The sequence below is a fragment of the Cryptomeria japonica genome, chromosome 8 (genome assembly GCF_030272615.1).
Source record: "Cryptomeria japonica chromosome 8, Sugi_1.0, whole genome shotgun sequence".
In the NCBI taxonomy this organism is placed as follows: domain Eukaryota; kingdom Viridiplantae; phylum Streptophyta; class Pinopsida; order Cupressales; family Cupressaceae; genus Cryptomeria; species Cryptomeria japonica.
This window is the reverse complement of record NC_081412.1, coordinates 22,081,864-22,153,952: the sequence shown is the minus strand read 5'-3', so window position 1 is coordinate 22,153,952 and position 72,089 is coordinate 22,081,864. Positions and strand designations below refer to the sequence as shown.

At 36.5% G+C, this 72,089-nt stretch overlaps 2 protein-coding genes across 2 annotated transcripts; both read left to right on the top strand.

Moving 5' to 3' along the window:
• Positions 1 to 17,460: 17,460 nt before the first annotated feature.
• Positions 17,461 to 19,008, top strand: LOC131074176 (BES1/BZR1 homolog protein 4). Its single transcript, XM_058010741.1, has 2 exons — positions 17,461 to 17,810; positions 18,244 to 19,008. The coding sequence occupies exons 1-2, from the start codon at positions 17,592 to 17,594 to the stop codon at positions 18,817 to 18,819; spliced, it is 795 nt and encodes a 264-aa protein (XP_057866724.1). The 5' UTR covers positions 17,461 to 17,591; the 3' UTR covers positions 18,820 to 19,008.
• An 8,918-nt stretch (positions 19,009 to 27,926) lies between these two features.
• LOC131074183 (protein NRT1/ PTR FAMILY 8.2-like) lies at positions 27,927 to 46,847 on the top strand. Its single transcript, XM_058010748.1, has 7 exons — positions 27,927 to 28,233; positions 37,149 to 37,240; positions 37,433 to 37,550; positions 38,460 to 38,677; positions 38,852 to 39,405; positions 45,308 to 45,701; positions 46,377 to 46,847. Exons 1-7 carry the CDS (start codon positions 27,927 to 27,929, stop codon positions 46,845 to 46,847), a joined length of 2,154 nt encoding a protein of 717 aa, XP_057866731.1.
• The last annotated feature ends 25,242 nt before the right edge of the window (positions 46,848 to 72,089 follow it).

Below are 72,089 nucleotides of genomic sequence, written 5' to 3'. Positions count from 1 at the left end.
TGTAATATTGTTTCAAGATTACTTTGGACCTAATTAGGCATGTTTAGGTTGTCACAAGTCATTTTGGATGTTTGTACAAAGTTTTGTAGTCATTAAGAAAAAATTGTCAAAGTTGGGGAAAAGTTGTCATTTTGGAAAAGTTGCAACATTGCAAAAAATGTAAAAATGAAGTAAACCAACAGTTATATAGTTTGAAAAGTGGTTAAAGGTGGTTGAAAATGTTGTAAAGGAATGAAAAGACCCTTGAGAGGTCATATGGGGGGTTGGTGATGGTAGATGTACATTGCACTCAAGAAGAAATCAAGAAATTATTGAATTTTCTAGAAATTTACTGTTTTTTCTCATGTTGCAGCAAATTGTACTTTTTTGTACAACCTTAGTATGCACTAAATCTCATTGATTTTGGTAGAGGGGTGAGTTACCTTCATTTTGGCATTGATTTGACTCAAATCCATTATGTGTAGTCTAGTTGCAGCATTCATAACTTTCTTACAGATAAATTAGGATGTGAGACCAGTGCCATTGGAAATCTTTGTGAACTACCTTTCATTCAAGAACCAATTTTGTGCATGTGGTGGGCATTCTTCCAAAATCTATCCTGAAACCCTACTTCCAAGGGTTTGATCAAAGAAATGTAAAACTATCTCCATTCCACTAAGGGATATTCATCAAACTTGGTGGAATGGTAGGGATAGGTCTTGTACAAATGGGTTTCTTTCCATTTTTGCAGGGATAAAGTGTTGAAGCATGTATAAGGCAGTGAATGCCTAACATTCTCATGTGTTAGGTCATGGAAGCATGGGTATGGTGAGTGGTTTGGAGTTTGGGGTCAAAAAAAAGTGTGGGGTTGCAAAAACATGTGAAATCTCTTTGTTCATGATATGTTTGCATTGTTAGAAGTTTATTCATGTGTGGGTGAGTTGTTTTTGAGGCACTTGGTGTGTAAAAGTGAACTAATTATGCACTTAAAACCTTGCAATAGTCATAATTTGACCCTATTGTTCCAAAGTAACCTATAGGGGTTTTCACATATGTTGGTAAACTCCTTAATGGGTAAAAGGTTTTCTTTTTGTGTAGGTGATCAGTGGTTTGTGAGTTATTTCCAAAAAAACCCTCTAAGTAGGGCTAGTAGGGTGTATGAGCCAATGTAAGGGAGTGTCTTGGAGCCACACCACTACATATTGATGCCTTTAGTCATTTTAAAAGCCTGCCCTTAAGTTCCTCAATCATTTATGGAGGTTGTATCAAGTTTGGTGTAAACCGGGTTAAGATTGGGTTGCCTAGTGAATGGATCATTGAATCAAAGAATGAGTCATGCCTTGTGATCTTGCACTCTAAGTTTTTTTGTTGAGTTGAGTCATTCAGTCCACCCTTGGGTCCTCTACATCAATTGCTAAGGTTACGTTCTCCTTAGAAATACTCCTAGATACACCAATTCAATAATATTGAACCAACATTAAAAACAATAGACAAGCATAGAGTGTGATCTTATGATGATTACAATGCAATGCTAATGTCATAAGTTTCTTTTTATTCCTTGTTTCTCTTTAGACTTCATTTGTTTATTTCTAGATAATTTATATGAATTAGGATTAGGCCTTTAATACATCACTCTTAATGTACAATTTGAACTTTAATTAGCTCACAACAACTACTAAAAATGAAGAAAAAGAAGCTTAATATAAAAAATCAAATTTAAAAAATTACAATTGAGATATATGAACACAAAGATAACATGGATCATATTTTCTGTTATAAACTTAAATAAGAATAGTACACAAAATATTCAAAGATTAAGATTAACTTCTATTAGATTATACAATAACAAAATTAAAATTAAATGTTATTATTTACTAATTTCCAAACAAAATGTATCATAATGCATTCTAATAAATACATAAAAACAACTCAAATAACATATCCATATAGAACTTTCAATCTTTAGTTGTCGGAGAAATGGAGGGAACAACGTTTGCAGTGGAAAATTTGAAATCAAGAAATGGAGGGAACAATGATGCTGGATTCTCTGGTTCTGAATTCACTGCAGCTCAAGGAAAAGCATCTGATGATGAGGATAGAAGGCAGGATGGGGACCCATGAATACGGGACCCTCCTCCTGATCCCAAAAACTTAAAAGATTCTCAAGATTCAAGCCCCGAGGCAGTGAAGATTGACTCAGAAAATATCAAGGAGGGGCAAATACCTAAACCCTGGAATAGTCTCTTTGCAAGACAAGCATCTGGTAAATCGACTGGTAAATCATCTTTCCCCTTTGTGAAGGATATATCAGATAATAGAACAGGTAAACTTGTGATTGAGATTCCTGATTTAGTTATTGATCATAGCATCTCTTTAATGTCCTTTTCTTTGGTGGGGAAATTTGTTGGACCTCGACCTAATATTGAGGATGTTAGGTCCTTTGTTAAGAGAAAATGGAGAATGAAAGGATAGGTTGATGTCTCTACCTTTCCTAGAGGCTTTTTTGTTTTCTCTTTCTCATGCAGGGAAGATATGGAAGTTGCTTTAAGTGGTGGCCCCTGGATGTTTGGCAAATCCTCTCTTTCTATTAGAAAATCGTCCCCTAACATGGAACTCAATGATTCTTTCTTTGAATCTGCTCTGGTGTGGGTTAGGTTGCCTGGGTTGCTGTTGGAATACTGGGTGGAGGATGTTTTCTCAGGAATTGCTAACTCCTTTGGGGAGCTTGTTGCGATAGACCCAATGACAACAGCTCACAAGAGATTGGTGTATGCGTGCATTTGCGTCAACATATCACAGAATATGGACCTCCCAAGTACTATTGACATAAACTCCAAACTTTGGTTATGGGAACAATCCATATAATTCAAATCTCTCCCATTTGTTTTCTTCTCTTTCAAAAAAGCAAGTCACTGGGCTAAGGCTTGCCCCAGCAACCCTAAAAAACCTGTGATGAAAGAAAAAAATATTCACAAAACAGTATGGAAAGAAAAAAATAATAACAAAGACTGCAACAAGTTAGAAGAAAAAAGTGGAAACTCGGTGAATATACCAGAATAGTTGGAAGCAGATAGCACTGACCCTCCTAAGAACCCCCCCTTGAAGGGGAATAAAAATAATGAAACCAGGGAGTTTGAGATCAAAACAAGCAATACCTTTGAGGCTCTACAGTCACAGGCGAAGGAGAATGAAATCAGTGAAGAGACACTTGAAGATGGTGAGATTGAGAATATCACTGATCCTCATCCTGAGGATTTTCATTAACCTATATCAAAAAAAGATGAACATTGTTTAGAGGATGAGTTTCAAGAACATGAAATAAAACTGGGAAGGAGTAACAAGTTTTGGGTCGCCGCAAGCAAACTTAAATGCCTTATTCCAGAATATAGAAGTTGATATGACCACTTCATCCCAGAAAAGAGAAGACCTATGGAGCAACATGCATGATGAGTCTAGAGAAGAACAACAAAAAGAAAACACAACAGGAAATGGAAAGAAAATTAAAACCAAGAAGGTAGGAGGCCTTAATGGAGTAAAAACCAGAACCAGATCCAAGGCTGATTTTGGGGCTTCAAGATCCCCATCGGGATGCAAAACTATGAAATGGCATAGGGACCAGGAGAGTAAGAAAAACATAGCTGATGGAAGGCAGCGAACTATCAAGGAATTCTGCCCTCAGGCTTCCAAATGAAGGCAATATTTATTGAACATCAGAGGCCTAAATGGTCTCAATAAACAGGATATATTAAGGAACCCCATTCGAGATCAAAATCCGGATATTACCCCGGTTTAGGAAACAAAAATGAGTAAAGAGAAAGTGGAGAAATTAAAGTTTTTCAAAAATGGAGGGGCTTGTGGCAGTAGCTTGAATGGAGCCTCTGGAGGGGTTGCTATATTCTGGAATAAAAGCACAACCTCTGGAGATATGATTGATGTTGATGGCAATATTTTATCCCTAAAATCTAAAAGCATCTTTGATGGTAAGGAATTTGTTATCACTAATATCTATGCCCCTAACTCCAAATCCGCTAGAAGCAAATTCTGGAATAAAATTCAGCATAAAAGAAATTCCTTCCCTCTGAACAGCTGGGTTGTGATGGGAGATTTCAATACTCCTCTGCAAGACATTGAAAAATTTGGAGGTAGTCAAGTTCAACTAGACAGCAGATCTGACCTGATGGACTTTATTAATGACAATGCTCTCATTGATATCGATCTCAATGGGGCTTCCTACACTTGGTCTAACCAAAGGGATGGTGAAGATCTCATCCAGGTAAGACTTGATAGATCCCTTCTTTCTAATGATTGGATTCTTTCTCATAGATGCTCCCTTTCTGTTATTAATAGAATTGGGTTAGACCATTATCCCACCTCTTTTGTTGCTGAGAATTTTAAGAATAATCAAAGATTCCCTTTTCGGTTCAAAAAGATGTAGACCTCCCACCCTAATCTTGAAAAATCTATTGCTAACTGGTGGAATCTTGATATTAATGGAACTGTGATGTATAAAGTTGCCAAAAAACTTAAAAACATCAAAACCAACATTAAGACTTGGAACAAGAAGGTCTTTGGTGATATCTTTGATTCAAAGAAAAAATTAAAGGAGGAACTGGACCAGATTCAAAACTCAATTCAGAAAGAAGGCTACAAAAAGTATTCCAAAGCCATGGAAGATGATGTTCTAGTCAAAATCCACAACATTATTTCTAGGGAAGAAATCTATTGGAGGCAGAGATCTAGGGCTATATGGTTGAAGGTAGGGGATAGAAACACTAAACATTTCCACATGACTTCTCTAAAACACAAGGCAGCAAATAGAATCACAAGACTGATTGTTGAAAACAACACTCTGCTTAATAAGGATGAAATCAGGGATGAAGCTGTCAGATTCTTCAAGCAGCTCCTTTCTAGTAACAAGGACATTGATCAGACCCACCAACTCAATCTAGTTAATATTATTCCTAAGGTCATTAACCCTATTCAGAATAAGGCCCTTACTGCTATCCCATCTGCTAGAGAAATAAAAAAAGCTCTCTTTTCATTTCAAGGGGATAAAGCTCTGGGTCCTGACAGTTTCCCTATGTTCTTCCAAGATTTCTGGCATATTGTGGGGGAAGACACGGTTAATGCGGTCAAAGAATTCTTTGGATCTAGAAGAATCCTTAAGGAACTTAACTCCACTTTTATAGCCTTAATCCCCAAAGTTGCTGGGGTGGACTCTATGGGAAACTTTAGGCCAATTATCCTATGCAACTCTTTCTACAAAATCATATCCAAAGTTATGACCACTAGAATTTTGGCGGTGCTTCCCTTCATCATGTCTGAGGAGCAGAAAGGTTTTGTTCCTGGTAGGTAGATCCTGGACTCAATTATTCTTGTTCATGAGAACATTCATTCCCTCAATGCTGCTAAAAAAGAAGGTTTCTTGATAAAGTTGGATTTGGCGAAGGCTTATGATAGAGTTGAGTGGGATGTTCTCTTCAAAATCATGGGGGCTTTTGGTTTTGATGATAAGGTAACCAAAATAATCAGAGAATTGATCACTACTCCTATGTTCTCTATACTGATTAATGGATCTCCTACAAACTTTTTTAAATGTTCAAGAGGGCTTAGACAAGGAGATCCCATATCTCGTATCCATTTTACCATATTGGCTGAAAGTATGAGCAGATTGATTCATAATTTGAAACAAAGCAAAACTATCAAAGGTCTTCAACCTTCCTCCGCTAATGTTTTTTGCACTCATCAACAGTTTGTTGATGACACTATCCTCATAGGATATTATTCGGTCAAGGAGGTTGATGGCTTCAAAACTGCTCTTAACTCCTATGCTTTGGCTACTGGTCAACAAGTCAATTGGGACAAATCAACTATGTACTTCCTTAATACTCTGGTCATAAGACAACAAAAAATTGCTAAAATTATTGGGTGCAAAGTGGAAATGCTCCTTTCCACCTATCTGGGCCTTCCCTTGGAGTTAGCTCCCCCAAATTCCTTCTGGAATATGCTTATTGATAAAATTAATAAAAGACCTGTTGGATGAAAAGGCTCAATGTTATCTTAGGCTGGGAAATTGCAACTCCTTCAAGCTACTCTTCAAAATCTCCCTATTTATGCTCTTAGCCTGTTTGGTATCCCGGTTAAATTTGTTGAAGCTATGGAAAGAATCCAAAAGAGATTTTTATGGTCAGGAGTGGAAGAAAAAAAGAGAATACCCTTGGTTGCCTGGGACAAAGTGTGTAGACCAAAGAACAAAGCGAGGTTGGGGATTAAAGCTCTAAAAACCTTTAACAAAGCTCTTCTTGCTAAACAATTATGGAGAGCCTATGATACTAAGAAAGATTGGAATCAAATTTGGTTTGACAAATACATTCAGAATTAGACTATCCAAGGGGTCCTTAACTCTGAAGATATCCCTGCTAGATCTTTCATCTGGAATAGCATTAGCAAATCCATAAAAGTGGCAAAAGCTGGGGCTGGATGGGTCCTTGGAAAAGGTGACCGAATAAGGTTTTGGGAAGACCCTTGGATGAAGAATGAAGCTCTTTATGATCCAAACAACAGTCAAATTATTGAGGAGTGTAAAAGGAGGTTTGGGCTTATGGTATGTGACTACTGGAAGGAGGACAAGTGGGTTAGGCTTGATGACATCCATTCTGGATTTTCCTCTCTCCAGAAGGAGTTGCTGTCCTTTTCCCCTAACAAAGGCTATGATGATGTTTTCCTCTGGAAAAGTGATCCTAAAGGTGAATTTATGGTTGCCTCCACCTATAAAAACACTTTTTCTCAAACCAACAATCCCATTTGGAGTAAAGTTTGGAACAACATTCTGATCCCTAAAGTCAACATTTTCTTTTGGCTTGCTTCTCGTAATAGCACCCTTACTCTTGACAATTTAATCCGAAGAAGTTTCAAATTCCCTAATAGATGTGAGCTATGTCAGAAGGAGGGGGAATCGGTTGATCATCTCTTTTTTCACTGCTCCTTTACCTGGGATATTTGGTGCAAAATGTGGGAAAAATGGAAAGTTAATTGGGTCATGAACAAGAGCATCAAGGATATTATCTGGCAATGGAATTTTCCAACCAAATGCCAAATCATCAAGAACCTTTGGTCTTTGACCCTCCCCATGATCTGCTGGGGCATTTAGAAAGAAAGAAATAATAGGATATTTAGGGAAGCTAAGTGTAATACTCAGGTGGTCTTTGAAAAAATATGCAGGGCTATAAAGGAGAACATCAACATTCCTCACAAGAATAATCAACAATGGTCTATTACTGATATGAATGATATGGAAAGAGACATCCTTACCAAATAGAACCTAATGCATAAGGTCTACATACCAGAAAATAAGAATAAGAGAGATAACATTTTATGGTGGTTTCCTGAATATGACTAGATAAAGGTTAATTTTGATGGGGCTGCTAAAGGGAACCCTAGAAAGGCTGGTGGAGTGGGAGTTATTAGAAATGCTCAAGGAATTTGCATTGCTTCTTTTGCTTCTCCTTTTGGGGTCCAAAATAACCATGTGGCTGAAGCTCTGGCAATGCTAAAGAGCCTCCAGCTAGCTCAGGAATTCAAATTAAAAAAAATTTGGCTCGAAGGGGACTCTTCAAACATCATATAAGCCCTCAAAGGTACAAGTTTTGTTTCCTGGAATATTACCAATTTAATTAAAAATGCTAAAGATACTCTAAATAACTATGTTAGCATTAATATAACTCATACCTTTAGAGAGGGCAATAAGGTTGCGGATATCCTAGCCAATGAAGGGGTCAATTTGGAGAAGGATGTCAAATACATTGGAGAAACTCACATCAAACGGGAGGTTAAAGAGAAATTATACTTTGATCGCATCAATGGGTCAAGTTAATCTCATGATTAATTTTTGGGGAACGAGTTCCAAAGATAGATTTTGGGGACGGATTAACTGTCAGATTATGAGTGTTTTTGGGCATCATATCCAAGATCATGTGTGCGAAAGATTATAGTAATAATAGCTGGGTTTGTGGTGTAGGAGCACCCTTCTAGACTCTTTCTCTTTCTTTGTCTTGTTGGTGTTATGCTTCTTTAGAAGCCATTGTACATAAAATAATGAGCCATGTGCCCATAGGTCCTAGGTAGGGTCCTAGAGGAGGTCTTAGGGGTCATGAGTCAAGATTGTGATTTTCTTGATAATGGAGGGTATGTGTGTCCTTCAAGTGTTTAGGGGTCCTTTATAACATGGTGGTGTCCTTAGGTTGGCCCATTGTGGGTCTAGGAGTCATAAAGAGCAACATTGGGAAAGTTGCTCAAAAGTTTTAAAAGTTGCATGACAACTTTTAAAAGTTGTCAAGCAACTTTTCCACCATGATGTCAAGTTCTTTAGGTTAGCATGGAAAACCCTAGTTTGGGCACACAGACTGAGGTATAGGTAGTATAAGTACTTGCAAACCCTAAATGAAAGGGTTGGATGTCAAACATAGTACGGCCCTAGCAAAGAGATCAGACTGAGACTGTAAAACTGTTACCAGTCAATTTGAATGAAGAAAACAAGCAAGTTAATGGATTGAGAAATGTCTGAATCTATGTGAAATGTTTGTCATGGTGTAAATACTTTCATTTCAAGCAATTAGTTTAGGTTTTTACTTGCAGATTGAATAAGTTTGTAAATAGTTTGAAAATTGTCTTCTTACTGTCCAGTTTTGGATAAGATTGTGTAAATGAAGTCTTAACTCCATTCCCTGTAGTGGAACCACCATGAAACCATGGGGAATGAGAGTGGAGACCTTGTACCATACTGCAAAACAACCAGGGCCCTTGAATATGTAGGAAGGCCAAGCAAAGACCTACTCCTAGGCGAGACTGGACAGTGCCGGTTAGGAGAGGTTGAATTGCAGAGGTCTTGGAGAGCAAGGTTGGACAGAGGAGAGTACATCCTTTGGAGGAAATGTAGAGGAGTGTTAGAAGCATCATTGGTGTGAAGGAGGAGCCTCCACCAATCCAAACAAGGTGGCTAACACACAAAACCTTCACTATGACCCAAGCGGACCACAAAACCCTCACAAAACCCTTAAAAAACCCAAAATTCGCCCTAGGCACTGTACGACCACTTGGAGCCCCAAAACCTAGAAAATCTTTGAGCCCTTGCCAATTGAATGGCAATCCATTTTGGGAGTTAGGGTTGTTTGTGCATTGTTTGTGAGAGGGAGCCCTAGAAGACTAGTTAGGAGGCCTAATTGGTCCTTATCCTTGTAGCCCTGTTTTGTAAGCAAAAACACAAAATAATGAAATCGATAGAAAGAATGAAGGTAGCAACTTCTTGGGGGCACATGGAGGGATGAAAAGTATGGTTTGAGACCTAATTTAAACTTGCTAAGACCTTGGAAAGTGAGGGACAAGCCTTAGCCCTTATTAGCCATAGTAAGGGGTTTTGAGTCTCATGAGTAGGTGAGACCTTAGCAACAACATAGCAACTCATTGGTGGGTGGATTGGGCAAGGTCAGGGGATTCCTCAAGCAAAGGGAGTCCTAGAGACCCTAGGGTGTGAGAAGAACACCAGGTGATCCAAGGAAAGGATCCAGGAGCATAGACTAGGCTAGTCTATCCCATACCCCATCCCATCAGATTGGTATCAGAGCAAGTTAAAGACTTGTTGGACTATGTATGTCTCTATATACTGGTGAATTAGTAGGGGAGAGTAGAATGGTTACTAATGCAGAGCTGGCTAGAGAAGTAGAAGAGCAGAAGGAGAAGAATAGACTCTTTGAAGCAGCAATGAGTGAGATAAGGGATAAATTGCAAGAAGTGGTGGATTAGAGGACACATGAACCTTGGGATGAAGACACCAAGGGTAAAAGCAAGAGAACTATAGACATAGATGACATAATTCTTGAACTAGATCCCTTGTTCAATGAAGAACCTTTTATGAAGGCTATTAAGGCCTTGAACACCAAAGCCTTTGAAGGATTGCCACATTTCAGTGGAAGAATGGACATAGACACTGTTATGGAATGGATTGAGAGCATGGAAAACCACTTTGAGTGTGAAGGAGTGACAGAGGCTCAAAAGGTTAAAGTTGCCAAATCAAGATTAAGGGGAGCAACTTTGACATGGTGGAAGTACCTGCAAGAAGAAAGGGTTAGCATGGGAAAGCTACCTATTGCAAATTGGAAAGCTATGGTGAGTAAGATTAAGGAGAACTACTTACCAGAGGATTATGAAGTCCAACTTCATAAGAAGAGACAAGGATTGAAGCAGAAAGATCTTGATGTAACCTCCTACACCGAAGAATTCCAAAAACTTTGTCTTAGATCAAAGGTTCAAGAAGATGAATCTATTAAGGTGGCTAGGTATCTAAGCGGCCTAAAGTGGAACATTCAGGAGGAGATAAGCCTATGGACTCCCACCACTGTTCAGAAATGCCAGTAGCTTGTTGTCAAGGTAGAAGAGAGGAACAAAAGGAAAGGGGACTCCACTAATAGGGGTAGAGGCAGAGGTAGAGACCAAGTGAATCACCAAGGTGGTTACCAAAGCAAAGAAAATGAGCCAAGGAACCAAGGAGAAGCCAAGTTGACTGAGCATGGTAGTGAAACCAATCTCAAAGGAGGACACTCTAGAGGAAGAGGTGCACAAGGTGGTCCAAATAGGGGTAGAGGTACCGACAGAGGTAACTCCTATTTTGCAACTATGAAGTGTTACAATTGTGGACAATTGGGACACCTGACATATAGATGCCCTGACAAGCCTACATCATCAAACAGTGGAAAGAGGGTTGTTTATGCACAAGAAGACTCTTCAAGTAGCAAGACACTGGATGTGGACCAAATTGAATCAAAAGTTGTTTAGAATCTGATGTTCAATAGGATTTTGATCAGATAACCGATTAAGGAGGAACCCAAACATAGGCGAGCATTTTTTAGGGTGAGATGCAAAGTTCTTGGTAAAGTGTGCAAGGTGATAGTTGATACAGGCTCAACTGACAACATCATCTCAGAAGAGGCAGTTAGGAAGTTGAAACTCACAAGAATACCCCACACCAACCCTTACAAAGTGACTTGGTTGAACAAAGGACAGAGTGTGCTATTCAATGAGCAGACTTGGTAGAGTTTTCTATTGGAGGATACAAGGACAAGATCCTTTGTGATGTGTTGCCTATGGATGCATGTCACTTATTGCTAGGAAGACCCTGGCAATTTCACATGAAGGTGATCTATGATGGAGAGGAGAACTCCATATCTTTTAAGAAGGATAGCAAGACCTTCAAGATTCAGTCTTTGACAGAGGATGAAGAGGGCACTTCAAAGACACCTAGTGTTTTAATGGCTACCGGTATAGAGTTTTTAAATTTGCTACATGAGGAGGAGATAGTGAAGTGTGCCATCTTTGTGAAGAAAAAACCTATCCTTCTCCTACCTATGTTTGATAAGCTATTCACTTTGGAGTGTGATGCAAGTGGAATTGTAGTAGGCAGTGTGTTGAGTCAAGAGGGAAGACCTATGGCATTTTTCAATGAGAAGCTTAATGAAACAAAGAAGAAGTACTCAACTTATGACCTAGAGTTGTATGCATTAGCGCAGTCTCTTAAGAAATGGAGGCATTACCTACTCCCAAAAGAATTTGTAGTGTTCACAGACAATCAGGTATTGAGTTACATAAACACTCAAGAGAAGCTAAGCAATAGGCATCTAAAATGGATGGAATAGCTCCAATCCTTCACCTTCACCATCAAGCGTAAGAAGGGGCAACTTAATAAGGTGGCAGATGCATTGAGTAGGAAGTTGTTGACAGTTCAAGAGTTACAGTTGCAGAGCATAGGAATAGAAGGTTTCAAAGACCTCTATGAAGGAGATGAAGACTTCTCAACAGCTTACAAGGTTTGCAAAGAGTTTGAGAACCATTTCCATGGTGAGTATGCATATTACACTCTCCAAAATGGTCTCTTGTTCAAGGGTAACTAGTTGTGTGTACCTAGAGGATCTATGAGAGAAAACCTCATCCAAGAAAAGCATAATGGCAGTTTGAGTGGACACTTTGGGATTAAGACCTTGGATTTAGTACAGAGGTACTACTATTGGCCAAAGTTGCCAAGGGATGTGAAAAGATATGTAGAACAGTGTGGTGTATGCCAAAGAGCCAAAGGTGGATCAAGCAATGTCGGTTTGTATCAACCATTACCGGTCCCTAACAGACCTTGGGAATGTCTAAGCATGGACTTTGTAGTAGGACTTCCCAAGACAAAAACAGGTATGGACAACATCTATGTGGTAGTAGATAGATTTTCCAAGATGAGTCATTTTATCCCATGTAAGACTACATATGATGCAAGCTATGTTGCACATCTCTTCTTCAAGGAGATTGTTAAGATTCATGGACTCCCTTTAAGCATTGTTTCAGACAAGGACAACAAGTTCATGGGTCATTTTTGGCAAACATTATGGAGGAGACTAGGAACTAACTTGTCATTTAGCTCAGCTTACCATCCACAAATAGATGGTCAGATTGAAGTCATCAATAGGGTGATAGGTAACTTGTTGAGGTGTTTGACTAAGGAGTATGGCCAAACATGGGACCTAATCATTTCTCAAGCAGAGTATGCATATAATGACAGTGTGAATAGAACCACTAGTAGAAGTCCTTTTGAGGTGGTATATGGTAGACATCCAAGAGGAGTATGTGAGTTGAGAGACCTTGGTAGTTTGGAAATGAAGAGTGGGCAAGCAGAAGACTTCACTCAAACCATCAAGGAAGTTCAGGAGAAAGTTAAGAAGGCCATCCTTGAATCCACTCAAAAAATGAAAGCCAAAGTGGATGAGAAAAGGAGAGAAGTTTAGTTCAAGGTGGGTGACTATGTGATGGTCCATTTGAGCAAAGCTAGGATGCAAGGTGGTAAGCCTACCAAACTGCAGATGAGAAGGGTAGGACCTTGTAGAATCCTGTTGCAATATGGTAAGAATGCCTACAAAGTTGACCTGCCTCCAGATTTAGCTATATCACCAGTCTTTAATGTAGCTGACCTGATCATGTACAAGGGTGAGATGGAAGGGCAGACTGAGAACCAAGCCAAGGTACTGCAGGACCTTGATGTTAATGTCTTACCATAGGTGAAGAAGCCTAAAGCAGAGGAGATCTTGGAATCAAGGGTGAAGAAGTCAACTAGACATCAGGTCTACATGGAGCACTTAGTGAAATGGGCACATCAACTAGTATCTGTAGCTACATGGGTGGAGGAGAGCAGGTTTAAGGCACTTGGAATAGACCCGGCTCTCATCTCTTCTTTTAATTCTTAGTTGTGTGCAGAGGGGGAGTATGGTACAGGAGCACCCTTCCAGACTCTTTCTCTTTCTTTGTCTTGTTGGTGTTATGCTTCTTTAGAAGCCATTGTACATAAAATAATGAGCCATGTGCTCATAGGTCCTAGGTAGGGTCCTAGAGGAGGTCTTAGGGGTCATGAGTCAAGATTGTGATTTTCTTGATAATGGAGGGTATGTGTGTCCTTGAATTGTTTAGGGGTCCTTTCTAACATGGTGGTGTCCTTAGGTTGGCCCATTGTGGGTCTAGGAGTCATAAAGAGCAACATTTGGAAAGTTGCTCAAAAGTTGCAAAAGTTGCATGACAACTTTTAAAAGTTGTCAAACAACTTTTCCACCATGATGTCAAGCTCTTTAGGTTAGCATGGAAAACACTAGTTTGGGCACACAGATCGAGGTATAGGTAGTATAAATACTTGCAAACCCTAAATGAAAGGGTTGGATGTCAAACATAGTACGACCCTAGCAAAGAGATCAGACTGAGACTGTAAAACTGTTACCAGTCAGTTTGAATGAAGAAAACAAGCAAGTTAATGGATTGAGAAACGTCTAAATCTATGTGAAATGTTATTCATGGTGTACATACTTTCATTTCAAGAAATTAGTTTAGGTTTTTACTTGCAGATTGAATAAGTTTGTAAATAGTTTGAAAATTGTCTTCTTACTGTCCAGTTTTGGACAGGATTGTGTAAATGAAGTCTTAACTCCATTCCCCGTAGTGGAACCACCATGAAACCATGGGGAATGAGAGTGGAGACCTTGTACCATACTGCAAAACAAGCAGGGCCCTTGAATATGCAGGAAGGTCAAGCAAAGACCTACTCCTAGGCGAGACTGGACAGTGCCCGGTTAGGAGAGGTTGAATTGCAGAGGTCTTGGAGAGCAAGGTTGGATAGAGGAGAGTACATCCTTTGGAGGAAGTGTAGAGGAGTGTTAAAAGCATCATTGGTGTGAAGGAGGAGCCTCCACCAATCCAAACAAGGTGGCTAACACACAAAACCTTCACTGTGACCCAGGCAGACCATAAAACCCTCACAAAACCCTTAAAAAACCCAAAATTCATCCTAGGCATTGTACGACCATTTGGAGGCCCAAAACCTAGAAAATCTTTGAGCCCTTGCCAATTGAATGGCAATCCATTTTGGGAGTTAGGGTTGTTTGTTTGTTTGTGAGAGGGAGCCCTAAAAGACCGGTTAGGAGGCCTAATTGGTCCTTATCCTTGTAGCCCTGTTTTGTAAGCAAAAACACAAAATAGTGAAATCGGTAGAAAGAATGAAGGTAGCAACTTCTTGGGGGCACATGGAGGGATGAAAAACATGGTTTGAGACCTGATTTAACCTTGCTAAGACCTTGGAAAGTGAGGGACAAGCCTTAGCCCTTATTAGCCATAGTAAGGGGTTTTGAGTCTCATGAGTAGGTGAGACCTTAGCAGCAACATAGCAACTCATTGGTGGGTGGATTGGGCAAGGTCAGGGGATTCCTCAAGAAAAGGGAGTCCTAGAGACCCTAAGGTGTGAGAAGAACACTAGGTGATCCAAGGAAAGGATCCAGGAGTATAGACTAGGCTAGTCTATCCCATACCCCATCCCATCAGTTTGTGCGACCATAAGCAGCAATTTCAAAACTATGAAAGAGTCCTTACACGGGAATTCTAGAAATAACAAGTTTTCAGAGTTTAATCTATGGATTGAGAACTGCAGTAGTGGGTATCTTTACTTGGAGCTCTGAATGGGCGGTAACCTAAACAGGAATGAGCCTCCAGGATGTGAGAATTGGAAGAGTGAAAGAAAGGTCTGGAGAATGCTCCATAGACACGACTTCATTGACTATATGGAAAAGCTTCACGGAAGCAGAAATTCCGTGTCTTACGGTTTTGCTAAAAGTTGGAGTAACAGTAGAGCCACCCTGTTTGGGGAGATTTGGCAAATCGATGAAAACTTGATTGCAGAGATCACGGGGCTCAAGACGGAGGGGACTAAATTCTACAGGGATCAGAAGTATGCAACTGAAGCTTTCAAAAATTTCCCGAAGTTGGAGGATGAGAAGGGCAAGCTTGCGAAGAAGGACAACATCTCCTACTACACTCCCCAGCAGGTAAAGCCTTTCGGGCAAAAAGTTCTTAGGGCTTTAATGGAATATTTGACTGTGGATGGCAGATTTACAAAAATTTATAACTATCATTTCACTATTCTGAACCATTTCCGTCATGGGGCTAAAATATCCATGCCCTTCTATTTAGCGTCCTCTCTAAACGAGAGCTTTGCAGACCATGCTAAAAAGCCTAATTCTTACCCTTTAGCCCACCAGGGGCTCATTCTGCTAATATATGAACATCTTAAGGATAAGGCTAGGGCAACCAAGGATGATCCTTTGATCATTAACGCTCATATATCTAAGAGTTGCAAAGACTCTGACTCGAATGGGGATCAGCCCAGCACCCCTACCCATAAAAAAAGGAAAGTTGAAACAAAGCACAAGGAAAAGGAGGTGCATTGTGATGAAGAAGAGGAAAAGGATAAGGACATTGATATTGAAATGGAGCTAAATAATGACGAGAACTATGGTGAAGGGGAGGAAGGGGGTAATTCTGAAAACCCTCACTCTAACCCTAAGGGTTCGGAAAGCGAGAATGAGGCTCTGAATCCTAAGGAGTATGACAACCCTAACTCTGAGGAGACTGAACAGGGCAAGGACTTTGCGAACACCATCTTGGACACCGCCTGCAACTACACTCTTGAATTCTTCAATTTCCAAAAATGGGTTGTCGAAAACATCACTAGTATGTAGGGTAAGCAAAGGGAGCTGGAAGATAAGATTAATAAGTTGATCAAGATGTCTGACTCTGGGAAACAGAATGAGGATACAGAAAATAGTGAAGCAGAGGAGGAAATGGAGATGGATGACTGGTTGGAGAAAGATCTGATCAAAGGGGACCTGAAACATTTGGAGGATGTTATTAGAACTATGAAAGAGTAGGTGGAGGAGGACAAAGACAACGCCAACACCCGGATTGCCCGTAATGAGAAGGCTTTGAAAAGCCTTATGAACCACAGCCTCCAGGTCCTTAAAGTTTCTTCCCAGAATATGAAGGCGTTGGTGGATCATTTGGAAAAGAAAAATCAGGATAAGAACCTGGTAATTATAGAAGATGCTCCAACTTCCAGCCCCACCCACCAGAACCCTAGGCGCAGAACTAGGCAGACCACTATTAAGAAGGACACCAAAATGAAAGAGAGTCAGATTGGACAAGAAAACAACGACCTGAGGGAAGCGGCCAAGGCGATGATGCTCTTGGTACATAATGCTGAGGAAACTATGAAGAGTTTTTAATTATCTTGTAATGCTGGGCTTGGGGTCAATTTCTTGCTGGCCTCTTGCTGTCCTTGTCTCTGCTGCTGGTTTTTTTGCTGGTCTTTTGCAGCTGTCTTGTTTTGTTTCCTTCTTGAATATCTTTTTAATGTAATCGGGTTTCGGGTCCCTTAAAACCTGTTTTTACTTAATCAAAAACATATCCATATAACATTAGAAATTAGAAGTGTGAAACTAAAGTATTTAGATCCAACTGGGGATCTTGCAATGTTCCTATTTGAAGTAGGATGCTCAAAGTATTTGAAATATCTAATGCGAGAGGAAGATATGACACGAGGAAAATAAAGAAATATAAAGATTCTTTTATAGTCTATGATGTCGGGTGGTTTGGGTCTATAGATGATTTAGCCTATGGCTAATCTCCATACAAAATTGCACTATAAAAAAAACTTTCAGATCTGCAAAACATGCCCGATTTTTTATGTTTTTACAACAATGGGGATGCAAATCATGAAAATTCAACTCCTGAAAATTTTGCTAAACTTGTCATGTTTTACAAATTTTAGAAATAGTACAAAATACCGTTTTGTGTGGAGATTAACCTTGTCCAATGATTTATAGCAATATGGAACTACTTTGTACTCCTTCTAGAAAGTACTAACTGTACTACAAATGAGACATACATACTTTACCTAAACCCTATGAAATTTGAACTTATGACCTCTCTTTCAAGAATACAATGAATTAGAACTACTAGCTGTTGTTTTCGAAGTGCCTGTTATTTTTGAACGTACATCTTCAACATCTGATACGCAGTGCAGAGAGATTTGACGGCTCAAACGTGTCGTAGTACAACACTGCAACCTCGTTGCCAATACCGACCTTTTTCACTGCCTTTTTCATACTATAAACAAATCAAACCAAGGCTAGGACCTGTAATTCTGGTGCCATTGGTCGTCAGATTGATCAAATAGTTTTAGCGATTGTTTTTTCTGCACTGTGTTGAACTTTTGGATGACGACGTCGGGTGGTAGGCTCCCAAGCAACCAGGAGCGAGAGAACAATAAGAAACGGGAGAGGAAGAGAAGAGCCATTGCTGCAAAGATATTTGCAGGCCTTCGGCTTTATGGCAACTACAAGCTGCCCAAGCACTGTGATAATAATGAAGTGCTCAAAGCCCTCTGCACCGAGGCCGGTTGGACGGTTCAACCGGACGGAACAACATACCGCCCGGTAAATTACCTTTTTTTAATTCTCCTCACGTATAATGTTGTATGGAATATTCATATATGTTTCTAGATTCAGCTGTGTAAATTTTTTTGGTTTTAACGTTTTGATCTTTCCTTCTACAGTTTTATCATTCTGATGATGAATCGCACCAATATTGATGTGAAAAAAACAATCGATTTTTTTTTCTTCTTAAGATCTCTTTTTCATCCTGATGGTGGATCACAGAGTGTGATCCCAAATATTGATAAAAAAACATAATCGAATCCAGAAACAACTCATATTAATTTCATGAATTGTGAAAATCTACTAGCATTAAATTCTACACAGTAAAACCCAGAAACATATATGAATTTAACATAGACTGGGAATCTTATCTCTAATTGCTTAGTATAGTTTCACAAAAATTGCATGATATAGTTTTTTGGATTAATTGCAGGGCATTACAATGGCTGAGCCGGTGGACTGTAGCGATCGTCAAGCAAAGAACGGTTCTTTGATTCCATGGCTCAAGGGTCTCAGAAGCCAAGGTAGCCGGCTGGCGGCTCCGACTGCTTTGCCGCCCTTGCAGATAATGACCGGCGGCCATTGCAGTGCGCCGGTCACTCCGCCTCTCTGCTCTCCCACCGGAATGGAGTATATTAGCAGCTCTAATCTCAGCTCACCGTACTGTGAATCACTTTTTTCAGCCCAGACTTCTGGTCTTTATCTCAATGCTTACCATTGTGGGGATGGTAAGGTAGAGAACTGTGGCTTTCTTGATCCGGGTGTCCAAGATTCATTTTTTTTCTCTTCTGAGAATGGATTTCATCCGTCGGCCTGGAAAACTGCTGCTTCCGGGTGCCCTAATGATGATGTTTCTGGTGTGTGTTTTGAAGAGGGGCCAGGAAATTCAATGGGTAGAGATGAAGAATGTGTTACAGTTAGGAAATGTGAGAATATGTATTCTCTGCCTTGTCAAGAGCTCATGCTAGACCTAACACTGGGGCTGCCTAACATAAGGGATTCTAGGTAAGCTTAAACAAGGGAAAACTAAAAACTATAGCCCGTGCTTAGCAGATATCTGTACTTGGTTGTTACAAACTAAACTCACTTAGCGGATGTGCAGGGTTCTCCTTTGTGACTTTTTATTGTTATTTCCATGACTTTTGTCTCACGAACTAGAAATAAGATCTCTCTGTGGAAGCTCACTGTCGCTAATGAATGGAAGGAAGGATTGAATTCTGTATATAGTATTTTTTTTTTATAGTATGACCTTTTTCATAAATGTTGAGAATGTGGATAAGATGCTTTTTTGGTATTAGTTTCTTTCAACATATCTGGTATATAAAAAGATTGTTGATGTTTGAATTATGTTTCCCTGATCTACCATCAGGAAAAATGTATTACTTATTACTAAGTGTATTGTTGGACAAATGATATTAGTGTTCAATGCCATGCTACACAGTTACTAAAAGTTCATAATTTCCATGTAAATTATTTTTAGAGGCATCTAGTAATCCTCACTGTATTCTACATGCATGAAAAGGGAAAAAGGAAAACCATTTTTTCGGAAAGTTGAAAACTGTTTGTTTGTTTAGAAGCTGCAAACTCATAAAGGGTAGCCACTGCTGTTTGGAACATAAGGCTACCCACTATTTTGTATTGAGTGGAAATGTATCGCAGACCTCTATATTGAGCTGAATCATGTAATCTATTTTGAGAAATTGAATAAAGATTTTTTTTGGTTTGTTTTAACAATTTGTATATGTTTGTTTGTGTTTTCAAAGATATATGTATATATGTCAGATTTATTATTAAGGGAAGAGGGGTCACTGAGTGTGATTTTTAGTCTATTGGTGTAATTTTGTGTAGTTTTAAATGAGTCTATTAGGGATCAAATCTTGTTAAATGCAAAGGATCTGAAACCATAAGGGATGAGGCTGGATTGTTCTCCGGATGACTTTGACTGAGTGAATGCTTCTTAGTCCTTGGCTTTCAGCTGAAGGTATTGTTGGCAGTGTAATTTTCCCATCTTGCATGAAAAGTTGCAATAGAAGAACTCCCTGTCCAGTCTTGTATGGAGATAAAAATAGGTGTTCTCAATATAGAATTCGCATGACGAAGAACTCTTCTAGTTTTGCATGAATATGCATGAGATCTCTACAATTTTTAATTGTCTTTCAATATCTCAAAGACCTCTATTTATTGAGGCTATTGTAATGAATTGTTTATCTCTGATCATTTTGATCAGCTAATTTTTAGTTATGTGATCAAGAAAGTTTTATAATTCTATTGAATGAAATATAAAATTTCATAATTGTTACATTTTTTGGATTAGATTGTGTGTGTATATTTTAATCCGTGATCCATCATCAGAATGATAGAAAGCATAAAGAGAATTCATATCCATCATAGAATGATAGAAAGCATAAAGAGAATTCATAGCAGTTAGAGCAGAGCAGAGGCCTTTCTTTGTTTCTGCGGTCTGGAGAGTGAAATGAAAAGATACCTATGTAGGTGTGTTGCATTGTCGTTATCTTGGCGGTAGTTAAGGACAGAAATGTGCAGAGTGCAGAGTGCAGAGTGCAGTGCAAGATGAGCAAAACTGGAGCGCTTGGCGCTCACTGACACCGTCTGCTTTATAACTTTTGTTTTCTACGCCAAAATTCTGATGAATTTGGTGACCTTGGGATTCTACAAAAAAAAAGCATGTGGTTGGCGTGGTGGCCTCACACGTGCGATTTTACAGCGGCGCCTTTAAATAGATCAGCTTTTTGTCCGTGTGCAGAGTGACTTATCATGAATGCAGGTTTATACGTGTGAAACGTCGCAGGCAGGTGTGGGGGCAGAGTTGAGTATTAAACGTGTTACCTGCAAGTCCGTACGATTCGCATCTATACTCAGATTGCTTTTATCCAGAAAATTGACGGCGCCAGGCTTGTTTATCTTCATTTTAGAGTTACAGTCCAGGCATGCCTGTACAACATAAACAGTTTTCTACCTTTATTTCACACGAGTTGTGTGTTGGAGGGACAAAATTAGTGCAAATCCACACAAAACTGTACGCAACAAATAACATTTCAAGTGTTTAGTCACCTTATTGGTGCAAATAATTTTGGATCCCAAAAATAATCTTGTTAAAATTTTGAAGTCTGTATGAATAATGGAGTAATAACACACCTACACTAGCAATTGCATCTTAGTGTGCAATGGGTACGTTGAAAATGTTTGGAGGGTCAATTAGAACTTTTTTTAGTCTATTCATTGCAAACATTTGTATAGTACATGAGGTGAAGTGGTAGGTCATTTAGCAAATGATGTTGTTTGTGCGACAAAAGTCTCAATGAAGAAATGACAACTGAAGTCAACTATGCATCCTTCCAAACACGACAAAAATAAACTTGAGTCGGGTATATAATTAGACTCCATTAGAAAGAAGGAGAAAGAGGGGGCTAGATATAGATAGAAAGTGGGAGAGATGGAATGAGGGGGTAAGGAGATATAGACATGGGATATTGATAGAGAGAGATAGATACATAGATGGAGATAGAGGAGATGGATACAAAGAGAAAGAGATGGAGAGATAAAAAGAGAAAGAGATGGAGAGATAAAAAGAGAAAGGAGAGATAGATAGACATGAAAGAGATAAATTCATAGATAAGGAGGGAGAGATATAGAGAGAGGTTTGAAGAGAGAGGTAGATGAGAGTGAGAGAGAGAAGAGGGGGAACAAGGGAGAGAGAGAGGTAGATGAAAGAGGGAGAGAGAGATGAGGGGGAGAGAGGGTTGATAGATCAGTTTATGTAGATAGAGAAGGGGAGAGGAAGAGAGGGAGAGATATAGACATAGGGTGATATAGAAAGATAGAGAGAGCTGGGAAAAGAGAGAAATCAAGGGAGATTGTGTAGAGAAACATACCTATGCTAGAAAGAGATAAAGAGAGGAGCTAGAACGAGGTAGATAGATAAAGATATAGAGTAGGAGAAATATAGAGCCCGATGGAATTAATGTGAGAGGAGAGAGAGAGGTGGGTAGAGAAGTAGAGAGATAAGGAGATAGAGATAGAGAGATATGTATAGAAATAGATAGAGAGAGAAAGAGTGGGAGAGAGATAGAGAGAAATAAAGAGTGGGAGATATAGAGTAGGAGAGATGGAGTGAATAAGAGATAGGTAGAGATAATGAGAAATAAATAGAGAAGGGGGAGAGAGTTAGGGAGATAGAGATAGAATAGGCAAGAGTGAGATAGGGAAAAGGTGATGAAGACAAGTAATATTGAGAGGTATAAAGAGAGACAGAGAGGGATAGCGAGGGGAGAGATAGACAAATAAAGAGGGACGGAGAAACAAGGAGTGTGTGCATATGAGAGAGATGTGAAGTAGAGAAATATAAAAAGGGGTGATAGGGAGAGAGGGAGAGAGAAGGATAGATATGGATAAAAAGAGGGAGAGATAGGGATCTAGAAAGAAGAAGAGATAAAGAGATAGATATAACTTGGGAAAGATAGAGTGGGTGTGTGAGAGAAAGAGATAATAAGTGGTATATATAGAGGGGTAGATAGATAGAGTACCCGCATACTAGTGATCAAGAAAGGATGTGGATTGAATAATAAACTTGAGAGGCATCAATACATGTAAAGGAAATAATGATGAAACTTAAAATATTAGAATGGTTTCATCTATGAGATGGAATTATGACCTAAAATTATAATGGATGATTATAGACACCATGAGAAGGAAAAATAATAGTTTTAGTTTCTATTCTATATACTAGCCATGAAAATATTCTATACTTTAATTCCCAACATTTAACATGGTGTGAGATAAAACATAAATTTGAGTGAGGTCACCCAATAAAATATTAATTTTTGGTCTCAGATGAGTCTAGAAGGATCTAATTAAACTATGGTGGTGATTTTTATTGAAAAGATGATGATTTAAAGCCTAAAATAAACAAGTAAAAAATTATTGGGCAGCCTTGTTTCTATTAGATAGGGACCTACAACTTTCCAACATTTGAAATAAAAAATTTAAACTCTAATTATGTTTGATCACTTTTCCTACTAGTCTACATTTTAGTCTAGAAACTAATCTACAATCATATTTTTTTCAAGTGGACGTTATAAAATTAAAGGTTAAAGAGCGAGTCTACCTCAATTAAACCCCACATGGTTTTTAAATTTAGACCCAATTAAAAAATTTGATGATAAACAAGTTAACATAAAAAAATAGGAATGCAAATAATTCTAATTCACTTAATAGCTCTTAAACCATACATAGGAATGAAATATGTTCATGGTTTAAAAAAATAATATTCTAAAGTATTAAATGAGGTGATGAAAGGTTTGAAGGAAAACGCTTGAAGATACATCAACACTACATAAATAAACGGGAAACAAGTGAATAATAGATAAGCAAGTAGACATAAAAAAATAAAAATGATGTTGCAAATGGAGAGTAAAGATTTGGAAGGGTGATGGGATGAATTATGAAGTGATCTATGCAAGAAGTAATTCAAAGAAACACTTTCATTTTCATGAAATTCCATAAGATAAAATTTTCACCTAGTTGAAAAACAAGGAAATAAACTATTTAAAATTTGAAATTAGGTGTAGCAATGTATATAAGTAAGATATAAATGTCAAAGTCTTGGAGGTCAAATATAACTCTAGTTAGGAATTTTTAAATATTGTAGGAGCATTGTGCATGAGAAAAATAGAAAACCTTGATAAACATTGCCAACAATCATATTTTTTTAATTTTAAAATGACGTAGTAATGGCTAATTTTTATTAAATTTCTTTGAAATTTTAGGAATGAGAGATTAGTAGGTAGGAGGTCCTAATAACTGATCTTTCTATTAAAGTTTCTGTGATAAGATAAAAATACATGTTTGACCTATTAGATGATGTCCTCAAGCTCAAAGTTGGTCATCTAAGGGTGGGTGTACACAATGATTTTGTGATCACTTGAATATATATTAGAAATATTAAAGGTGGGGTTTACATATGGGGAAATTTTAGGCTAAACAATTCAAGGCTTAATAAAGGGATATAGGGTCTAAACAAAGGAAAATATCAAATCAAGGGTTAGGAAATAGGAAAGGAAAAAAATAAATAAAAGACCACACTTACAACTTGGTTAAAGAATGATAGGAAACAAAAATTACAAAGGAGAAAAACTTGGCAAGGGGTGAAATAGGCTAGACAAAAAGTGTTAAGAGAATCACACAAGACACACAATTGAGGCTTAGGAGATAGGAAAGAGAATAAAAAGAAATAAAAGACCACACTTATAACTTGGTTAAATAAGGATAAGAAACAAAAATTAAAAAGGGGAAAAACTTGGCTAGGGGTGACATAGGCTAGATAAAATGTGTTAAAAAAATCACACAAGACACACACATGGGCTACGGATCAAAGTAGATACAAAAATGTAATAAGGGTATAAAAATAGCATGGTTACAATCATAAACTCCTTTTGTGTTAGATGCAAAATAATCATAACCAACCCTTGAATTCATTGGCTTATAAAAGAAATTATAGTTATGAAAATTGTTAATGGTGATTCAATAATCTAAATCATTAAATTATAGAGAAAATAACCACTTTCTTATATCAAGGCATTAGTAATGGAAATTGAAAAATGTTTTATATTGTATTGGAGTTGAGGAAAAATCAACTCTACAGCTCCCAAAGATCACCTGTATGCAAACCTGTCACAAAAAGAGAGAAGCAAAAAAGCTGTGGAGGCCAGAATTCAGAGATCTAGAAAAGAGGAGTCATATTGATTGTGCAACAAGAATTCAATTCAATAATTACGGTTGTTATGAAAATACAAAGAGAGAATCCTTATAAAAGGATACTCGAAACCCTAAAGGTGAAAACCCTAAAGAATTATAAGATTCCTAAGTTTAGCTTAAGCATAGAGTATAATAGGCTAATAATTAAATAAATAATTATTAGCTAATAAAATATTAATCTTAACACCCCCCCTTAAGATGAACTTAGGGAGTAGCTAAAAAACAACTAAGGACTAAAAACACATGTAAAAAATGCAAGAAAGCAACAATGGGTCCCGACAACTAGGCCTGATGAGGTACCCAAGTACAATTAAATCTCTGTAAAGTGGAGAAAAATGAGGAAACCCTGTGGGAACAAAACTCCTTTCCAAGAAGAGATGAAAGCTTAAGTGAAGGACTAAGAAGCCTCCAAACAAGAGTGTTCCAGAAGATAGGAACAAAAAGAAGAGAATGAAGAACACCATGAAAGCATGAAATAGCTGCAAACACTATCAAAGAACTTAACTGTTGATCTAAAGAACCTCCACTAAAATAGAACATGACCAAGTAGAGAAGACTGTAATTTGCATGACTGCCCTCAAATAACACTACTCGAATCAGATGGCAAACAAAGACAAACAACTGAACTCGAAGATACAGATGGCATGAAAACACCAAAGCCTGAAGAGTTGATCAATCGAACCTAGGAAGCATTAGAACCAATAGGACAAACCTCCCATAATGCTAAAAAGAGAGAGGGACAGGTACACTGAAAAGAACGAGCAATAAGAACTGCATGACGAAGAACCAGGAACATCGAAGGTGCAGAGAAAGTACATAGTGTCGTGGAAGGAACACTCACTCGATACACATCATGAGGCTAATGTTGTGTAAGGAACACTCACATGACAAAGGTATATGGAAAACAAAAGGAAAACATCAACCCCCCCATGGCACTTTATAAGTAGTGCATGTACAATAAGGCACAAGATGTGTAAGATCCCAAGTATACAATGCATGGTTGCATTTTATCTCAGTGCATTTACATAAATAAAATACAACAATGAAAAAAGAGACAGAAGACTGGAAATAGAAAGAACAACCAAAGATGAGACATCCTACTCAAAGAAAGAGATCCTAAGACCTGAAACATCCAAGATATTCACCAGAGTGCTGAAAAGAAAAAAACTGAATAAAATATACCTGGAGCAGAATCTGGAAAGAAAACTCATATGAATGGAAAGATCACAGAACAATATTTCCAACAATTTAAAGTTTTCAAAAAACAGAGTTTGGATGCTCAAGTTATGTCTCCCGGAGTGCAAAAATGAACATCTAACTTTGACAAAAAAAACGCCATAAAAAAAGAAAAATCAAAAGTTCAAACCACCAGATCAGGATAGAGATCGGAAAAAGATTTCCGACTATATAAGGGTTTGCAAAAAATGACTCTATTTGCCCAAGTTATGGCAAAAAAACCATTAGCCTGTTAAAACCCTTAAAAAAAGACACCCCCCCCGGCTGGTGGTAGGGAGGTGGCAGCTGGGTGGCGGTCGAGCAGAGGGCAGGTTTCCGGGTGGCGGTGGGAGTTGGGCAGCCGACAGGCGGGTTTCTGGGTGGCAGCGGTAGCGGTAGGTCAGTTTCTAGGTGGCGGCAACAACGGGACCTGGGCAGGCGGCTAACGGCTTGTTGGCGGCTCCTGGACTGTCGGTGACCGGGCTGCTGGCATCTCCCGAACCGCCAACAGAGACCATAAGGGCTGGTCCTGATGGTTAAAAAACCGCCAACAGTTGGTGATGTTTGGATCGGCCTAGGCAAGCTGTAATACTACCAATTTTTTTGCCTCGATTTGCATGTCCAAGGTCGTACAGCCTAGGGCCTAATTTTTTTTGCCTCCAAAACACTTGACTCCAAATAAGTCGAATTTTATATCAAAATTCATGGAAACGGCCTCCTGAATCCAACCGTGAGGTCTTTTTGGCACTAGAATGTACCAACAAATTAGCTGCCCCCAGAAATGGAAAAAAACAACTGCACAAACCCCCAAATACACAGATCTGAAGAACAAGGACCAAAATCTCTCATGAAGAGAACAGGGGCATGCAGATCTGAAGCTCTGATACCATATTGGAGTTGAGGAAAAATCAACTCTATAGCTCCCAAAGATCACCTGCATGCAAACGTGCACAGAAAGAGAGAAACAAAAAAGCTATGAAGGCCAAAATTCAAAGATCCAAAAAAGAGGAGTCATATTGATTGTGCAACAAGAATGCAATTCAATAATTACAGTTGTTATGAAAATACAAAGAGAGAATCCTTATAAAAGGATACTCGAAACCCTAAAGGTGAAAACCCTGAAGAATTATAAGATTCCTAAGTTTAGCTTAAGCATAGAGTATAATAGACTAATAATTAAATAAATAATTATTAGCTAATAAAAGATTACTCTAACATATTGTATTCTTTATTTTGTCTTTTTCATGATTTGGATTGAACAAATAGATTAATAAATAAAAAATTAAATATATATATTTTAAAAAGCTCATCGAAATTAATTTTTTTTATCAAATCGTTTTATCCGTGTTTGATTTTTTTTCTTGCTTTATTTTTTTCATATAACAATTTATAATAGTTAAAATGTATAAAAAAATAATTCTATAAAATGTTTTTACCTTTGTATAAATATGTTGAAAACAACTAAATCAAATTAATTAATTTCTTTCTATTTTAAATTAAAGTTATATTATTGAATTAACTATGAAATATTTTCACTAATTTTTTATCTCTTTTTTTTTTATTCTTTCCTCGTTTTATTTATTTTAGTTAATTATATATATAATCTTGTAAAACAAAATCTCTCTATTTAAATTTAAAAAAAAAAATTAAAAATCTAAATTTGTATTATGTGTTTTATATATTTATATTTAAATCTAAATAATTATACAAACTTTTCAAAATTGAAATAGTCACAAAATTTTTAACATTAGCTTAGAAAGTATAGAAAGAGACACAATCCATTATAAGCAATATTTATGTTAAACTTATATAAATAATTTTTTATCTGAATGTATTATAATTTAAAAAGATTAGAATAATAAAAAAAAATCATGTGAATCATAAAATAAATTTTGAAATAAATAAACATGAAATCTATTAACAAAAAAAATCTTGGGTTTGAGACTTCGGTTTGATGTTGTGAAGCCAACCCGCGGCTTCTAGATCAACTCAGACGGCTGTTTCCGGAGTGCAAGGGATATTTTTTTCGAGCCCGCAATCGTTAATTTGGCCGCCACTTCAGCCTGGGGAAGCTCTGATGCAGCCCTGGTAATTTGATACAAAATTCAAGTTGTGTTCCACAAAAGTATGGGCGAAACTAGGGTTATTGGCGAGTGGGCTGATGTGGGTTGGGATGATCCGCCGCATGTCCCACAACTGGTCTTCACGAAGGGCAAATGGGTAGATATGGCAGCACAGAATTGGTTGAGAGCAGACTTACGATATTTCAGACTAGTCTCCAAGTATTTTCGGGGCTTTTTCAGAGGTCCAAGTAGTGGAAATTGGTGGAGTATGGACAGATCTGGTGAAGGGCATCAACGATTTTTGGATCGTAAGCATTTTGGTCAGGGCCTACGGCAAAAGTTTATCCCAAATCATTTAAAGGGGCTTCCAGGTAAATGATCTACAGAGCTGGGAGGAAAACCGTCCTATGTGAAAGTTGTGAAGTTTTCATCTATAAATGAGGCAATTAGGGTTTCTCGATTGAATACTGGTGAAAAGATGATGGACAAATAGTCTAACAGTAACCCGCTTGAGTTATCTTCATCACATCAAAGGGGGGATAATGTAAGGGAAAAAGACTATAAGGTAAGTGAAAATCAAACCGGCTCTGATTTAGGAGGTGGCTCTTCACAGGTATGGGCTCCTGTTCCATGCATTGATTTACTTGATTCTATTGTGGATTTGAAAGCTCGTTGTTTGCATACACATGCTATTTCCGGGGAAATATGGGGGGATGCAACTAGTTTATCTAAATTTCATCATAAATTGTAGAAAAAGTGGTCTGATATGCGTTATTTTCAATTACTCTCTGCAAATGCATTTATTATTGTTTTCAACTCTTCTTCTGTTAGGGATGAAGTTTTAAAAACTTCACATTACTGGTTTGGTAAAAATTTAGTGTTTGTTTTGGCTTGGAAACCATTTTATGTCCCTGCTTGGTCAAGCTTTAAATTAGTTCCTTTCTAGTTTGGCTTGCCCAAATTACCATTTGAATTTATGGACCCAGAGGTTTTGGAACAAATTGGTAATACTTGTGGTTCTTTCTTATCATCAAGATGTGATTTTGTGGAGGGGGAGGTTTTGGTAAAAATATGTGTCTTGACTAACCCTAATAATGTTTGCCCTCTGACCTGTATCATTAAATCTCATGAGGGTAACTGGAAACAACCAATTAATAAGTTGGAGAAAGACTTTGGTAAAACCTCCTTGCAATTGGATCCTCCTTTTCTTATGGATTTTTCAAAATCCTCTATTCTGGATAAGGCAGAACATTGCTTGGGTAGTAACGATAATCCATTTCTGGATAAACTATTAGTTAATGGTTCCAGTGGGAAACCTCCCGCTACTTTTGAGGTTAACTAGGCTATGAGGGATGTTGGGAAGCGAGAGGTTTATGTTGTGTCTCACGATCTAGAGTCTGTAGGGTTATTTACAAGTAAGGATCAGACAGTAGCTCACCAGAATATTGTGGTTTCGGGGGACAACAATGTGGATGATCTGCTTCCAAATCTCACTACCTCAAATTCCTTGGATAAGTCACTAAATGATGGTGGTGGGAATCTTGTCTGTCCCATGATGTCAAAAGAATACTTAGAAAGTTGTCAGGGGATTGGTCAGATTTTTGTGTAGAATGATGGGGTTGTTTCAGAGTCTAATGTTGGGGTTTCTTCTCTAGGGTTTCCTGATGATGCTATCCTTGCTCAAAAAGTCAAAGAATTGGTGTCTAATTCTTCGCAGCATGTTGATGTGGATGTGGATATTAACTCCGCCTTAGGAAATAATATTCAGTTGGGGGACATTCCTATTATTGTGCCAGATGAAAATTTGGTTCACCAAGTAAATGATCTTTTTAAAGATCATGAGCATCAGATAGATGAGGACATTGTGAATAGGGTTATCTATTCCATTGAGAATGACTTGGGGGGAATTAAATCAACCCTTCCTATTTCTGCATCTGCTAACCCTTTTGAGGTTTTGGCCTCATCAGAAGTGGACATCATAGATAATTTAACCATGACTTCTCCTAAGTCAAGTAAGAGTTTACCAATTGTTCAAACTACTCTAATTAAGGCTTCATCTGTGGTTTCTCCTGGTAGGGGTAGGCCTCCAAAGAATCGAAAGACTCAATTGGAAATTGATGCTGGGATTTAGCAGACTTTGTCCCTTTCTCCTCGTGTTGGGAAAGGGAAGCATTTGGTTTCTCTTGGTGATGCTATGAAAGGAAGTGGTACTCCTAAGGGTAAGAGGAGTAAGAGGTCTATTATCAGTCCTCCTGTGACTAGGTCGGGGGTTGTGAAGCGTAATCTTCAAAGTAGTTTTGGAGAAGGAAAGTCTTCTCCATCTAGAGGAAAGAGGGGAGCCTCGGTCTACCCTTGAGAGCAATGAGAATTATATCTTGGAATGTTAGGGGCTTAAATGCCCCTAATAAGAGGCGCTTAATTAAGTCCCATATGGACTTAGTTAAGTGTGATATTTTCATGTTGCAAGCGACGAAATTGTCAAAGGAGTCTGCTGATTTGGTTTTTTCTTCTTGGAGAAAGTGGGAATTCCTCTCCTCTCCAGCTTGTGGTGCGTTAGGGGGTTTGGCATTGCTTTGGAATAACTATAACATTGAGGTTGAGCTTGTTGCTTCTACTGTAAACTGGATGTTGGCCTTAGTTAAAAGCAAGCTTTCAAAGGTTAAGTTTTGGCTTTTTAATATTTATGCTCCTTTTGATATTCAAAGGAAGACTAAATTATGGGGAGATCTTAAGAGAATTTCCTCCCCTTTAAGGCATGGTCCCTTTATAATATTTGGGGGGGATTTTAATGCTATCACTGACTTGGGAGAAAAGAAAGGAGGTATTCTTCCTAATAAAAAAATTATGGAAGACTTTGGGATGTTCATTAAGGACATGGGTCTTTTTGATTGTCAGTTTCAGAATGGGATTTTCACATGGACAAATATGCAAAGAGATTTTTCTCAGATTGCGGAAAAGTTAGACTGGTTTTTGTTATCAGATGTTTGGATTGATTCAGAGTTCGAATTTTTTTCCTCTATTCTTCCAGTTTTGGGGTCAGATCATTTTCCAATTTCCCTATCAATTCTGGAAGATAAAGCTCCTTTTAAGTCGCCTTTTAAATTTGAACCTATGTGGTTTAGAGATTCTTCCTTTTTGCCTTTGCTCAATAAATGGTGGAGTTTTGCTCCTTATTGCTCTGGATCCCGAATGTTTCAAATTGCTAAGAAGTTGAGATTTAATATTAGAGAATGGAATATCTTGCATTTTAAGAACATCTTTCAGGAAAAACAGAGGATTCAAGATATGATTGAATGTCTTAATTCACATGTGATTCAACATGGTATGGTGCCTCTTGTTTTTGAGGAACAAAAATTGCTAAAAGTAGAGCTTGAAGAAGTTTTGTCCAGAGAAGAAATCTATTGGAGATAGAAATCGAGGGAGATCTGGCTTTCAGATGGTGATAGAAATACAAATTTTTTTCACCCTTCAACAAAAATTAAGAGAAGTAAAAATAGGATATCTTGTATTGAGTGTCCAAATGGAAGACTTTTAACAGAACAGGAGGATATTGTTTCAGAGGTAGTTAGGTTTTTTAAGTCACTATTGTTTTCAGAGCATGAAGATCTTCATAATAACATTTCTTCTAATATTCCTTCTTTGGTATCTTCGGAAGATAATAAAATGTTGATGTCTCCTTTTTCTTTGGATGAAGTTAAGAATGTTGTTTTTGCAATGAACCCTGATAAGGCTCCAGGACCGAATGGCTTTACTCCTTTATTTTTTCAAAAATGCTGGGATTTTGTGGGAAATGATGTTTTATTGGCCCTTGAGGAAGCTAGAAGGAATAGGTCTATTTTGAAAGAGCTTAATAATACAATGATTGTAATTATTCCTAAAAAAGAGGTTACCAAGACATTTGCTGGTTTTCACCCTATTGCTTTATGTAATACTTTGTACAAGATTTTTACCAAGGCTATTTCTTTAAGGTTGGCTAAAATTCTACCTAAGATCATTTCTTTAGAACAAGGTGGTTTTGTTCCAGGAAGGGAGACAACAGAGGGAGCTATAGTGGCACATGAGGTTTTGCATTCTATTTCTACTCAAAGAATCTCGGCCATGATCCTCAAATTAGATATGATGAAAGCATATGATAGAGTAGAATGGGGGGCGTTATGTGTTGTTCTACTTAAATTGAGCTTTTCCAAGGCATGGGTCAAATGGATTCGTGCTTGTATTTCTTCTGCAAGGTTCTCGGTTCTAATTAATGGCTCCCCTTGTGGTTTTTTCTCCTCTTCTAGGGGTTTGAGGCAGGGGGATCCCTTGTCTCCTTTCTTGTTCATTCTTCTAGCTGAAACGTTCAATTGGGCTATAAGAGCCGCTAAGTTGGGACGACTTTGGAAGGGAATTAGGATTCAAAATGTTCCACAAAGCATTTCGCATTGCTTGTTTGCAGATGATACCTTGTTATTTGGTGAGGCCTCTTTGGGTGAGGCAAGAGTGATAAAGGGGATAATACATAATTATGCATCCTTTTCTGGTCAGAGAGTCAATGTTGATAAGTCAAAGATTTTTTTCCTTCATGCTTCACAATTGGTTTAGGATAGATTGAAGACTTTTTGGGGATTTGCATCTGGAAATCTTCCATGTTCTTATCTTGGTATACCTTTCTTCATTAAGTAGGATAGAGTTGAGTTTTGGGATAAGATCATTTCAGCTATCTCTAGAAGGATCCTATCCTGGAATCATAGTGTAGACATCTAAAACTGGTCAACGCTTGCGGAATCATACTTTAACATTTGCGCATTGCCTTATTTTAGGGTTTTTGCGTCGCATTAACATTTCTCCTATGATTCGCACTTGGTCTTTATCATTTGCGAGCATCGAGTCCTTCTTCTGCATTCTTCATTTGTCTCGCTTTCGAATTTGGTCTTAATGACAACAATCTTCAATCATGATTTTGATCAATCTTATCCTGTCGCATCAATGTGCGTGCTCATTTGTCATACTTTGACATCGTCAATCCTAATCAGTGATAGAATTAGGGTTTTGTCCTCTTTTCAATCTCATCATCTTGCGATCAATTTGTCATCAATCGTTGTCATTTTCAATCTTGTCATTTTGAGATCGATTTGTCATCGATCGTCGTCCTTCTCAATCATGTCAATTTGGAGCAATTAGTCATCGTTCCTCGTCAATTGGTGCATTTATCAATCAAATCACTTATCAGCATTGGTCCTTTGTTAATCAGAATCATGATCGAATCGACATCAATTATCCTTCATCAAGACCTAATTGTCGTCCTTGCATTTCTAATTCATCTTCTAGGGTTTTATGATTTATTCATTTAATCATGTTTGTCATTTTCCCTCTAGGTTAAATAATTTGTTTATTTATCCTAAGTCTTCTTGTCACAATTAAATGTTTATTTAATTGGCTAACTAATTCCTCCCTCTTTGTGAATTAATTAATGAATGAAAAATTATTAATTAATTTACCTAATTTTCCAATTTACTAATTTCTCCTAATTCCTAATTTTCTAATTTTCATCAATTTTCTAATTTCCTAATTTCTAATTCATCTATTTTTCTTATTTCTCCTTTTTCTCCTAATTTCATGGGAATGACATAGCAAATTTGTCATAATTTGTCATAATTGTCAATCAATCAATTTTGACATAGCAATTTGTCATAATTGTCAATCAATCAATTTCGCATAGAAAGTGCAAATTTATCATAATTTGTCATATTTGTCATTCTTGATTTGAAATTTCCATTTGAATCAAATTCATGCTAATTTTGTCTTTTCTCCAATTTGTCTATAAATTGGATGAATTTCTTCAATCAAGGTCCCCTGATCCCTGATCCCCAATTAATCACTTTTTCGAATCCCTACCTGGTCGAATCAATCACGCTTCGAGTATTCTTGCGCTACAATCTTGTCTACTTGCTTTCATATCATGCTTATGCACTAGTAGGTGAGATCCACAAACAAATCTATTTGAAGGAGAAAGAAGGACAATGGAGCCACATGAAGAAGACATTTGCATTTGGTTTGCGTTTCAATTGATGTCTTGTTTTCATGTTTTCATTGAATGTAATTAGGATTTATCATTGCAATTGAGTTTTTGTGATTGAACTAGGCTAATATTGATTTGCTTTGATGATTTCCACATTTCTTAGCTACGCATAGATGGTTATCTTTGGCTGGTAAGACTGTTCTTATTAAGTCTGTCCTAAATGTTGTTCCTATTTATCTCATGTCTATTTTGCAGTCTCCGAAAGCGGCTCTTGTTAGTTTGCAAGATACTCTTAGGTCCTTCCTTTGGAGTAATAATAAAGATGGTAAGAAGAAACTCCCTCTGGTAGCATGGGATAAAGTATGTTTGCCTAAAAACCTTGGGGGCACAAATATTAGGAGTCTAGAAAGTCATAATTTAGCCTTAGGTGCTAAGTTGGTTTGGAAATTGTATGAGAGACCATTCTCCTTTTGGGCACAGATTATGTTTGCTAAATATTTAAATAACGGACCAGGAGAATATGTTTTTCAAGTTTCTAATTTACCGCCTGGTTCAGCTATTTGGAATTTTCTATGTAAATGTAGATCAGTGATTTTGCCTCATCTCTCATGGATTGTACATAATGGTAGAAAGGTCGGGTTTTGGGAGGAAGTTTGGAATGGACATCCCCCTCTAGTGAACTTGAGGGATTGGTCTCCTTTAATTTCCACTCTTTCTTCCCTTTGGGGTGTCTTTGTGGTTGATTATTTTGAAATTGAGTATAGTGGGAATCTTAAGGTGACAAAATGGAAATCAATTGAGTTTTTAGATATTGATCAAAATGTGAAATTGGAATATGAAAAGATGTTGGCGGAGAGAGTAATAATTCTTTCTGATGCTGACGATGAGCTTATCTGGACAAGAAATATCTCTGGTAAGTGCACAGTTAAGGATGGCTATAATTCTCTCTTGGTTGCTAAAGATTTATCTACTTGGCCATACAAACTGTTTTGGCATATGGCTTGCCTCCCAAAGGCTAGTGCTTTTGCTTGGTTAGCAGTGCAGGACAGGGTCCTTACAGGAATGAGGTTGGATAGGTTGGGTATTACTACAGTATTTTCTTGTGTCTTTTGTAATAAAAATTTAGAATCTTCTGCACACTTGTTTCTTCACTGTGATTTTGCCTATGCTTGCTGCCAGTGGTTGTTTGAAAAGCTTAATCTATCCTTTGTTATTGGTAAGGATCTCCTTTCCCACTTTAGAGCTTGGCCTCTCCTATTTGCCTCATCTTTCTATGCATGTCTTTGGATTATTTCTCCATCTATTGTGATTTGGAATATTTGGTTAGAGTGTAATAATAGGGTTTTTAAACAAACAAGTTCTTCCTTGGCTGAGGTTTTATTGAGGATTGAATCTTCCATCTCTGAAGTTGCTTTGTCTTTTATCTATAAGAATTTGGAAACCCTTACCTCTTTTTCTCATTGGGATGGTAGGGTAACTCGAGTTTGGAGAATGTTATCAGTCTTACCTTCTCATGGATCTATTTTAAATAAGACTAATGCTATAAGTAAGAGAAATTTTGCTTGTTGGAAACCTCCTCCGCAAGGGCACTTTAAATTGAATTTTGATGGTGCTTCTCATGGAAACCCTGGCCTGGCAGGGGCAGGTATGGTAATTTATGATCATAAGGTAAGATTTATTCAGGCCCGTTGTCATGTGATTGGTTTCAAGTCTAACAATTGTGCAAAATTCTTTGCTTTGTCCTTTGGTTTGGATATGGCTATATCTTTGGGAATTAATGACTTGATAATTGAGGGTGATTCTATGGTTATTATTCAAAGCATCATGAAAAAGAAGTCAAATTGTTGGCAATTACAATATATACTTGATCATATTTTGCAAAAATTAGACTTTTTTGATTCCTTCTTGATTTCCCACTATTATAGGGAAGCGAATAAGAGTGCAGATTTTTTGGCTAACTTAGCCATTGAGAGTGATGCTAATATGAGGGAGGTAAGTGTGGATGAGATCCCTTCCTCGGTTTTGGAATATTTGAAGTAAAGAAGGGCATAGTTGTAGTCTTCCTCAACCTCCTTATTTGGTGTGATTTTTCTTTGGTGTGGGTTCGGCTATGCTTGATCACAATGTTTATTTTGACAGGGTGTTTGATTATGGTTTCATTTCTACTTTGTGGTATAATTATAACTAGTGGTTGGAGAATTGTGTTTCATAGACAGGGGTGGTTCAGACTGGTGTTTTTTGGCAAGCAATGGATATGCATCCTTCGGTGATCATACTTTAATCTTCCTTCTATATGCTTCTATTGGCAACTTCCTTTATATCTAATGTGGCTTATGTAATTGGGATGGATTTTTTGATGTACTATGCCAATGTGCATTTGGTATTGGGTAGAATAGGCTTGTGTTACTTAAGCAATACTAAAAGGTTTTCTTATTGGTTCTTTCCCTTCAGTGCTTTTTGAACCAGACACTGTAAAAAACTTTTAAAATTTAATATAGTTCAGTGGTTCTATCTACTTTTATCAAAAAAAAAAAAAAAACTTCCAAACAAATTTTAAAATAAACAAACAGAAAATATTTCTATTTCACAAGTATATATGTAAGCATTATTTTTTCTATGAGATTAATTTGTTTTATACTACTTTTAATTATAGAGATGAAAAATATAAATGCTGTCCTTGTCATAATCTATACAAAAATGGGTGTATAAAAGCTTGGAAGGCTGGGAGTAAAGACTTTTACAAGCTGACGATTACTAAAATTAGAAAAGCCTGCAATGAATTTATATATACGTCATTTCATTCTCATAACCAGCCAAGTCAAATGGATTGCAAGATCATGGAGTGCACTTCCGGCATCAGCATGTTTGCTTGAAAATATAGAGAAATCAAGCACATTTTGTTACAAGTAGAACATACAATGCAGAAGATTTCAAACACTACACTTACGTAATCGTATAGAGTTAGTAGACATAAGACTAGAAGTTAAAAAACTTGTGTATGTAGTTCATTGATTAAGGCACAAGATATCATACTCTGAGATTTAAATATACATCTGTCCTTGGCTTCATTGACATGTGGAATGTTTGCAAGCCAAAGAGATGAGCCAAATAAGATTCAAGAATAGATTCCTTAAATTCATCCCAAATATACCATTTGGAACTTGTGTTTGTCCATGGCATCTGCCCTCTGAGGTTCTCTAATATTTCTCTCAAATTTATCTTTGCATTCCTTTAAGTTTAAATACATCCATGAAACACATTCAAGCAACAAGATACGTTGTTCTTCAGCTCCAGCATGCTTTATCAAGCCTTGTTATCAGGGTAGAAGAATACCACCCTCAAATTCTTCAGGTTTGAAAGATCAATCATACAAGCTCAAGGTTAGACTCATGGACATAAATTAATGATGTTTTTTTTGTGAGATTAATTGCAGAAAACTGAGATAAAGGAAAAGCTATATGCTGGATCCTTCAAACAATATTCTTTAATCTCAAATATATCAATACCAGATATGGAAGTTCTATGGACTTAAATTTATCATGATTCATGGACCCTTTTTATAATTATTCCAGGCAATGGAGACAAGGGAAAGATTATCTATTCACACTCCCCATATAGCATATGACTTGAAAGGAAATGTGGCTGACAAGAAGAGAACAGGCAGATGGAAGGCATCACCTTTCATTATAGGTATAGTAAACTAGCCTATTATGTGCCTACTGCAGTCAAAGGAATGGCTGGTTTCAAGTAAAATCCACTATTTTTCAGGTTTTCTTTTTTTTCCACCCAAACAAATCGGAACAACTTAAATCACACACACTAAGCTTATATTTCTAGACTTAAAAGTGTTAAATACTTAGAGTTGACTGACATTTTCTAGGTTTAATATGTTGCTTAATGTACATTGTCACACTTAGAATACACTTCTAGACTTAAGAGTGTTAAACACTCAGAATTGACTAACATCCTCTACACTTAATATGTTGCTTAGTGCGTACCTTCTTTGTGTGTCTTTGTGCAGAACATTAAACGATTGACAGTAAATTTAAGCCTTTTATGTGTGGACTAGCAGCTTAACACCTTTAAAATCCACCATTTCTCAAGTTTTCTTTTTTCTCCACCCAAATGAATCGGAACGGTTTAAATCACACACACTAAGTTTACGTTTTTAGGCTTAAAAGTGTTAAATACTCAGAGTTGACTGACATATTTTAGGCTTAATATGTTGCTTAATGTACGTTGTCACACTAAGAATACACTTCTAGACTTAAGAATGTTAAACACTCAGAATTGACTAACATCCTCTACACTTAATATGTTGCTTAATGTGTACCTGCTTTGTGCTTTGTGCAGAACATTAAACAATTGACAGTAAATTTAAGCCTTTTATGTATGGACTAGCAGCTTAACAGTGTACTCAACAGAATCCTAGAATCTATGTAATCTCTGATTTATTTTAGTTTTGAATTGTATTTTTAACTACTTTGAATGTGTTCTGTCAATCTATACAGTTTTAATGGACCTATGCTTTTATGTGTTTCTACTCTGTTATAATTACATTAATTGATATAGATGTTGAATTTGTGTGATACTTTGCAGTGAATGAGGTGGCTGAAAGGCTTGCATACTATTCTGTTGCTGTGAACATGTTCTCATATGTGATATTAGAGATGCATGAGAGCATACCCTATGCTGCTAATTTTGTCACAGATTGGATAGGAGCTGCTTTTGTGCTTACACTACTTGGAGCCTTCCTTGCTGATGGATATTTGGGACGTTTCAAAACAATTATTATATTTTCTTCCATTTATGCTGTGGTAAGGAATTATTCAGCTTGCCCACTTATTACCCTTGACATGCTTATATTAAGTTTTCATGGCAACTAATTTTAAACACGAGTTAGTCAAGGTACCCATATGCTAGGGATAGAAAATGTTTCAGCACCCTTGTTGTGAAAATAATAAGTCCAATAAGTTCTCTGAGTTTTACAGGGGATGATTATGCTGCTCCTAAATGCATCGATAAGCTCACTAAGGCCACCGAAATGCACTGCAAGTGGATGTCAGCGAGCTTCCGATTCCCAGATTGGCTTTTTATACGTTGCTCTCTACATAATTGCAATCGGCACAGGAGGAATCAAGCCCCGTGTCTCCTCATTTGGAGCAGATCAGTTTGATGAAACAGATGAGGAGGAAAGAAAGGGAAAATATTCCTTCTTCAACTGGTTTTTCTTTGGCATTAACACTGGTGCACTGCTAGGCATAACAGTGCTGGTATATGTTCAAGACAATTATGGATGGGTGTGGGGATTTGGGATTCCCACAGTTGCCATGTTGGTATCCATAGTTGTTTTTGTGTGTGGAGCTCCTTTCTACAGGTTCAAGTATCCTAATGGAAGTCCTCTGACAAGATTTGCACAGGTGGTGTATGTATCTATAAGGAAATGGAGAATGCAGGCTGATGAGAATAGTATTTTATATGAAGTGAATGGTGAAGCATCTGCAATTGAAGGAGTTAGAAAGCTTGATCATACTCATCAGTACAGGTATAGTGTTGTTTGTTATCATGTTGTTTGAATAGGTTCAGCTTAAACAACGCATTTTATGTTTTGATTTGTTTAAATTATTCATCTTAAATCATATTAATAGGTGGGTCTTACAGAAAAAGAGTGAGATTTTAAATGGTTGGGTGGGGTTCATCCTCTTATATAAAATTCATGTGAAGAGAGGGGTCAATAGCTGGGTAGGGTTTCGTACTCTTGAATTAATCTAAAGGTGGAGAATAAGTACTCTTGAAAGAGAGATCACAAGTTTAAATCCTGTAGGGAATAGGATATGTACACCTTGTTTGTAGTACAGTTAGGTGCCTCCTCCATGAAGTATAGGGTAGTCCCATGTATTATAAGTCATCTATAGACACAAAAACAAATCGCTCCTAGACTTGTTTAAGCTGATCATTTTAAATCATATTAATAGGTGGATGAATATGAACACAATTAAAACGACAATTCATAATGCAAGAGGTGAATAAAATGTCAGGAGGTGATTAAAGTAGCTGAGAGGATGGCGATGGGGCGGGATGCTATGAGTTGTGCGTGCTAGGGTTCGGCCCTACATGCGTTTTCGCTTTTGTTGCTCGGTGGGGTTTGGTGGTTTGTGTGTGGAGGGGTTTTTTTTCTATTTGCTGCGGGTGTGGATTTTTTCTGCGGGTTGTGGGTGGCATTTTGTGTGTTGCAGACAGGGGCTCGGTGATTGGGGTTTGGTGCTCGGGGTTCTTTGCTGGGGTATTTCTGCCTCGTTTTTGTCGTGATCTGTATGGATGGGAGGCCTGTGTCTTCCATGTCAGTGATCTCCAAGGTGGGTAAACATAATGGCTCTCCTTCGGGTGTGCATGTGAGTCCCCCAGATTCATTTTTTGGTGGAGAGGGGCCCAAGCTTAAGAAAGTTAATGGGTGTTTGCTGAGGAGTCAAGATCGCCCTGTGTTGGTTATTCCTCTTGAATCTGTTGTGGAGGATGTGGTGTATTGGGGTAATCATGCTTTGATATGTAAATTCTTGGGATCCGCATTTCTCTGTCTAATTTGGAAACTTGGATTAGACATTCATGGCAAGTTGAAGGCGATATGGAGATTATGTTGGCAGCCAATAGCTACTTCATGGTTGTTTTCTCCAGCATGGCTGATAGGAATCGGGTTTTTGAAGGAGGACCCTATTTCTACAATCGAGCTGGCTTATTTATTAAACCATGGCATATGGGTTTTAATTCAGCTGATGATCTTCCCTCCTGTGTTCCGGTTTGGGTTCGTCTTCCGAGGTTGTCTCTAGAGTTTTGGAGAGAGGATATTTTACGTGGATTGTTGAGTTACTAGGGAAGCCGATTGTCATTTCTCAACAAACATTGGAGAAAAAGGTAATCTCATTTGCTCGTATTTGCGTTGAAGTGGATTTGAATAATCCTTTGCTGGATTCGTTGGAGATTTGTTTAGGATCTTCGTCTTGGGTTTAGCAAATCGATTATGAGTCTCTTCCATCCAGATGTAGAGTTTGTCATGAATATGGACATCTTCAGCGTCAGTGTCCTCGGGTTAGTCAACTTGTTGTAGGCAATACTTCCTCTAATCCCTTGCATGTGGCAGAGGATAAGGGAGACAAGGGTAAGGCTCTTGTGTAGATGGGGGGCTCTAGTGGGGATGGCTTTGAGTTAGTTAAACCTCGCACCAAAGGACAAGGGCAGTAGAGATCTCTTAAGGATAGGCAAAATAAGGAGGATTTTAATCGATTTGAGTTTCTGGCTTTAGAGAAGGGTATTCCTGCTGACCTCTCTTCTGGAGGTATGGTAAGGAATGTCCCTATGGAGGTTACTGGTGTTGTTTCTAAGTGCCCTCAAGTGCCTCAGGCTATTTCTTCTAGTCAGATTGAGCAGTCTCCAGTTGCTTCTGATATGCTATAGGATGATGTTGTTTTGGCGGATTTGGCTAGACAGGTTGCTAAATTTGCTAAGAGTAGGGGTCCCTCTCCGACTTTGAGTTTGTTTCAGTAGTCTCATAAGAGAAGTTCATCGGACATTTCTCGTAGGAAGAGAGAAGCTCAAGAGCGCCTTGATGTTATTACTTGGCAAATCCAAGACCTTGGTTTCACTATTGAGTTGGATAATGTGGAGTCTCGGGCTTTGAAGGACTTGGAGGAGTGGGAGCTTCAGGAGGAGATCTTTTGGAAACAGATTGCTAGGGTTGACTGCCTTTTAGAAGGTGATCGTAATACTGCCTTTTTTCACAGTTCTGTTCAGGCTCGTCGGCAGAGGAGTGCTATTTTTTCCCTACTTACTTAATTATGAGGGCATTCAACTTACCTCTCTTCAGGCGATGTCTTGTGAAGCCTCTCGGTATTATTCTTCCCTTTTCTCTGATGATATGCCCCATGCTCTTGTGGAGGAAAATCGTATTCTCGCTTGTATTCCTTCTGTGGTTACTGATGTGATGAATGAGTCTCTTACCTGCCAGGAGTCTTTATCAAAATTCGAGGAAGTTGCTTTTGGGATGGATAAAGGCAAAGCTCCTGGACCTGATGGCTTTCCTATTGAATCTTTTGAGAAATTTTGGGAGATCATTAAGTTGGATATGTTGGCAGTTGTTCAAGAGTCCCATGGTAGTAAGCAAATGCTCTGGGCTATGAATTCTACTTTCCTAGTTCTTATCCCCAAAAAGGATGGTGCTACTCAGCTCAATTTTTTTCGGCCTATTGCTTTATGCAATGTTGTTTATAAGATCATCACCAAATTGATTGCAAAAAGGCTTAAAATCTAGCTTCTATCTTTAATTTCAGATGAACAAGGAGGTTTTGTGGCTGGGCGACAAATTTTGGATGGGGTTGTTACTACCTTTGAAGTCCTGTATTCCATGTATGTGTCTAAGGAGAGAGCTATGTTTATCAAACTTGATATGGCCAAAGCTTATGATAGGGTGAAATGGAGCTTCTAGCGCAAGGTTCTTCTAGCCTTTAGTTTCAACTTAGAGTGGGCACTTGGGTTATGAGTTGTGTTACCTCTACGTCTTTTTTAGTTCTTATCAATGGTGAGCCATCACAGTTATTTGGAGCTTCTAGAGGATTGCGGCAAGGTAACCCTTTTTCTTCATACCTATTTATCATTATGGTTGAGGGCCTTGGCCGTTTTATAAAGGCTCAAGTTTCTCAAGGTTTGATTCGAGGGTGGGATTGGGGTGCTGGTCTTCCCAAGCTTTCACACCTGCAATTTGTGGATCACACTTCTCTTATTGGAGTGGCCCGTATTCAAGAGGTAGAGTCTATTAGGAATTCGCTGGATGTTTGTCTATCTACGTCGGGATAGCGGGTGAATGACCACAAGTCTTCTATCTTCTTTTTCAATACCCCAGTTCCTATTCAGAGAAAAATTGCTACTATCCTAAGGTTTCAAATTGGATCTCTCCCTTTTATTTATTTGGGGATTCCTATGGTGGTTGGTCGTCGGCCTAGACCCTTTTGGCAGACTCTTTTGGATAAGTTGCATCGGAAGGTCAATCATTGGACTCATCATTGGCTTTCTATTGCGGCTCATGTTACTCTTCTTCAATATGTGATTCAGGCTCTTCCTGTTTATCGGGGTTTTGTGCAAGCTGCTCCGATGTATTTCCTCAAGGAATTTGATGCTTTATCTCGTTAATTCCTCTAGGGAGGTAATTTACAGTCTTTGAAGTGGAGTTTGGTGAAGTGGGATTCTATTTGCCAGCCCAAGAATGAGGGTGCCCTTGGCCTTCGCTCTGTTGTTTTGCACAGCCAGGTTCTGGCTGCTAAGTTATACTGGCGGTGGCATACCAATTAGCATCAGGTGTGGGCTCGTATCCTTACTTGTAGGTATTTGGGTCCCATTCATAGCTAGGATGTTCCTCGTTGCCAGATGGAGGGTAGGGGTTCTGTGATCTAGCATACTTTGAAAAACTGGGGCTCAACTTATTAAGAAGGGGCTCTTTTAGATTTGTAATAAAGGCTCTGAGGCTCTTTTTTGGTTGGACTCTTGGGATGGATATCACCCCATTCTTTTTGTGTATTCTCATCTTCAACCTCTTTATGATATCTTTGTGGCTAGTGGTTGGACTATGGTTGGGCATTGCAAGACTATTTAACATTTTGGGTCGGCCTTTGGTTATAGATGGAAGGGTCATGATGGGTGGCCACCTGGCAGTTCTGAGGATGCTTGACGAGAGTTGGTTAATATTTTGTGCTCACGTGATTGTGATTCCTTATCCGGTCCGGATATTTTAGCTTGGGGCGATGATTATCCAGTTATAGGCAGTTGGTTCGTCAAATCTATGGTGGGGAGGAGGTTCCCTAGTGGAAGCATGTGTGGAATAATTTTTCCTAGCCCAAATGTAACTTTTTCCTGTGGTTGATGGTCCAGAACAGGTGTCTTACTTGGGACAATTTGTGCAACAGAGGTTTCCGTGGGCCTTCTATATGTGTTATGTGTTGTGATAGTGAGGAGACGGTCTCCCATCTTTTCTTTCATTGCTTGTTTTCTAGGTGGATTTGGCACTCCTGGCGGGACTGTTGGAAGAGCCCTTGTTGGCATGTTTCTTCCCTTGCTGAATTCTACGAGCGTTGGGGTCAGGCTCCTGTTCAAATCCCTTTTCTTTAAGTTTGTTGGTATTTAGGGCCTCCTTTTATTATTTGGCACATTTGGCTCAAGAAAAATCATTAGATTTTTTAGGATGCTAGGTTAGCTATTTAGCATGTATGGTGGAAAATTATCCATTCTCTTCGACAGACTGTTATGGCTAAATGTGATTTGTCTGGAGGCTCTTCTTCTAGGGAGATTGATATTTGTTACCGTTTTGATCTTCCTCTTTAGGGGGATAGATTCAGGATTATGGTGTGCAGAAGACTAGACAACTCTTCAGAAATAGATGTCATCACCCTCTGTAGAAGATCTCTAGAGTAGGTAACTAGAGCCCTCCTCCTCCTGGTATCCTCATGGTCAATACGGATGGGTCTTCAAGAGGCAACCCTAGACATGCGGGTATTGGTGGTGTGGCTCAAGACAGTTTGGGGCAAGTTCAACTTCTTTTTTCTATCTATAAGGGTTTTCATACGAACAATTACATGGAGGCTTTGGCCATTTTGGTTGCTTTAGGGCGTTGTTGTTCTATTGGGTGGGGGCACATTGTGTTTGAGTCTCATTCCCAGGTTGTGGTGACTTTATTGAACCAACAGAGCTAGGATGGTGTTAGTTGGCAGCTTCAGATGATTATCCGTCAGATTCTCTCGCTCTGTGAGTTTTGTGTGTCAGTCACTTTCATGCATATTCCCAAGGAATGGAATGTTGTGGTTGACTGTTTGGCCAAGTGGGTTGTTGATTTTAGCGAGGGCTGGTCTATTGAGGATAGGGGACAACTCTCTCCTGAGTTGTCTCGGGTGCTTGATCAGCTTGTTAGTCATGATAAGTCTATGATGTAGTTGTTCCTTATTGGGTTGTTTGCTCTCTTTTGTTGTTTCTCTTTTTCTGTTTTCAATAAATTTTTACCCCTCTTTTATTGTCAATAGGTGGGTCTTATTGAGAAAACAAGGGAGATTCGAAATAGTTGGACAAGGTTTTGTTCTCTTAAATTGATCTAATGGTAGAGAATTGTACTCTTGAAAGCGAGGTCACAAGTTTAAATCCTGTAGAGGCAGGATATGTACACCTCATTTGCAACACAATTAAATGCATCCTTGTGAAATACAAAATAGTTCCATATGCTATAAACCATGTATAGACCCAAAAATAGATCACCCATAGACTATAATTTATAATCTTTTTCCATTTCCAAATCCAAAATGGACCATGCACCTAAACAAATCAAATTTAAGAGTATCTCAGTTGGATTTTGACTTTCTCTCATATGGATATTGATAACAACATGTATTGCAACTCTAACGTAATTGGGTATTTTGCAGTTTCTTTGACAAAGCAGCACTGGTTCCAAGGGATTACAAGAGCATAGGAGAAAGCAGCCGATGGAAACTGTGCACCGTTACACAAGTGGAAGAACTGAAGTCACTAGTTCGAGTTCTTCCAGTGTGGGTATCCACAATTGCACTCTCAATCTCCTTCGCACAGCTCGCCACTTACTTTGTGGCGCAGGGAAGAACACTAGATCGCACTCTCTCTCCCAAATTTGAAATCCCTCCAGCTTCTCTGCCTCTGTTTGCCACTCTCAACGTCATTTGTCTTCTCCCATTCTACGACAGGATCATTGTGCCCATGCTCAGGAAGGTTACTGGAATCGAACGCGGGATCACCTCACTACAAAGAATAGCCATCGGCCTCTTTGTTTCCATATTTGCCATGGTATGAAAACTTCTATTGAACTTGTAATTTTTCAACCATGTTGATGGTGTTGGCTACCATTAACTTGTCGGGTCTCATTTCATGTTGCATTTTTTTGTAACATTGTCTATTTCATACGTAAACTTTTGTCATATGTAAGCCACATTTTCAATGTGAACGAGATCATCTCATAACATTTCGTCTTCAATCACCTCTCTCACAGATCAGTGGTATGGCGCCTAATCATGACTTAGGCACCCCTTTCCTTAACACTTGATCACACTTTTCTGTTCTCATCCTTCACACTTCCAATAATTCTGCGACATTTAGAATGTAGTTATTAAACTGCTCACATAAGTTAATTCTGCGACATTTAGAATGTAGTTATTAAACTGCTCACATAAGTTCTTTACATGAACCTTTTAGTGCAACAATTAAACACCAACAACCTTTCTCTTTAGAGAGTAAGATGTCTCATTCTCCAAACATACAAATAACTGCCTCTAAAAAATACTGTCATTCTTTATGTAGATCAAAATGTAACTTCTATATTAAGATATATTAAGATGAATCATGATGTAGTAGATTTTAAATAAATAAAAGTTTATTGTATGTTAAATTGAATTTGTATTTTGTGTCTAATTTTAATTCTAAGATGGTCCGAATCTCATGAAAACGTTTTTCATTGTTACACAGATAAGTGCAGCAACTATAGAAAAAAGGCGGCTACACAAGGCAGAAGATATTGGGGCCCTTCAGTTGCCCAAAAAAACACTGCCCATGTCTGTTTTCTGGCTTGTGCCGCATTTTTTTCTGATGGGCACTGCTGAAGTTTTTACTTATGTCGGCCAATTAGAGTTTTTCTATGACGAGGCCACAGATGGGACCAGAAGTTTAAGCAGCGCTCTTTTTCTAAGCGAAATTGGTATTGGAAACTGGTTGAGCACTGCAATTGTTGATATCATTGGGAGAACTACCGGTGGAGAGGAAAAGGGATGGCTCAGAAACAATTTAAACGAGAGTCGTCTGGATTTATTTTACTGGGTTTTGGCAGGGATCAACATTGTTAATTTCTTCATTTTTCTGGTGGTTGCCAAGTTCTATAGTTACACTAAGATTGCACCTATTGCAGGGAAAGTTGAAGCAGATGATAGTGATATTCTATAAATCTAAATCTAAATTTAGATTGATGCATCACTGGTTTATGATTCAGTAATAACAATTGTTGGATAATGGTAACAAAAGAAGACAAGGGCGCAAAGCGTCAAGTTTCTTTCATTAGTATGATTAGTTTAGAGTAAATAAAAATAGAAATAAAGATAGAGGGAGAGGGAGAGGGAGAGAAATACATGGAGAGATAGAGAAAGGTAGAGGAAAAGATAAAAATAGAAAGAGAGAGAGATAAGGAGAAAGAAGTAGAGAGATAAAAGTATAGAGATAGAGAGAAAGAAAGAGAGAGATGAGTATATAGGGAGTGGAAGAGATAGATAGAGGGAGAGGGAGAGGGAGGGGGAAATGGAGTTATATGTGGTAATATGATAAAAGGGTAGAGAGAAAGGGATAGAAGGACATAGAGAGAGGGGGAGAGCTAGAGAGAGATAGGTAGAGAGGGAGAAGAAGGGAGAGGAGTGAAGTTAGTGTTATCAAATTTTAATTTAATATATTGAAATTCCTTTTTAATATTTGAAAATGAATATTATAAAATTTTAATTAAAATATTGTTTTAGTTGAAAAGATTTAATTTTAATTGTTTAAAATGAGTGTTGCTAGATTATATAAATATTGTTGTTAATGAATATTAGTTTAAGATTAGCAATTACAATAAATTTATTACAAATATAAGAAATATAGGGAGAGATAATGAGATAGATAAGTATATAGGGAGAGATAGAGTGAGAGAGAGAGAGAGAGGGAAAGGGGAGAGAGATGTGGCACTATGCTAAAGGAATAAAGAGTTAGAGATACGTATATACGATATTTTATTTTATTTTAACAATAGCATGTGGAGGAAGTTCATTTGGTAAACACATTTTTATACCAATTATAAATAAGTAACATTTGTATTTCATATTAAGTTTATTAAAGGTGATTAGATATGATGAGTTGTGTAATATGTATGGGAAGTTAAAGTTATGTTTAACTTCAAAAAAAAGAAGTTCGATTGTATATTTTTTTAAAACATTTTATGGATCATTATCTAGTTTTATTATAAGAAAAAATGTTATTTGTATAAATACCAAATTAGACCAAAAAAAACTACTTTTCCATATTTAATCATATTAATTTATTTTCCAAAATTAGACCAATTGTAAATAAGAATTAACATAATTAATCTTTAAACCAAACTTGGTTTAACCCCAACTATAAGTTGCACGTGTCTCAAAATACATTGTTCTATAACTTATACATTGTTTATCCTTATCTAGACTTATGCATGGTTACAAAATTATGTCTTAAGTTATCCACAACTAAACACTATTTATGACACAAATTTAAATAATTTAATTCTTAATCTTTCAAAAAAATTAAAAAATAACATTCACAATATTTAATATAGACAAATCTAATAAAATATATACATGTAAACCTAATGTGAAAGGGACTTCCAATCATAATAATTATATACCAATTCTCAAGGTGTGTAAGGGATGATTCCAAATATAATATATATTTAAAAACTTCACTCCCAACCTCATATTTTTTGAAATCTTCCATGTGAGATTATTTAAATTAAAAAAATCAGCAAAAAGTATATTTCATTTGGAAAAAGTGAATCTTGAAGGCCCTTGAAGTATCATGGATGTATGTGCTTCAACTCGTGAATGTTATATCAACTTTAAATTTGTCTAAAAAAATATCATAATTAAAATTTGACCAAAACTTAAGATAAAAGCACATAAGTTTATAATTTTCACTATTACAATTATTTATCTTTAATTGATTTACTCATTTATTAACACCTTTTAAATATTTTAAAAAATCATTATATTTCATTTCAATGTTATTATCTTTTTCTATAAATAAAAATGTATAATTATAAACAATATATTACATTTATTAATATTTATTATTATTATTATTTTAATGGTAAGTGCTATCAGCTGTGGGGATAGCACCCTAATTTATTGTTTTTATTATATATATAATTTTAATTTAATAATTATAATTTTAATATTATATAATAAAAAAATTATATATTTAAATATCTTTAAAGTGGCATCTTCTAGGAAATTTGTCCTTATTGTAACACCAATAAAAAATAATCTCCTTCATCTGTAATCATGATTAAATTTCTTAAAGTTGTTTTCTAAATCCCATAAACAATGCATGCAAATTTATAGCTGATGTCATAGTGTAAATTCGGTTAGGGAAGGATGAAAAATTATAAACTCACGTGAAAGGAATTATGGTAAACTAGGTATATTTAGAACCTAGGTAATATATTTCCTTCCCCCTCCAAATGAATTATGAATTGGCATAATAGAAAACATGTCATCCTTTTAAATCACCACGTAATGAAGGTTGTTTAAATAATTTATTTATTATTATCTGACATTTTTTTATTGCTATCCTTGTGTTTCTAGGTTCAATTAGTTGAATTAAAATTTTAAACAAACGCCAAACAACTGGAAATTTTCAATTTTTTTGTTGTGGTAGATGATGAAGAAATGAATAAAGGTATTTCACAAGGAGAATTGTATAGCAAACTAAAGGGATGGTGATAGAATTTCATAACAAAACTAATATATACGAAATTACTTTAACTCCTATCCAATGCTCTAATATTTTGGGCCTAACTTTCATCTTTCAAAAGAAGAATCACACCATTCATTGACTGAGCCAAAAAGACTATGTTTAGGTTTGTCATAACTAACTGGTGTGTAATCCATAATTGAGGCTTTAAAGGACACAATTAATATGACCAACATTATAGTGCAGTAAAAGCTGAGTTTGTGGAAGTATTTAATGAATTAATGTCTTACCATACACCTATTCTACTTGATGTAAGATTTGTATATTCCTATATGTAGATTGTACAACCCATTGCATTTGTATGGCATTTCCGTGGATATTAAATTATAGCCATCAAATCTATTATAAATGTGAGAAATGACTTGATAGGCAAGAATGTGATCACATGTTTTCATTTGCATATGGCATTGGGAAGAAGCATTCATGGCTTGAGGCGATGCTGACCTACTTTGTTTTTCATTTTACATGCTTTCCTTCTACAGAATGCCTACAATAGTGCTGGCCCCTCCCTATTGTCAAAAATAATAACCTTTATTTAATGAAATGATGTTATAAGCTGCTTTACTACTGATTTTTCCTCTACTTGTTATACCTTTTTACAATATTTATTTGACAAAAAGTAGATATTTATTTGAGATTACATATATCCATACTTACCTAAACAGTTTTATATACCAATAATGCTATTATAGTTCTATATGCCAAACATACTAGGACCAATTTCCATTCACTAGAATCTTCTATGATAAATGTGTGTGGAGAAGCCACGAGTAAATTAACCCTCAAAGCCATCTCATATATTTGGGCATATGCTACTTGGCAGCTTTCTAGTACCATCTTTCTAATATTGACAAAAACTACTGGTTTAACTATTCTTTTAGCTGTCGAATGAAGGTGTTGCCACATCTCAACATGTGGGAAGTCTAGAAATACAAGTGTCCAGCTCAAGGAAATCTTTCTACACTGCTACGTATAATCTTATATATTGATCCCCATTTAAATTGTAATTCATAACAGGTAACTGACAGCTTTGGAAGAGAGAGGGAGATCAATAGAAAGGGTGTTTAACTAATGGAAACTGTATTCGTTCTACTTGCAGGTATATAATCAATTTTTGTTTTTTGTTATGGGTTCCCTAAGTTAGGCCATCATAATTAAGTTATAAGACAATCACACTACTTTTGCTGCTTATATTTAAAGAATTGCAGCCAAGCCTGTTCTATAACATTCAACAATTACTATATTTCGCATAATGCCATACAACTAGAAAATATTTCAAGCTGTTGTATGTTTTCAATTTCAAGATGGTCTCTGCTCTAAACTATGAAAATTTTATCGACCTTACTCTAAATAAATCAACTGAAATATCAAATTTCAACAAATTCTACACCCTTATCATCATTTCACACTTGCATTCCAAGATTTTCTCAATTTGTTTCTGGGCATTTTGGTGCCGCCTTTCTTCAAGTGTTACTTCACAGCTGTTCATCTTTCTATATGTATATGTCATGTCCTTAAATCTTAAGCTTCTTGCCCAATCTCCCAACCCCATTTTCTTCGTCTTCAATGACATTTCAGAATATGAAATTTATTGGGTACACTGAAATTTAATATTAGATCCGATTCCAGCTATTTTGAATTTGATGAATCCAATTTCTTTATCTCTATGAAACAATTGTGACCAGACTTATTCTAATAAGCTAATCATTAGTAGAGTTATTTTAATTGAAAATTATTGGATTGCTTAGACATTGATATAACAGATTAAAAAATATACACCCAGAAGCCCAGATTCACATCTCTGCATTTTTTTAAAATTGAATTTTCTTGGCAAGCTTTGGTTTCCTCTGAAGGCTCCATCAGTTTTGTCAAAGTTTTGGCTTGGCTTAGATTATTTAAAAAATCTACTACTCTTTGTACCCATTTAGATATCCATGGAGAAAACTACATGCTCTCTTCTTGCAATTTGATTTTAGTGAAATTGATTTGTTTCCTCTTTTTAGCCATTTAATTTAAATTATTCAAAACTCACATTTCCTAAGAAATAGGAAATAACTATCGCTTCCATGAGCAGAAAATGTAATCTTTGTTTAAACTAACCAGAAATTTGTGCCACTTAACTTTAGCCCCACTAAAATTCTAAAATATTATCCTCTATTTTGAAATGCAAATAATCCCCAAACAACCCTTCAAAATGAAACACAAGAAACTGTAAATTACAAATTATAAAAGTTCGTGATGAGAAGCATACCTTTCAACAAACGAATTTTATATAAAAAATGAGATTAAGAACACTAGAAAGAAAGAAATTCTCACAATAAAAGAAAAAAAGGCAAGGTAGTTGAAATTGTTTCATAAGACTTGTAAGATTACATTATTGACGGAATTCCTGTGTTCTTTGTTGAGCAGGAGAATGACATACATTCACTACAGAGGCAATAAAAATAGGATAGATAGAATGCAAAGAGCTAAAAAATGCAGAGGCGATGAAAATACGATATGCAGAGAAATGAAAAAAGAGAGAAGTCTGTCGGATTGGGGCTTTGTACTATGCGTACATATTTCCTTTCACTCATATATTTTCCAAGGGAATTGCCAGGTGCGTAGTAATAATTGTAGTACTTACAATTAAAATGAAATAGTTAAAATGAGTTTGAAGTTTGGAAATTTTATTGATTTTTTTTAATAAATTCAATTTTTACAACGACTGTTACTCCGGTTAACCAATAGGAAACCAGAAAAATATTTTTGTTTAAATGATTTAAATATGCATAAATATTCAAACTATAGAATTGCTTACAAATATTTAAAATTCTGAAAGATGATTGGTCCATTGAAAACAGAAAATGCATCTAACCATGCATAAGTATCCTGCCTGTCGACAAGAACTAATAATATAAATTTCTAATTTATTCTTACCTTTAGAATAAAAATATTTTGTGGTGAGAAAGTTATCTGATTTCATTAATGCAATTAAGAAGACCATGTGGAAATGTTCCTAATTGCTTTAATGAAATTAAGGAGGTTATTTCTATGTTGGATGTTGATTCTAATTTAGAAATATTCTATATATCTTTGTTGTCATGAAGACAATATTGTAATGAATTGTAGATTGCAAGAGCAATTGATGTGGGTTGCAGATTGCAAGAGCAATTGTTAAGATGTTATTGTGAATTACAAAATCAGATTGTAAAAGTTATAGCAGCATCTGATAGTGGTAGCTAGTTATGAAGTTTGTAATTGTTTTCTCTTAGCAATAAGAATACCCATACCCTTGTCTTGTGGATGTTTCCTTGATGTTTTGTTAAGGTTTTACCACATAAATCAACATTTTATGTGTTGTTCTATTATTCTATTTTATTCTCTTTATTATTTCTTTGCAACTAATTTGTACTGCAATATTTGATTTTCTGGGTTTATACTTCAACTTCCACAACACCAATCAAATATTGGATGTTGTGATTGTAAAGTAAAATAAAAAAATGTCTCCGCCAGCTGTTGCTATTGAGAAGATTGTTTAAAGCGAAGGATTATGTTCAGAAATGTGTTGTAGAATAGTTTTGCTAGAAATAGGAAAAGATTATTTGTTGTAATTGTAAGATAATAAACAATGTATAATAGTTTTGTTAGAAGTCAATTATCACCGATTAGATAGTACTTATTTAATTCAATTTTTAGAACATCATGTATAAATAAACATTCTTCATTCATGAACAATACAAGCAGTTTTGGTGTCTTTGTGTTTTGATGATCTGCATATTGTTTTGTAAATGTTTGATACTTTCAATTGGTATCAGAGCACCAAGGAATTTCTTCTAATTTAAATATTTGTTCATAGGTTCAAATATTCGTTGCTTTTATTGTAAAATAGTATTGCTGATTTATGTTTATTTTTAGAAAGGAAAATAAAAAGGTCACATATCTAGACAAATTATTATTTTTGAGAGGAGGAACTCTTTTTTCTTTTTCTTTTTTTGATAACTTGGGATTTTTTTTTATTTTTTTTTGGGTATAGTATTGTGTTTTATTTTTTGAGATGGCAAATCTTGTAGGTATATGGGACTGTTTGATTCTTATTTTTGATGGGACAAAATTTGCTTATTGAAGTACATGAATGCAGATTTTGTTAAAATCTATGGATTTGTGGGAAATTGTTAGTAATGGGTATGAAGAACTTGAAAATATTAATGTATTAAATAATTAACAAAAACGAGAATTTAAACAAGACAAACAAAAAGACAATAAAATTTTGTTTCTAATTCAAGGTGCACTAAGAACAATTAAGTTTTGTTTCTAATTCCATTGCGTGAAATGACACTTCGAAGTTGGTCGAATTGCCCCATCGTAAAGATTTTGTTGGTACAAAGTAGATTTTTAAAATTAAATATAGATTTGATAGGATAATTGATAAATATAAGACCAAATTAGTTGCAAAAGGATACACTCAACAAGAAGGTATTGACTATACTAAAATTGTTTCTCCTATAGCTAAAATGGATATTGTTAGTTTATTTTTATCTTTAGTTGCTCGAAATGGATCTAGTGTTTATCAAATGGATTTTAAAAGTGATTTTTTGACTGGTTATATTGGTGAGGAAATTTATATTTCTCAAAGATCATTTTGGTTATAAGTTGATAAAACTTTGTATGGTTTAAAATAGGCACCTAAAGCATAGTACTCCAAAAGCAAAAAGGTTTTGTAAAAGTCAATTTGATCCCAATATTTATATTACATTTTGGTGATAATTTCTAATTGTGGTTCTATATGTGAATGATCTTATATACATTACGCATAAATCCTCATTTTTCTTGAATTTAAAAAATCTACGGTTTCTAAATTTTGAATAAATGATTTAGGTTAAACACATTACTTTGTTTGTCTTAAAGATTGGCACCATATAGATGGTACATTTTGTTAGAATAAATGCTCCAACATAAATGAATAAGTCATAATGGAGTGTTGTGTACGTGCCATAAAATAATGTTTAGGTATCCAATATGTTTAGTTAAGTTCAATTTGTTCTCAAACAATACTAGAACTTAGTTGTCGATCAATCATAATTGCTATCAAAATAGTTAACAAATTAATTGGATCCAAATAAGATTATTTGTAACGATTTATACATGTGTATTGAATGATTAATAAAATTAGTAGTTAAGTGTTTTGTTTGTTGCTTCAAATTCTATTTTGTATTAGAACCACATTCATTGTGCTCTTCCATTTTCTTTTCTTTTTTTGAAAAGACTGAATGTTGGGTATGTTTCATTGTGGAGAAGTTTAGCACACAGGAGGCAACATCTATCGTGATATTGGAGGAGTTGAAAATGTTTTGTATTGTGCTAAAAGTTTATTATTGTTGTGGAGAATTTTAGCTCCAAATATCAAGGATGCACTTATTAGAAGAAAATATTTGGGCTGATTTTCTTTGGAAAGAATTTGGTGCAAAAAGCATGGAAAAGGCCATGCATTGCTGTTGAATTTTCTCTATATTGGATTGATGTGAAAAAAATTGTTCAAGAGAGTGAATGAATCCACTAGTGCATAGCATAAGTTGTCTGCCAAAGATTTTTCATGAAGAAACCTATTGTGACTTTAAGTAGTTGAAGTAGAGAGGTGTGAGTGTTGGCAATTGACACTCATCTGGTGGATACCATTGCATGGATAATGGATTAGGGTTGTCATTGATGGCAAATCTCCTCATAAATTCTATCTGGTAGTTATGGATTTTGGTAACCGGTAGAGGAAGTGGTCTTGTAATCTATCATCAATATTTCAGGATAAGCAAAGCACTTTTGAAATCTTTGTGGTGATTGCGGTGGTTAGATTCTTGCATGGGATGATAAGGCCGACATGTAGAAATCATTTAGACATTATTTGGTTAATCCGCATATGTTTAGAGATCCGATCTAAGCCGATACCCGGTTACATGTCACATTGCATATTATGGATGGTTGACTTGATGAATGTTTTATTTTGTGATTGCGGATATATATGACCGATGTAGAAGATCTTTTTATGGTATGAGATGAGTAAGTAGTGATCGAGAAACCTATTTGGTGCAGTTTCACATGCACATTCTTGATCCGAGAGCTGACTGAGAAGCAAAACAAGGTAGAGTTGCAGAGGTGTTACAGTAAAAAAAAATTGCACTTAACTGGAATTCATCCAGGCATTGTTTGATGCTATTTTGGAGTTCAATAATTATAGTTATCATTGTAAATGATCTGTAAGTTAGGGAAACTTCCATATTGTAATTGAACCTTTGGTTCTAGGTAGTGTGTCTGAATGCATATGATTTCCCCTTTTGTAATATTTATGTACTCCTGATCATAGTATATGAATATTGTGGGTTCCAATCCCACCGTGGTTTTTCCCTTTTCGGGTTTCCACGTAAAAATCCCAGTGTTATGATTTTGTGGTTGATTATCTTGTGTTTCTGCATTTTTCTTTCTTGCATTTGCTTCTGGTGGTCTGAGAATAAGTTTGAAAATTTATTTACCGGTAGAACACTGATTCACCCCCCCCCCCCCTCTCAGTGTTCCTTGTTCCAACAATTGGTATCAGATTCTAGTTCCTCTGAGGAAGCCTAATCGCTTGAGGAAGGTCCGAGAGATTTAATCAATGGAATCTGACTTGCAGAGATAACTTTGTGTGGCACTTGAGGATCTTGATGCAACAAGAAATGAAATAATTTCCTTAAAGAGAAACTTGAATGCAGATGAAGACTTCATTAATGATTTGAAAGAACAAGTCCACACTTCAAGAGACAAAAGGAAAGAGCTGATGGATAAGCTGAAGGAGAAAGAAGAACAAAGCAGGGAACATCAGGACAAAGCTGATGAATGTGATAAGCTTGCTAGAGAGAATGTTGTATTGAAGAATGAGATGCAATCCATTGTGATGAAGCTGACTAAGGAGATTGAAGACTGGAAGAAGAATGAAGAATTTTCACTCAATCATTGAAAGGCAGATCAGATGAATGCTCCATGATTACATATGAGAATGATCAGTTGAAGCTTGAGTTGACACAATCAAGGAATAATGGTCAAGAACTTGAAAGACAGATTGTTTCCCTAAGAGATGAACTTGCTACTGCAAATGAATACAAAGACAAATTTAATGCTAGCTCAGCAAGGCTGGATGAGATGCTGGATGGTCAGAGACATGAGAGGACTTGGATATGAGAAAGAAGAATCCTTCAGTTCTAGACAAAGCAATGCAAAGCTTAATCATCATAAGAGCAAAAATACTCCGATAAGACAGCCTAATGCCTATAAATTCAATGGTAGATACATTTTACTTGCAATAAATTTGGTCATATGGCAAATCAATGCAGAAGTACGATGAATAATGGAATGAATAATGCGAACAATGTTCCTACCTTTACCGGTTAGTGTTTCATATGCAGTAAATTTGGTCATAAGTTAAACATGTGCACATCAGTAATGAATAATTTTCAGAACAAGAGATGCTATGCTTGTGGGATGTTTGGAAATATCTCTAACCAATGCATGATGAGACCAAATTAGATGAATTTCATACCTATGCAGAGAAATGTTTTTTGTTGTGCATGTAACAAAACCGGTCACATTGCAAAATATTGCAGAAGTAAGAATATGAACAAGAATGCTCTGGTAGACAAGAAAAAAGCTAATGAAAAGGGAAAGGCAAAGGTAGAATAGATCAAGAACAAGCATGAGAAGATGTGGGTTCGAAAAAATGAATCCAAGGCAACCAGTAGATCTGCACCTGAATCGAGTGTAGGATCTTCATTTGATAACTAAGGCATTTGGCCTTAGGGGGTGTCATTTTTATGCTAAACCTTGCAAAACCCCCTAAAGAGATCTGTGATCGATCAAGGTTGATTGCAGATGCTTGGAGATGATTATCCATAATTCATCATATAGAGCTTGGAATCCGATAGATTGGATTATGTTGAACATGACATCCGATTGAGCTTTACAGTTGCATTTATTTCAACTTAAAGTTAGGGTTTACAAAGTTAAAAAGGAAAAAATGTGAATCATTTCTCACATTGCGAGTGAAGAGTTGAAGCTGCAGAGTGAGGCAAACCAGATTTCAAGGCGATCAAAAGGATTGAGGTGATCCAACAAGAAGTTCTTGTGCATCCGACAGAAGAAAAAGGTATTTACCAAAGCATGCTCATCCTTTGAACCCTAAATTTATTGAAATGGCATCTTCTTCTGTTGATACACCTTTGGCGGTAGAAATTGCTAAGCGAGAAAGGCCACAATTTAAAAGACATCCATTTAAATATATTGAGGATGATCCCAATGGTGCTTTTTCATTCGTTCCATACAGAGTTCTACACATTGAAGATGTTAGGGCATACATTCACTGCATAATTGAGGAAACTAGAAGTAAGGTTATCCTAACCTTGTATACTGAGCACATAATGGGTGAAGTTGGAAATCCCAAATCGGAATATGCAGAGTTACAGAAGAAGGGTTTCATGCAGTTTGTTCATTTTTCATCATTTGATGAGAATGAAAGGGTAAGATATATTTTGAGTCATGTCCACGATGAATTCATATGGCTGGACAGACCCTATAAGATAACCAATCAAGCCATACATGCAGTCACATATCTACACCAAACCAATGGAAAACCTAATTTGAGGAAGATAACAAACCCAACCATCACAAAACTAACTAGTGCTCAATATGATAGTAGGTCAGTGATGATTGATGATATCTTAGAGTATGATGTTAAATTTGCATCAATGATTCTTGGATACAAAGTTTATCAGTCTAGCAAATTGAATTCGGTCTTTGGTATTGCAATATATACAACTTATCAGATGGTGAAAGAAGATATGCAGTATGACTTGTGCACAATTCTTCTTGAAGTGCTCCTGAGCAATCTGAAGAAAATTAAAACAGACAAGAAGAATGTTTTCAAATTCAGTTCATTAATTGTCTTCCTAGCACTATACTTCATGAATGAAATCGTCGGGACAGGTGAGTCCAATGGGCATATGACTTACTGGTAGCCACTCAGATCAAACAAGGTCTACAAAGATTGGGAAATAAAGAGAATTAGATAGCAACCCTATGGAGTTTCTTCAAAACCTTCCAAGGTAGAATGAAGAATAGGGAAAGGATCCCTAAGGAAGTGGTGGACAAATATGCAGATAATATCTGTTTCATGGTGGACAAAGACCAGTGGCATATGGAAGCTATAGAACCAAGAACAATACGGATAATGCCAATGGGTTATGAGGTTGATGCTCAAATTCTTGAAAGCTATGCTCAACATCTCTTGAGCAAACCGGTTGACCCTCAAGAAGCAAAATTTGGCACAGTCAAAGAAAAAGATATGGAATTGCATAAGAAGTTCACTCAGCCCTAAAGAAAAAGAAAAGTAACAAAAATGGTAGAGGCAGTGGCTAAGCAAATGGGCTTTACCGGATCTAAGCTATCAAGAAAGCTAGGGAGAAGAAAGCTCAAATGGAAGCATAGATAGAATCAAAGAAGCCTATGACTGAACTGGTTCCCTCCAGGTCAAAGCCTAAGGAGACTAAGTCTTCCCCTACTCCGGTGAAGTCATCAACAACTCAAAGCTCATCCAACAAAGGAGTACTGAAGCAGAAGCAGAAACCAAAAAGAACTTATGTCATTGTATCTCCTATTGCATCTGAGACAAAGTCATATGTGGAAGCAGAGAAAGCAAAGAAGAAAGGAGAATTTGTCCAAGTGATTAGGAAACCACAGTCTGGTGGTGCCCAACAAAGCAAAAAGACAAAATTAGAACCTTCTCTAACTGGTAGGCCTAAAAGAGGAAGAAAGCTAAGAATAGATCTTGATGAAAATCTTGAATCCGACAAGGTGGAAGGTAAATACACCATCATTCCCCCATTGACTACAAAAGAATTGATTGATGAAATAGTTATTGATGATAATCTCAAGAATATTAGTGCATCCTATGATAATCTTGATGAGAATGGTCAGAGGGAAATTGAGGAAGTTGTTGTGTTGTATTTGCATAACTTCAGCAAATCATTGATTGAATTAGAATGTAGCATTCCAAAAGATTTATATAACATTCTTGATGATAGAAGGCTACCCGGAAGCCAATTAGATAAGAAAATGAAAGAACATGAATTGATGAATATTAGTGCTTGCATATCTCAAGGAGAAGTTGATAGACTCATGGAGCTAGCCAACAAGAAAGAATTCTGAAGCAAAAATAGAATAAACAGGCTTATGGTTGGCAAGGTTGAGGAAGTTAGACAAGAAACTGAAGAAATATGGAAAAGGTTCCTAAAGAACAATCGGTTGCAAATCAACCCCAAGTATGATGATGACTCCCAAAAGGAAGATACTTCTCATCCAGAAGATCAGGCCAATACAATCCTTGATGTAGAAGACAGCCAAAATCCTCTAGTTGACCACCCGAAGATGGTGGAAGGGAAAGTTGAAGAGACCAAGGAGACACCAAAATATGATACTGCACCAAGTGGTGACACCGGTGCATAAGAAAAGGATGTAGGTAAAGAGGAATCAAGTAAGGACAAGGTATAAGATAAGGGAAAAGAGGTCAATAAGGGAAAGCATAAAATTGATGATGTCCTGGTAATCATGGCAATTGACACACCAAATGACAAAGGAAAAATGATCCTTCGACAAATCTCCATTAATTTTGATAGAACTGTTGACATTGGACAAATGTCTCCAGCTGAAAGGCTGATGGTTGCTGCAACGGTCCAGGCTCAAGCTAGTTAGGACTTGGTTAAATTTGAGACTGAGGACAAAAAGTTGATTGAGATGACTGCAGATGTTTTACAAAAGGTGATACCAGAACTACAATTAGATCCAAATTTTAACCCACCCGACACACTGTTACAGTGATCAACAATATCAGTACCAATTTTGAGTCATTGGAAAAGGCAACCACCAAGAAAGTATTAGACAGATTCAAGGAGGTGCATATGCAAACATTCTGAAAGATGATTGAAGATGAGAGAGTCAAATTTAATAAAGGACTGCAGACAATCTCTGAGGCATTGAGTGAAGGAGGAAATATATACAAGTCATGCCTTATACTGCCTAAATTCACATCCGATATAGACAAATAGGTCAGTGTTTGCCAGGCAAAGCTTGATAGTATATCTCATTTGTTTGATTCCAATGCAGCCATTACCAGTAGCATAGAAGGTCAAGTGATGGCTGTAATTGATCAAATCTCGAGCCTAAATTTAAAAAAGGAGAGAATTTTGAGGCGAGATGGTGAGCTCTGGAACCTTATTGCACCCCAGATGGACACTATACTAAGAAACAAAGTTGATTGCATGAAGACAATGGCACAACCAGTTCTGAAAGAATTGAAAGATGTGGAGATACATGCTTATGTTTTTAGTGCTTTCATTACAGTTTTGGACAACTTGAAGAATGGATGAGATACCCACTTAGGATTTTTGAAGACCGTTTTTGTAAATATCTTCAAGTACGTATAATATCTGGTATATACTCTTGTATATGAGTTTTTGAGAAGCATCCCATCTTTGGCATTGTTGTCAAAAAGGGAGAGTAGAGTGAAAAATGTACAGAGAATGATGCAATTTTTTGGTTGATACAAGTTTTTGAGTTTTTGGTCTAAGGGGGAGCCTTAGAAACTTTGATCCGGTATAAAGGTTGACACAGTCATTTTTCACGAGTGTTGTCATCAATGCCAAAGGGGGAGATTGTTGGCAATTGCATGGATAATGGATTAGGATTTTCATTGATGGCAACTCTCCTCAGAAATTCTATCTGGTAGTTATGGATTTTGGTAACCGATAGAGGAAGTGGTCTGGTAATCTATCACCAGTATTTCAGGATAAGTAGAACACTTTTGGAATCTTTGTGGTGATTGTGGTGGTCATATTCATGCATGGGATGATAGTGTTGGAAATTTGGAGGAATTGATTTTGTTGCATTGATGTTTTTTCATTGATGGCAACACAAGTTGTTTTGGTTGTTTATCGGTTTCCGGTTGGTTCCAGTAGTGTGGTTGGTTTATGATATTGATCCGATATGATCTGGTATGCTTTGGTTTGTGGAATTGATTTGGATCTATCATTCATGCTATTCGGATATGTATCAGGATCAGTTGGTTTGGGATTTGATGACTCAGGAGCTATCATTTGTTCTAGTAAGTCGTTTGGTCACCGGTAAGGGTTTTACCGATAGAGCTTTGTTGAATATCTTTTGATGCACGTCATAAGTGGTGTTGGTGCAGCTTCTAGATGGCTTTGGGGATGCTATTGGTTATCTTGTTCATGTTCCTATTGATCGATGGTGTTGGATTTGGTTTATGGCAACCTATTTTGGGTCTAGTGTTATCTAGGTTATGGACCAGTTTATGTAACGTGTTGGAGGATGTTCCTGATGCGTTACCAGTGAGATTTAATGATTGATTTACATTGTTTTTGGCCTAATCCGACTTGGTTGATCATTGGATTGCGGGTTTATGTTATGAACTTATCGTATTATATTTTAGGTGGCTGACCTAATTGTTTAGGTCCTAGGTTGGTATAAATATGATGTAAGATCTCTTTGTAGATCATGGGAATGGTAATAGGTCAAGGTTATAGGATGAAATATGTGTGAATAATATTGTAATCATATGCAGAAAGTTTGGTTCATCATAGGTGATCAAATTGGGTTGGTAAGAGAGGTTTAAGACCTCTGGTATTGAGCTTAACCAGAACTGTACTCAGGCATAGGAGATGTAATACTTGTAGTTCAATCTTCATTCTGGATTGTAGTCTGGATTTATTTTGTGGTCAATGAGGCTCCTTTTGTGATGAGTAGTGCACTCTAGATTGTTGGCCTTCCTGCATGTGCAGCCCCCTCATATTGTAATCACATACTTACTGTAGAAGTATTATCTGACTGTGGGTAGGCTTCCCACCGTGTTTTTTCCCTTTACCGGGTTTTCCATGTACAAATATTGGTGTCATGTGTTATGGATGGATGGTAATTGTTCTGTGGTTTATATTTATGTTTAATTGTTATAGATCCGTCATTCTGATATTTAGTTTATACATTTCGATATTGAGTTTATGTGTTCCAATAATAAGGTTTTGAATGCTTAAAGTTCTGTAATCTGGTGACAACTGATTCACACCCCCCCTCTCAATTGTCCTCTAGTTATCTGAGTTGTCTAACAATTGGTATCAGAGCTTGGTTCTCTCCGCAGAAGCTTAATCACTTGAGGAAGATCCTATGGTATCTAGCAGTTCAAGTTCATCAAGTACATCTGCAACTGTTTTCCGAAGAGAAATTCCTAGGTCTGATGGAACAAATTACAGGGTATGGAAGATTCAGATGGAGACTCATCTGAAATGCCTTGAAAAAGAAAATTGGGAGATCATTGAGAATGGTGTTATATCATTTAATCTGGCATCTGGCAATCCTCCTCTGACATGTCTAGATAAGAAACTTGAGAATGATTGTAGAGATAGAGAAGCCCTTTTGTGTGCACTTTCTGATCAACAAATAATGGGACTAATTGACAAATCAACTGCAAAGGCTATATGGGACAAATTGGAAACTCTAAATGAAGGTGACCCTACTGTTAAAATTTCTAAACTTGATGGTTACCGGGTGAGGTATGAGAACCTGAAGATGGAAGAACATGAAAGGATTACTGCTTTTATGGAGAGAGTTAATGATATTGTTTTGGGAATTCAATGTTGTGGTGGATCTCTTAGCGAAGATGAAATAGTTTCTAAAGTACAAAGAGATTTTCCACTGGCTGATATGATGAAGGATACTATAATTAATGAGCTGAGAACTTTGGCAAACACCTCTATTAATAGGGATACCTTGGTTGGGAAATTATCTGCTTTTGAACTTGAGGAATTTGGATCTTTTGGAGCTGTAAAATCTAAACCTGCTTTTCATGCATGTACATCATCTACCGGCAAGAGTGATTGGAAAGTTTTATATGAGAAGGAACTAGAGGATATGAACAAAGAAAATGAAAAGTTTGAGCAACTTGAAGCCTTATTTGCTAGAAGAGTACCTAAAGGACCGATGGGAAGTAAGTATGAAGGAAAATCACCTTTTAAATGCTTTGCATGTAATAAGATAGGTCATTTTGCATCTAGATGTCCTAAAAGGAATTCAAGATTTGAAGAAAGAGCTAGAAGATCTTTTAGGCCTAACCATGATTATCAGAACAAGCATAAGTACAAGAGAAACAAAGACAAATCATGTTACTATGTGGATAAGGAAGGTGTGACTGATCCTGATGATAAACCGACACAAGATTCAGCTAGTGGATTCAGAAATGGAAAGGAATGGGTATTTTTGGCTATCAAGGAAGATGATCCAGTACCTGAAGAGAAGGCCCTTGCTGCTAAAATTGAAGACAAGGATGAATGGGTAATTGACAGTGGATGTTCATATCATATGACTAGAGATAAAAGGAAGTTCTTATCTATGCAAGAATTTGATGGTGGTCTAGTTAGATTTGGAGATGACAAAGCATGCATGATCAAGGGAAGAGGAAAAATATCATTGGATGGTAAGGATGACAAAGATAATGTTTATTATGTTAAAGGTTTAAGGCATAATATTTTGAGTGTAGGACAGTTGGTGGATAAGGGATTTCAGTTACAGTTCAAGGATGGAAAATACAAGATTATCAATAGATCTGGATTGGAGATTGCAATCGGTACACAGACTAAAGGTAATATATTTCATTTGAACTCTGCTGAGAACACATGTTTGATTGCACAAATTGATGAGAGTTGGATATGGCATAAGAGGTTGTGTCATGTGAATTTTGATTGCATTGTGAAGATCAATTCTACTAAGGCAGTTAGAGATATACCTAAGATTGTAAAGCCCTATAATCTAGTATGTAAGGAATGTGAAATGGGAAAGCAAGTCCGAACTTATTTTAAGAGTATGCAAGACAAATCTAATGATGTTCTTCATCTTATTTATACTACTTGTGTGGTCCTGCTAGAATCAAAAGTTTTCAGGGTGATAGATATTTCATGCTAATCATTGATGACTATTCAAGAATGATGTGGGTTACTTTTCTAAGGGAGAAGTCTGAAGAATTTGAAAAGTTTAAAATATTTAAAGCTAAAGTTGAGACAGAGACAAGATTAAAGTTTAAATGCTTAAGTTCATATCAGGGTGGAGAATTCACATCTAGTGAATTTAACAACTATTGTGAGAAGAATGGGATAAGGAGACAGTTGTCTGCACCTCGGACACCTCAGCAGAATGGAGTTGTGGAAAGGAAGAACATAACTATCTTGGATACAACTAGAACTATGATGATGGAAGCTAATCTGCCTCATGTCTACCGGAGAGAAGATGTAAGCAGGTCGGTATACACATTCAACAAAGTTCATATCAAAGGAGATACCAGTAAGATACCTTATGAATTATGGTTTGGTCATACACTGACAGTTAAGTATTTCAGAATCTTTGGTAGTAAATGCTATATCAAAAGAGATGATTCCACTAGAAAGTTTGATCCTAGATGTGTTGAAGGAATATTTCTTGGTTATTCTAATGAAAGAAAAGCATATAGATGTTATAACAAAATACTGTAGAGAATGGTGGAGAGCACAAATGTCAAAGTGGATGAGCAGAACAGAAGCGAAATCGGAACTTATGAGAGAGAACTGGTAGTGGAAATGATCATAACTGAACCGGTAGCTCACCTACATCGGAACAAAATGTTGAACCAGTTACTTCAGCAGTATCAGAAAACTCCTATAGTGACTGAAGATCAGGACAGAGGAATAGAAAATCAAAAGACTCCTAGGTATGTACGGTTGAATCATTCATAAGATTGGATCATTGGAGACAAAAGCAAAGGAGTGATGACAAGAAGAAGGTTGGCAGCTGATGAGGCATGTTTGATTTCTCAAGTTGAACCAACATCAGTAATTGAAGCTTGTAAAGATGAATACTGGATGAAAGCTATGGAAGAAGAATTAGATCAGATAGAAAAGAATAACACATGGTCTTTAGTTCCCTGGCCTAAAAATAAGAATGTTATTGGAACTAAATGGGTTTTTAGGAATAAATTGAATGAGGATGGACAAGTTGTGAGGAATACAACTAGATTGGTTTGTAAAGGATATTCTTAGAAGGAAGGAATTTATTATGGTGAAACCTTTGCATCAGTAGCTAGGATTGAAGCTGTGAGATTATTTCCTGCTTATGCTACACATAAGAACTACAAGGTTTATCAAATGGATGTTAAGTGTGAATTTATGAATGGAGATCTTGAAGAGGAAGTTTATATTGAGAAACCTAATGGATTCTCACTAAAAGTAATGTTGACAGTAATTTATATTACAAGATCACTGATGATGACATATTGATTATTGAGGTCTTTGTTGATGATATCATTTTTGGAGGTGAAGATAAGTTGTGTATGGAATTCTCTAGCAATGTGAAGAATGAGTTTGAGATGTCTATGATTGGGAAGATGAAAATTTTCTTAAGTTTGCAGATTACTCAAACTGACAAAGATATTTTCATCTGTCAAACTAAGTATGCTAGAGAGTTGTTGAAGAAATTTGGGTTGGAAAATTGTGAACCGGTTAGTACTCTGATGGTTAAAAGTGAGAAATTGACAAAGAAAGATGCATCTACACCAGTAAATCCTACAAGGTACAAGTCTATGATTGGTGGTTTGTTATATCTGACTCAGACTAGACCAGATATAATGAATGCAGTTTGTATTGTATCAAAATATCAGAGTGATCCTAGAGAAAATCATGAGAGTGCGGTGAAAAGGATTTTTAGGTATTTGCAGGGAACAACTGAATATGGTTTGTGGTATCCTAAAAATGATGACTTTACATTATGTGCATATATAGATGTAGATTGGGTTGGAGATGTTGATGACCGGAAGAGCACATCTGGTGGATCTTTCTTTCTTGGAAAGATACTTGTTTCATGGATCAACAAGAAGCAATCATGTATATCTTTATCTACTGTTGAATCTCAGTATTTTGCTACTGCTACTAACTGTACACAAGTTCTATGGATGAAGCAAATGTTGAAGGATATAAAGGTGGATTGTAATGAGCCGGTAGTTATTTACTATGATAACTTTGCTTCTATTAATATATCAAAGAATCTGGTATTTCATTCTAAGACAAAGCACATATCTATCAAGTATAACTTTTTGAAGGAGAAGGTGGAAGCAAATGAAGTTAGACTGGTTTATGTGAACACTAAAGAACAGATTCCAAACATCTTCACTAGACCTTTGCCTAAAGAATCATTTGAGTACTTCAGAGACGGATTGGAGGTTTATGTGCCTCCGGTAGAGACTTGAGTGATGCTGATTGGCATCAGGTCGGTATGCATTTACAGAGCTATCACTCATTCCAGATTGATGTGGTGGTGCTACTACTCAGGGGGAGTAGTCAAATGTAAAATTCAGAGGATTTATGTTTTTTCTTTGATGTTTATGTTAGATTTTTGGCATTGATGTCAAAGGGGGAGAGATATATGTGAAAAATAGAGCTTAATAGAATATCATTCAAAGGGGGAGAGATCAGAGCTTAACAAAGATATATTCATTAGGGGAGTTTGGTTGAGAGCTTCATTGCTATATCATTTTGTGGGAGATTGTTGGTTGTCTTCCATTGGGGGAGACTTGTTTGGCATTTCTTGGCACTTAGATGTTTTTCACATCTAGTGTTGCAATCAATGCCAAAGGGGAAGATTGTTGGCAATTTGGAGGAATTGATTATGTGTTTCATTGATGTTATTTCATTGATGGAAACACCGGTTGTTTTGGTCATTTACCGGTTTCCGATTGGTTTTGGTAGAGTGGCTGGTTTATGATATTGATCTGGTATGATCCAGTATGCTTTGGTTTGTGGAATTGATTTAGATCTATCATTCATGCTATTCGAATATGTATCATGATCAGTTGGTTTGGGATTTGATGACTCAGGAGCTATCATTTGTTCTAGTAAGCCTTTTGGTCACCAGTAAGGGTTTTACCGACAGAGCTTTGTTGAAGATCTTTTGATGCACGTGATAAGTGGTGTTGATGCGGCTTCTAGATGGCTTCTGAGATGTTGTTGGTTATCTTGTCCATGTTCTTGTTGATCGATGGTGTTGGATTTGGTTTATGGCGACCTATTTTGGGTCCGGTGTTATCTAGGTTATGGACCAATTTATGTAACGTGTAAGAGGATGTTCCTGATGTGTTACCAACAGTATTTAATGATTGGTTTACATTGTTTTTGGCCTAAGTTAACTTGGTTGATCATTGGATTGTGGGTTTATGTTATGAACTTATCGTATTATCTTTTAGGTGTCTGACCTAATTGTTTAGGTCCCGGGTTGGTATAAATATGATGTAATATCTCTTTGTATATCATGGGGATGGTAATAGGTCAAGGTTATAGGATGATCTGTGTGCGAATAATGTTGTAAACATATGCAGAAGGTTTTTTCGATCATAGGTGATCGAATTGGGTTGGTAATAGAGGTTTAAGACCTCTATTATTGAGCTTAACCGAAACTGTACTCAGACATAGGAGATGTTATACTTGCAGTTCAATCCTCATTCTAGATTGTAGTCTGGATTTATTTTGTAGTTAGTGAGGCTCCTTTTGTGATGAGAAGTGTGCTTTAGGATGTTGGCCTTCCTGCATGTGCAGGCCCCTCATATTGTAATCACATACTTACTGCAGAAGTATTATCTAACTGTGGGTAGGCTTCCCACCGTTGTTTTTCCCTCTACTAGGTTTTCCACGTACAAATCTTGGTGTCATGTGTTATGGATGGATGGTAACTATTATGTGATTTATGTTTATGTTTAATTGCTATATCTATCATTTTGGTATATGGTTTATGCGTTTCGGTATTGAGTTTATGTGTTCCGGTAATAAGGTTTTGAATGCATAAAGTTCTATAATCCGGTGACAACTGATTCACCCCCCCTCTCAGTTGTCCTTTGGTTATCTGAGTTGTCTAACAAATACGGTCGACATGTAGAAATCATTTAGACATCATTTGGTTGATCCACATATTTTTTAGAGGTCCGGTCTAAGCCGACACCCAGTTACAGGTCACATTGCATATTATGGATGACCGACTTGATCAATGTTTTATTTTGTGATTATGGATATATATGACTGATGTAGAATATATTTTTATGGTATGAGATGAGTAAGTAGTGATCGAGAAACCTACTTGGCACAGTTTCACATCCATATTCTTGATTTGATAGCTGATTGAGAAGAAAAACATGGTAGAGTCGCAGAGGTGTTACAATCAGACTTTTTGCACTTAACCGAAACTCATCTAGGCATTGTTTGATGCTATTTTTGGAGTTCAATCATTGTATTTATCATTGTAAATGATATGTAAGTTAATGATACTTCCATATTGTAATTGAACCTTTGGTTCTAGGCAGTGTGTCTGAATACATGTGCATTCCCCTTTTGTAATATTTATGTACTGATCATAGTATATGAATATTGTGGGTTCCAATCCCACCGTGGTTTTTCCCTTTCCGGGTTTCAACATAAAAATCCTAGTGTTATGATTTTTGTGGTTGATTATCTTGTGTTTGTGTATTTTGCTTTCTTGCATTTGCATCTGGTGGTCTCAGAATAAGTTTGAAAATTTATTTACCGGTAGAACTCTAATTCACCCCCCCCCCCTCTCAGTGTTCCTTGATTCCAACATGAAGATTAAGAATTTATCCTATTTTGAAGAGTCTGAAACTTTGAAGTCAAGGAAGGATGTGGTAGAGAATAATTAGATGCTCAATAGTCTAAGGTATTAGTGGATCGAAGAAACTATACCTCATTAGGGCTATGAGACATAGATGTGAGATTGGTGTCCAATAGTTTAAGGGAGATCAAAAATATGGAAATTCAATATTATACCTTTACAAGGGTGATAAGACACTTCATCCACAAATGGTGTAAAATGATGTTGGGAACATAGATGATAACTAGGTGACTATACCTGCAATTGGGGAGCAACTTGAAGAATTCAAGTACTAGTTTGGGTGTTAGGATCAAGGTGCCATCTAGCTTGTAAATCCTATTTCATATTGCAAGGTTCCAACATCCTTGGAAAGTATCTTAAGGAACTAAGGGTGTATTGGAAAAATATTTTGTAATGTGTATTCTCATTATCGTTTGTGATACATTCATAAGGGTGATGGGTTTCACTAGAAATAGTAAAGGTGGGTTGTGAATAAAATTATTTAATATTATTTTTCCCACATGTGGACGCTTATAATGGGATGATTAATGACATGGGAAGGGGACAAATGAGTGACCTTTGGGATTTTCCAAGAGGGATATTAGAAGAGGCAACAAGTGTCTCTTGGAATCCTACCATTCATTACATTTACTGTAATGCTTATCCTACAAGATTGGGTGCCCAAGTTGGAGGAAAAATATTGGAGCCAAAACAAATGTCCTTTTGACTTCCATGGAGGAAATAAAATGGTTGGGGACTTTTGGAATGAAGGACCTTTTTGGATGATTTGTTTGGTGGTTTTGGAGATCTTGTCATTCTATAAATATAACTCTTTTGATGTAGAATTAACAAGGAACAATTGAATGTATCTAGTTACTCTACAGGAACACAGACAGATGTCAAGCCTAGGGAGGTTGTTCGCAGGTATATAAGTGCTACTATATTGTAGGAAAAGAAAATAATGGAAGTGAATATATTGTAATCACATTTATTGTTGATGATGTATACTTGATCTCTCTTCTTGGTGGAGTTTTTCCCACAAGGGTTTCTCCACATAAATCCTATGTTATTTGATACTCTTATGTTGTTAATTTGTGTCTATTTGCTACTGTCTTATGGTGATGGTATTATTTATTTATTTATGTTATAATTTCACGTAAGATTATGTTAATAAGAATGATATAAAGGTTTCTTTTTTGGCATCACTAAGAAGAAGGATCTAAGCACGATTTTTACATATTAAGGCAACTTAATTTTCAGATTTGCATAAAAGTTTCATTTTTTCATATTGTAGTTTTCCAATCCTTGTATCTCATTATTTTATTGGATAGATATTGATCTTCACAAAATTTGGTTTTGAAATTGTATATTTCCCAATACTGAGAACTATTTTTGAGACCAAATATTGTATGATGTATTTCATATTATTTTGTTGTTAGACAATTTAGTGTTGTAGCATTAAGAGGGATTGTTGGAATAAATGATCCATATCAAAATAAATTCATAATGAAGTGTTGTGTATGTGTCATCAAATAGTGTTTATATGTCTAATACGTTGAGTTAAGTTCATTTTGTTGTAAAAAAATACCAGTTAGCTACCAACTAACTATAATTGTTGTCAAAACAATTAGCAAATTTAAAGGATCCAGTTAAGATTATAATTTGTAACTATTTATATGTGTATTTGATGATTAATAAAAATGAGTAGTTGAGTGTTATATATGCTACTTCAAATTCGATTATATTTTTGTCTTCACGGAAGTATGTTTTAGATCTTCTTGAAAGGTTCCATATTCAAGATTGTAGTCTTGTGGCCACACTTATGGAGGTTGTTTTTAAGTTTTCTACCTATGATGATTCTCCTTTTGTAATTCCCACTCTATATAGTCAATTAATTGGATGTTTTCTTTATTTGATCACTAGTAGACCAAATATTACATATGCAGTGAACTTGGCCTCTAGGTTCATGTCCAAACATAAGGAAACACATTGGGGTTCTGCTAAAAGGATTCTCATGTATATTTGAGGAAAAATGAATTTTATGGTATTGATTTTTAGAATTTCAAGGAAATTAAATTGGTTTCGACATATTGATTCTGATTGGGCAGGCTCTATGGATGATTGAAAGTCTACTTCTGGTTATACATTTAGTCTTTGGTTTTGTATTAATTTATTGGAAACCTAAGAAGCAACCCACTATATCTTGTCTTATATAGATGTTGAATACAAATATACCCCTTTTGTTACTTGTCAAGATATTTGATTGAGGACGGTATTACTAAATTTACAGCACCTTGAGGATGGTCCCACAATATTGTATTGTGATAATTAGAGTGTTATTTAGATGCATTAAAATCTCATGATCCATGGCAACACCAAGAACATTGACATCTAACACCACTACATTCATGAGTTGGTTGATCAACAAGGCTTAGTTAAAATTATTTATTGTCCGAAAACATCACAAATTATTGATATTTATAAAACCCCTTGCTTGTGATTGATTTTAGACACTTTGGATTTTACTCAATGTTCTCCAACCAATGTTCATCATGGAGGAGAAAATGTTTGATGAACAATTTCTTCTTATTTTTTACAATGTTCACTTGGGGAGAATGTAAGATAATAAATATTGTATTATTATTTAAATTGATAGTTGTTGTTAGAAGTTAACTCAATAATTCAAACATCATGTATAAATAAACCTTCTTCATTCATGATTAATACAAGCAAAAGTTTGGTGTGTCTTTGTATTTTGATGTGTATTAATGACCCACAAATCATCATAAATTTTTGTTCTTTTTGTAAATGTTTGATACCTTTAGTAACACCAAAACTAGAATCAAGAAGTAGAATCAAAATTTGCAACACATTAAAAATTATAAAAAGAAGGGTGGGTAGAGAAAAATTATAAAGTCTAGGTTT

What these genes read in the sequence shown, in the direction of transcription:
- LOC131074183 (XM_058010748.1), top strand. Translation starts at nt 27,927, where the DNA reads ATGGGCGAAACTAGGGTTATTGGCGAGTGGGCTGATGTGGGTTGGGAT. An exon ending in GGCATCACCTTTCATTATAG is followed by an intron (nt 37,551 to 38,459) that starts GTATAGTAAACT and finishes GATACTTTGCAG; the next exon opens with TGAATGAGGTGGCTGAAAGG. An exon ending in GATCATACTCATCAGTACAG is followed by an intron (nt 39,406 to 45,307) that starts GTATAGTGTTGT and finishes GGTATTTTGCAG; the next exon opens with TTTCTTTGACAAAGCAGCAC.
- LOC131074176 (XM_058010741.1), top strand. Translation starts at nt 17,592, where the DNA reads ATGACGACGTCGGGTGGTAGGCTCCCAAGCAACCAGGAGCGAGAGAAC. An exon ending in ACGGAACAACATACCGCCCG is followed by an intron (nt 17,811 to 18,243) that starts GTAAATTACCTT and finishes GATTAATTGCAG; the next exon opens with GGCATTACAATGGCTGAGCC.